General features: G+C 40.5%; 3 protein-coding genes and 1 non-coding gene across 6 annotated transcripts; 1 reads left to right on the forward strand and 3 right to left on the reverse strand.

The window, feature by feature from the left end:
• The first annotated feature begins 1743 nt into the window (after positions 1-1743).
• PTGR1 (prostaglandin reductase 1) lies at positions 1744-24490 on the forward strand. 3 transcript variants are annotated; one of them, XM_045563636.1, is made up of 10 exons: positions 1744-1845; positions 4259-4374; positions 5375-5420; positions 6375-6431; positions 8857-9024; positions 13120-13237; positions 16045-16200; positions 18518-18626; positions 19525-19643; positions 23515-24490. In XM_045563636.1, exons 2-10 carry the CDS (start codon positions 4269-4271, stop codon positions 23623-23625), a joined length of 990 nt encoding a protein of 329 aa, XP_045419592.1. In that variant the 5' UTR covers positions 1744-1845; positions 4259-4268; the 3' UTR covers positions 23626-24490. The 3 variants fall into 3 exon arrangements, with proteins under 3 accessions (XP_045419592.1, XP_045419590.1, XP_045419593.1); XM_045563634.1 differs by lacking the exon at positions 1744-1845 and adding an exon at positions 2218-2316; XM_045563637.1 differs by lacking the exon at positions 1744-1845 and adding an exon at positions 3735-3805.
• A 12589-nt stretch (positions 24491-37079) lies between these two features.
• Positions 37080-39098, reverse strand: LOC123645659 (zinc finger protein 483-like). The gene has a single exon (XM_045562107.1). It carries the CDS (start codon positions 39096-39098, stop codon positions 37605-37607), a length of 1494 nt encoding a protein of 497 aa, XP_045418063.1. The 3' UTR covers positions 37080-37604.
• A 3859-nt stretch (positions 39099-42957) lies between these two features.
• Positions 42958-50959, reverse strand: LOC123645660 (zinc finger protein 483-like). The gene is made up of 5 exons (XM_045562108.1): positions 50857-50959; positions 48604-49141; positions 45313-45398; positions 43553-43679; positions 42958-43154 (listed from the first exon to the last, which is right to left on the reverse strand). The coding sequence occupies exons 2-5, from the start codon at positions 49013-49015 to the stop codon at positions 42958-42960; spliced, it is 822 nt and encodes a 273-aa protein (XP_045418064.1). The 5' UTR covers positions 49016-49141; positions 50857-50959.
• A 5275-nt stretch (positions 50960-56234) lies between these two features.
• Positions 56235-56340, reverse strand: LOC123646750. Its single transcript, XR_006738006.1, has one exon. It is a non-coding gene; the product is annotated as a U6 spliceosomal RNA (small nuclear RNA).
• Positions 56341-58499: the final 2159 nt, after the last annotated feature.

Here is a 58499-nt window from a genome sequence, read left to right on the forward strand (position 1 = left end):
ACAATACTATACAGCTAACATCTGATTATTATTGTACAGCTAACAATTGATTATTATTTAACACTATATCATCTGTAGAAAACTAAAAAGTCTGTCTCTTGGAGTTCTAAATTTTTCACTCAGTGCCTTGTTGATTGAATGCCTAGCAAGAAGAAAAAGAGAATCCTAGCCTTGATGACACATGATTGGTGTAGGGTAACCCAGGCATAAGCTTGTCAACCTTTAATTAGCCAGAGATTGGTTTAGAGATGGTCCAATCAGTGAGAGTTGGAGGACTTTTGCCAGGAATTCTAGGAGATGGATATTTTTCTCCTTTTTCTTTCCTGTGGCGTAGCAGAGCTGCTGCAGCCATTCTGTCACAATGAGGGAAGCAAGCCTTAGGATTATGCTGATGCCATGGAAAGCAGTATGTAAGGATGAAATCTTGAAATCTTAATTCAGACCAACCTTGAAGCCAAGGCTTCTGTACTTTCCAGTCACATGACCCAATAAATCTCCTTTATTTTTTTTTAAGCCAGTATGAGTTTTCTATTATTTGCAAGAAAAAAATATCTTAAATGATACAGATATGTACAAGGTTAAAAATGTGAATAAAGTCAGGTCTCAGCCCCTAGGGGTGGGGGTGTATAAGCTCATTTGCACTCATCAGATTGTCAAAAAGTAAAAACAAAAATAACATCCGTTCTGATGTGAAGTTTAAGTCACAAGAACTGTCATACATTGCTGGTAGGAATGTAAATTACAATATTTTTGAAAAGCAATCGGGCAGTATATTAGGTTTAACCTTATGAAATTGCTATTTCAAGTCAGAGTGACTGAATATCAATAGTTTCATCTGATTCAACCTAATACATTAAAAACACATATTCTTTGACCCCATGATCTCATTTTTGGGAATCTAGCCTATGGAAATAAAAGCATTCGAATGTAAAGCTCTTCATACAAGGACACTTATTACAGCCTTGCCAATAGTGACAAAGGAAAACAAAACTAGAAACAGCCTCAACCTTGGGGAACAAATCATTGTACACCCAAATTAGAGAATGTTACACAATAATGATTTAAGTAGTGAGTTATATCTGTATCTGTTTATTTGTAGAGATGTCAGGGAAAAAAGGTGCAGAATGCCATCTTTACAATAATCCCATTTTTTTTGTAAAAACAGCCAAAATAAATAAATAAAAACACTTTATCTGAACCCATAAATGATCATGCAGAAGGTAGTGAAAGGGTAAATACTACACTGGTAACATTGGTTACTTCAAAAAGGGGGGAATGGAGGAGATTAAGGGGAAGTTTTAAAGTTCTTTAAACACCTTTGCATTGTTTCACTATTTATATGACATGACTAACAAAGATTGGGCTAGAGGTTGGGGGTGTACGATTGAATTATTCCCAGTGTGGCGTGCCTGGGGCTTACTTAGGCCAGTGGAGAGGTCAACAGATTGTTACTCAGAGCTAGCGTTTATTGAATATTTACCATGCACTTGTACTAGTGTAAGCACTTGATATTTATTGACTCATTTTATTCTTTAAAAAGACATTAAATTTTCATAATTTCTGGGGGTTAAGCACTGTTCTTATGCCCATCTTGCAGATGGGGTGAACTGAGGCAGGGAGAACTGAAGTAGCTCTCTCACAACTACACAAGGTAAGCGGCAGGCGCAGGCTTCGAGCCTAAGCAATCTGAAGCCAGAGACTTGGCTTTGCGCCCTATCCCCGCCTTGGGCCACAGGGGTGTGACGAGGTGTGTCCCACTCCTCGGGGACAGGAGTGCTCACTCCCAGCTGGGAGAGTCTGGAAAGGATTCACAGAGGAGGCGACCCTGGAACTGGCTCGTGAAAGGTGGGTAGGTGCTCACCAGGCAGGCCCGGCACAGGCAGGCGGGGGTCGGCGCGCCGCCGCCGCGGTGAAGGCGGGGACTGTGGCGCCGAGGCGGAGCCGGCGACAGGAGCCAGCACAGCGGGCCAGACTCGGGCTGGGCTGCCAGGGCCCCTGCCTTTGGCCTCCCGGCCTGCGCGGCCCGGGCTGCGGCCAGTTCTCCCCCAGGGCATCTTCCCGCCATGACAGGACACCGGGCGCAGATACAGTATCCCCCGGGCAGGGCTCCCATGGGGGCTTTTACTATGGGAAAAGTAACACACGCGCGCATTCTCCCGACTCCGATTGTCCCTCCTGCGACCCTCTCCGGGCAGGGCCCCCACCCTTCCAGGGATAGCCCCGCCCTGGGTGGCCCCACCCTCTCCCGGGACCCGCAATAAATCCAGGCCCGGGCGCCCTGCCGCACCTTCCCAGCGGTGGCACCTGCGGACTCCTGTGAGTAGACGCCCTACTGTCCTTTCTCTCTTCTTCTCCGGATGGGGGACGCGCGCAAAGCCCGGTTGCATTTCCGGGGCACTGCGTAGCTGCCTGCGCTGGGAAGGGGCTGCCCGAGGAACCGGCGGGACTGCAAAACTGGGGCAGGGGTGGACCGAGGAAGACTGGGGTGGGATTCCACACACGGGCGGGCACGGCGTGGGGCGAGCGTGCACCGACGGGGACGGCGACAGGTCCCCTTCCTGAGGTCGGTGAGACTGTCCCGGGACCGCCCCTGCCCCTCGGGCCAGACCCATTCCAGGGGTGATTATGAGCCTGTGGCAAGTTCAGAATCCCCGGTGGTTGCCGTTTTGGGAAGAGGGACATGAATACGTGAAATCTAAAAAGTTGAACTGGGCCTGGCGCGGTGGCTCACGCCTGTAATCCTAGCCCTCTGGGAGGCCCAGGCGGGTGGGTCGCTCGAGGTCAGGAGTTCGAGACCAGCCTGAGCAAGAGCGAGACCCCGTTTCTACTAAAAATAGAAAGAAATTATCTGGACAACTAAAAATATATATAGAAAAAATTAGCCAGGCATGGTGGCGCATGCCTGTAGTCCCAGCTACTCAGGAGGCTGAGGCAGGAGGATCCCTTGAGCCCAGGAGTTTGAGGTTGCTGTGAGCTAGGCTGACGCCACGGCACTCACTCTAGCCCGGGCAACAAAGTGAGACTCTGTCTCAAAATAAATAAATAAATAAATAAATAAAGATAAAAAGTTGAACTCATAGAAGTAGAGAGCAGAATGGTGGTTACTGGAAGCTGGGAGGAGTTTGGAAAGGGCATGAGGAGTTGCTGGTCAAAGAGCACACACTTTCAGATAGACAGGAGCAATAAATTTTGAGATCTATTGTATAGCAGGGTGACTATAGTCAATAATGCATATTTAAAAATAATTAACAGTAAATTTCAAGTGTCTTTCCATAAAAATAATAGGTAAACTAAATGACAGATATATTCATTAGCTTGATTTAATCATTCCACATCGTATGCATACATCAAAACATCACATAGTACCCGTAGCATACAATTATGATTTGTCCATTAAAAATAATATTAATTGAAAAAAAAAAAAAAAGGAAGCCGGGCTGCGGATCGCATCGCCCCAACAGCTCCGCTGGCAATGCGGAAGTGTCCCCTCCGGGCTAGGAGTGTCCCCTCTTCCCGGTACTGGTCGTGGGACAAGGTGAAATCTCCAGCCATGGCGGGCTTGTCTGTAGCGGATTCACTCGTGGGGAAGGAGGGGGAGTTCAGTCCAAGCCCCGCGTCCTGACCCGAGAGCTCGGCGGCCTCAAACGTCGCCGGGTTTTGTGAGGCGGCAACTGTAAACTCAAACCCTTGGGCCAAAGGAAGGGCGCACCTGAAAATGGGCCGGAGTAGCGGCGCCACCTGGTGGTTTTCGGGTGTTCCTGACGCTGTTTGCCTTAGAACGCGTGGCTCTATCCGTCTGAAAGAGGTGCGTGGACTTCTATTAGGTTCTTTGCGTTTGATGCTTTTTCTTTGGATTAGCTTCATGTGAGGGGAGAAAATGGGAATATTTGCATGGCTGGTGGCTGTTCAGTGCTCTAGAGGAAACTCTAGCCGGGTGGTGGTTGGGAAGAATTTCTGTGTCGATTTCCATTTTTTTCCTTGCCTTGGAGGTGCCTGTAGACCTCAGTTTCCTCATCTGTAAAATGGCAATGATAATAATGCCTATCTTATAGGGAAGTTATGAGGATAAAATGAGGTAGTATGTATGAAGCACTTAGCATGGTACCAGAAACAGTAAATACTAAATGAATGTGGTTGATGTTATATGATAATGAGAATTATTATTACGGTTGTGCTGTCTGGGCTCAGTGCAATGGCTAGGGAACTGTAGGAATCCAGTCACTTCCTTGCAGTTGACTACATGTTCACTGTGTTCTAGGAGCTTCAGGATGGTTCTTGCTAAAAGATGGACCCTGAAGAAGCACTTTGTAGGCAACCCTACTAAGAGTGACTTTGAGTTAAAGACAGCTGAACTCCCACCCTTAAAAGATGGAGGTAAGTCACACTCAAAAGATTTCAGAGTTGGAAGGGGCTCTGTCAGTTAGCCTTTGCTGCAAAACAAACTACCCCAAAGTTTAGTGACTTCAAACAACAATCATTTATTAGTTCACAATTCTTTGGATTGGCAATTTGGGCTGAGTTAAGCTTGGATGGTTCTTCTTAGGTCTCATCTAGGCTAAATGGTTAATTGAGGATGAGCCTCACTCACATGGGTGATTAGCGTGCTTTCTGCTGGGGTGCGTGCCTCACTTCTCTATGCAGCCTTTCTAGCAGGCTAGTTTGAGCTCTGTTCTCAGAGCAGTCCCAAAGATCTACAGCTGCAGAAGCTGGCAAGCTCCTTTCCAAGCCTTTACTTGTATCATGTTTGCTAATATCCCATGATCAAAGCAAGTCACATGGCCAAGCCCAGATTCACCAGGGTGAGCCCAATGGTGACAGTGGGGTAAGCACTGTTTAGTAGCTGTGTGCACAGCACAGACTGCAAGGGTGTTTATAAGGGTAGGTAAGTTTCTGAGACGAGGGGATGCAATCAAGTAACATGGCAAAGTTATCAGCCCCATGTAAGTTGTAATAGCCACAACTCGGATTCAAAGTTCCAGAGAATGTGCACATGAGGGTAACTCCAGAAAAATGTATATTTTTTAATACTACCTGGGGCTGGTAATGAAATTCTATGTGAGCAGAGTAATATAATGGTTACAAGTATGGCCTTAGGCAAATTACTTAACCTAAATTTAAATAAAATTAAAACAATATTTGTTGAGAACATCAAATGAAATGTGTAGGGTGGAATGAGTGCTGGATAAATAACATCATCATCATTATTATTAACTGGGCTGGGCCAAATGTGAGAATCCTTTTCACTTCAATGGAAAGCACAGATGAAAAAACAACTCTGAAGCAGAAATAATATCTATGACTATTTAGAATGCCAAAACAACAAAAGCATCAGGCCTTGAATTTCTAATTGCCTATGGAATGCTTTATTTTGTAGAGGTCCTGCTTGAAGCTTTGTTCCTCACTGTGGATCCTTACATGAGGTATTATTTTTCTCCTAAAATTGCTTATGTTGTGTATTGGTCGCTATTTGGAAGTAGTTCCCCCTTTAAAATGTCCAACTGATTCAAAACACTATCACTTTCCCTCTGTCTCTCCCTGCATAGTGTCAGTTATGGGATTCATGAATACTCTTAGATCTTTTGCAGCCAAAGGTCTGAGAAGCTTGGGGAGGGATCACCTTGGTCCCTTTATTTTACAACCATCTCCTATCTGTTCTGTTGCCTTTTGTTGCTCACCAGAATTGCTTCCAGAAAAAATATTAAAAGAATAAAGAAGCCCAACCCCAATTTGTCCATTCCCCTACTAGAAAATAATCTGGATAGAGGCAGATGCTAAGGCTAAAATCAGCTTTTCTTGCCTTCCATTGACCTGTATTCTTTTAATTTAGGTAATCTGTAGTTGACTAAAACTTATATACTCAGTTAGCAAACAACTCAGGGAGGGGAGGGAATAAAAGGCCTTCATGGGCTGCTAAGTCCTCAGTAATCTTTTGCCTACGTAAATAATAAAGCCATCATCCTTTTAAATATTTTTTTCATAGCTGATTGACAAAGATTTAAATCTCAAGTGAAAAATTCAGTTTAAAAATGTTAATTGGCATCCCTTTTTGTGTAGCTAATGTTTTGGGTAACAAGTACCCAGTGGTGCCTAGGTTATATTTTAAAAGTCATTGGGAGCAACTCATAGTTCATTGAATGTGGGGGTAAGGCTCTCATGTTAATTCATAAAAAATCCCATCAGACTGATTCTCTGGGGTCACAGAGCAGAACTCCCTCTTACAGCTTTCCTCCGCCATCTCACCCAGTGGCCCTGCCCTCGTCTATCTGGCTTTCATTGCTGCACACGCTTACCCGACAGTTTTCCGCTTGGCTTGAAACTCAAGCCAGTTTTTCCCAGATGCTCTTGTGTATTAAGAATGGATTTTTTTTTTCCAGAGTAGCATCCAAAAAATTGAATGAAGGTGACACAATGATGGGGCAGCAAGTGGCCAGGTAATTATTTCCATTTGTCCCAATGCTTGGAAAATATGTTTCCTGTTCACCCTCTCTCTGTCCATTGCTCCTACAATTTCTTCAGCTTGTGTGGTTTTCACTCAGTGTTTGATCGCGGAAGCCACTTGGGAAATCCTGCCCTGTTCCTGACTAATTTAGGGGGAGGGAAGGATGTGAACTTGTCATCATTTCAGCCTCACTTTGCCATCCTTACTTTTAATTACTAAAAAAAAAAATTATACATTTGGTGCATGATTATTATAAAAATTCAAGGAAAAAAAATTTTTATCTTGGAAACTGAAAGTTCCCCCAACACCTGAACCTTAAAAACAACTGTTGTTAATGTATTATTTCAAAAATTTTTCAATACACATACTTCTTAATATATTTTCAAATAGGCTTATATGCCCTTCACAGATTGCTTTTTCTCACTTAATATGTTATGGATTTCTTTTGTTGTTAGTACATAAATATACCACCTACCTTTTAATAGCTGCAAATTACTTCATTGTATTCTTCTATTTAACTACTACTACTGATAACTGTTTCCAGTTTTTTGTACTACAAATAATTCTTCAAGGGACTGTATGTATCTATATGTGGGTGTCTGTGCATTCTTTGCCCACTGGGTGAGTATTGCTTCACATTAAATTCCCAGAGATATATGGCCGGGTGCAGTGCCTCATGCCTGTAATACTAGCACTCTGGGAGGCCAAGGTGGGAGGATCGTTTGAGCCCAGGAGTTTGAGACCAGCCTGAACAAGAGCGAGACCCCGTCTCTACTAAAAATAGAAAGAAATTATATGGACAACTAAAAATATGTAGAAAAAATTAGCCGGGCATGGTGGCACATGCCTGTAGACCCAGCTACTCCAGAGGCTGAGGCAGGATTGCTTGAGCCCAGGAGTTTGAGGTTGCTGTGAGCTAGGCTGACACCACTGCACTCTAGCTGGGAGACAGAGTGAGACTGTCTCAGAAAAAGAAAAACAGAATAAACTTGTATCTTTACAATCTTTCTCTCCAAGCACAAAGTATGGCTCTCCATTTATCCATTTTGTCTTATCTCCCATTAACAGTTTTCTTCATATAGGTCTTATATATTTCTTACTAATAGTTAAAGAAACATATACGTATTTGTGTTTGCTTAATTGGTAAGTTATATTTTTAAAAATATAATACCCCGTGTTGGATATGATGCAATGATACACTTGAACATTGGCAGTGAAAGCAGAAGTTGGCACAGCCTTCTAGAAAGGAAGTTAGCAATATGCAGCAAGAGTTACATATGTTTTAATAATCTCTGACCTAGTAATTCCTTTTATAGAAATACGATCAAAGGAAATAAATTCATATTTATGAATATCAATAAAAATATCATTTACATTAGGGAAAATCACTGGAAATAACCTAATAATGGGGGAATAATTAAATGCATTACAGTTTTTGAAGGATTCTTACTAACATGGAAAAAAATATAAATTATATAGACTAGTATAATGTTGGGAGAAAAATTAGGTTACAAAACATATCCACTTACTTCAATTATGTAAATACATATAACATACATTTTTAAATGTATCATTGATTGCCATAAAATGCACCAAAATGTTAGCAGTTGTCTTTGTATTGTGGGATTAAAACTGATATTTTATATGTTTTAAATCTTCTAGAGTCAACATGCGTTATATAAATTTATGATGGGGAAGACAGTAAAGAATGTAAGAGTGGGCGGAGATGAACGGAAAGGGAATCGTAATCAAGACTGAAAGGGGGCAGCTTAGAGAGGGAGGGGCAAAGCCAGGAGGGACCAGTACCTGGAAACCAATGGGGGGAGTTTTGTGTTGAGTAGAGTAGAAAGGTACAGTCAGATAGCGATGAAAGAATATCCACGGGATTTTGCAATTGGAGGTTGTTGTGACCTTAGTGGAGCAGAGGGGGTGGAAGGCAGGTTGCAGCAGGTATCAAGTGAAGTTTGGCTGTAAAAGGAAGAGGAAAGAGGGAAGAGGGAGGGAGAGGATGGGACTCTGAGATGGCAGAGTTGAACTTGCTTATATGCAGAGTGGAAGGGACGGTAGAGAGGGCAATGCTAAAGACTCAGGAGCAGGAGGGCTAGGGCATGGATAGAGGGAGGCCCTAAAGATGAGAAGAGGCTGGTGTCCAGGGCACCTTGAGCCAGAGGATAGAGGCCTCTTGCTTTAAAATGAAGAGAAGTGAGTGAGGACAGGGACAGATGCTGGGCCAGGCGGGAGAGTTCGTCTCTGATGGCCCCTATGCCAAGGGCTAAGAATTAAGATGGAGAGGTGTGGTAGGGTATCCATCATGGAATATCAGCCTCAGTGCCCTTTTGTCAACACTAGCCACACAGCATCCTGACTCCCTTGAAAGGGAAGAGGTGTCACATGCCCTAACGTGCTTTATCTTTCAGAGTTGTGGAAAGTAAAAACTCAGCGTTCCCAAAAGGAACTATCGTAGTGGCTTTTTCAGGCTGGAGAACACACTCCATTTCTGATGGGAAAGATCTGGAAAAGCTGCCAACGGAGTGGCCGGATACAATACCACTGTCTTTGGCTGTGGGGACAGTTGGCATGACAGGGTGAGTTTCATGGGTACATTTCATTTGTTTGAATACCTTGACACTCTGGTTTTCCAAAATGGTTTGTCCAGAATTTGGTCAACAAAAAGACATTTGAGGCATTGTAGGCTCAGGGGCTGATTAGAGGAGATGGTAGGAGTAAGAAGGGAAGAAGATCAACCTAAGTGTCCACCAGTGCATGACTGGATAAACAAAGTATGGTATTTATACACAATGGAATACTATTCAGCCTTTAAAAATACGGAAATCCTGTCATTTGCAACAACATGGATGAACTTGGAGGACATTACTTATGTGGAATCTAAAAAAGTTAAACTCGTAGAAGTAGAGAGTAGAATGACGGTTCTGTGGCTGTGGAGCTCAGGGGTTGGGGAGATGTTGGTCAAAGGATACAAAACTTCGGTTAGGCAAGAGGAATAAGTTCAAGAGATCTATTGTACAACATGGTAACTATACTTAATTACAACGTATTGTATACTTGAAAATTGCTAAGAGGGTAGATTTTAAGTGTTCTCACCACAAAAATGATAACTATGTGAGTTAATGCATATATTAAATTAGCTCAATTAGCCATTGCACAATGTAGACATATTTCAAAACAATATGTTGTACACAATAAATATATATACACATATAATTTTGTCAATTAAAAATAAATAAGTAAAAAGAAGGGAAGAAAGGTGGGCAACAGTTAGCCTTGGGACTGAAGGAAAGAGGAGGAAAATCAGGTCAGAGACCCTCAGGTACAGAGAAGCAACATGGGCATGATCCCTCCCAAGCAGCTGGCACATGGTGACACAAGGGAACCAGCTGATCCTGTCCTGGGAGGCTCCTGGCTCCACTCAGCACCTTCACTCCAGAGTTTAAAAAGGGAAAGAGAGTTCAATCTGCCTGTGCCTTTCTGCACTCTCTTCTTCCTCACCTTTCCCTGTGTACATCTGAGTTTCCTAAAGTGTAAGGGCATCTGAAATTTAAATAATTGAGAGGAACCACAGGTATGGTTGTATAGTCACTCAACTTGGTACAGATATAAAATACTCAAGCTTCCCATGGACTTACCACTCTGACTCCCAATCAGTTCATCCTGTGTTCACTCTCCAGATCCCAACTGAAGTTTAGATCCCAAGTTTCTTTTTATGCCCTGGAGAAGCAAGATCATTGCCTTTGGGGTCCTTAAAACTTTCCTAGCCTGGAATTCATTTATTTCTTTTCTCTACATTATGGTTTTCTTCTCTCCCTTCCTTCTTCCAATCCTTCCTCCCTTTTCCTTTTTACACTTTGAAGGACTTCTAAAGAATGACATGGAAATATATATACCCCCCAGATGATCAGCCTCTTACAAAAACAACTCCCATACATCCCAAGTTCATATTCCACTCAGAATTTGCACTCCTCAGAATTGCCACTGCCAAGGATATCGTTGCAAAATTAGAGGACGCTTAATACCTTCTTCCATTCAATGAGTGCACACTAACCAGAATTACAGCACTTCCTGGTCTTTCCTGCAAGCCCTGTACTCGCTACTGGTGAGAGCTCTTCCTCTCGCTTTGTTATCCCACCCACCCTTCCCCATGGATTGTGAGCAAGGTGTGGGAGAATAGAGGAGGAGGCAGACATGTGGAAACCTTGGAGGAAGTCTCCTGTGACTCAGTTAGGGAGAAAGTAACTTGTAAAATATGAGGTGATCTTGACTCTTGAAAGAGAAGATAATTTATTCATTAGTGTATATTTCTTATTCATCTGTTCCAAGCCCCTAAAGAATATACTTTTACTCCAAACCACCTTATGCCAGTGGTTCTCAGTGACTCAGGGGGAGGAGTTATGCATGCCTGTTTCTAAGCAACAAATCACCTATTCTTTGAGACTTCCTGCCATTATGAGGGACTGACCAATGGGATGGGTCAAGTTTCAAGAATGTTCAGACTTCTGGTATAGACTATAAAAGAACTTGGAAATCTAGGGTGTCTTTCACTTGTCCAGACTGCACAGATTTGACATTCCCTCAAAGTCTTGCATCATTTCCTTCAATTAAGTTGGAAGAGCTCCTGTGTTTCCCTCTCCAAGCTGTTGATTCTATTAAATCCCTCTTAGTCCAAAGTGCACCTTTAATTTTCTCTCTAGAATTTCTTTGCTGTTGACTTCTTTGTCTTATCTCCATTTTATTTTAAAAGGAGGTGATATTCGAGAAAGGCCTTGTGTATCTTGGGTTGATATGTCTAATTGAAAGCTGACTCTGGAAATACCTAGAAGGTGGATTGGGAGAGGGGATGCTGGTTGTCATGGGTGGAATGACATAATCAGAAAATGTACCCTCTGCTTCTCTTTTGGGGTTAGGCTAGCTTGCCCGGAAAACTCGGCTATCAGCATTCATTAAGGTAGTGGTTCCCAGTTGCCAGCATTCATAAGAATCACCTAGAGTCTTATTAAAATTAGCATTGCCATAGCCATATCCCAATATTTCTGAATCAGTGGGCCTGAGAATCTAAATTTTTTTATTTTTATATTTTTGAGACTGGGTCTCACTCTGTTGCCCAGGCTGGAGCACAGTGGCATGATCATAGCCTACTGCAGTCTCAGACTCCTGGGCTCAAGGGATCTTCCTACCTCAGCCTCCCGAGTAGCTGGAACTACAGGCGTGTGCCACCATGCCTGGCTAATTTTTAAATTTTTTGTAGAGATGGAGTGTCGGTATATTGCCCAGGCTTGTCTCAAACTCCTGGCCTCACTCGATCCTCCTGCCTCGGCCTTACAAAGTGCTGGAACAACAGGTGTGAGCTACCGTGCCCAGTCAGAATCTAAATTTTAAACAAATATTCAGGTGATTCTGATGCAGGTGGTGCTGCGTCCATCCTTTGAAAAACACTGTGTTGAGGGAATATTAGATATTTGAATCCTCAGGAAAAGGGCTGCCTATACCTTGAATGCCCACTTCTCATGGGCCCCAAATATAGTCAGAGGCTAAATAAGCTAAAGTTATGCCAACACATATTTTCTGTTTTCTACAGAATTAACTTTACATGAATTTGTCTGCAATTTTGCAAGTGGTTTAACAACCACCGTAATGGGTATGGATTTTATTGGTTCAGACTCAGGAATACAAAAATATCGCTTAAAATTTTCTGCTACTGAACCTCATTTCTATCTTAAGGCCTCGTTTTGGCTGATGTAGTAAAAACAAAAACAAAAACAAAAAACCTCAGTTAAATTCAGTGATTTCTCACATCATTTCAAGTTTAAAACTCAGGATTTCCTTTTTCTTCTCCCTAGGGTTGATGTAAAGCCCCAAGGGCTAATACAAGTTTAGTGTCAGTAGAGAGGGGACAGCAACTTCTTGGTCTTGATCTGTACTGGCCTTATGCTGGTCTCCTACTCAAGGGTAACTTTTCCCATTGAGTCTTCAACCCCATCACTTTCCAAGCTACTGAGATGTGGGGGTGTCTACTGAGATGTGGGGGTGTCTTCACCCAGTCCCCATTAGTACTGTCTCTGCTGTGTCTTAGTAGGCCCAGTATTTCTTTTCCTGAAGGCTCATTTTGACATCTCACTTGGGGTGATATGGGAAAATTCCAGAAGTTCTTCCATACAAAGTACATAGGCAGCACTTGGGAACCATGGAAAACTCCAGATGCTCTCTCTGAGCCTGTCATGTCTAGACATATCAGAACATTGTATCCACTCTGTGGCTATGGTAACATGATAACATGGGGGTTTTCCCCATGAAGTTCATCATCTCCCAAGGAATTATGTGGGAATGAGGCAAAAGCTCTCTATTCTTGGATCCCCAAAGTTCAAAGGGGATATATCTTCTTTCACCCCTGAGATTTGGCCTAGGCATGGACAGGATGCAGCCGTTTTCTAGCCAACTCTCCATCCCCTCCCTAGTTCACATCATCTTGATTCCTATCTGGGAGCAGAAAGGCAGGAAGTAAACCAATAGTGGCTGGTAATGGGTAATACTCATTTCTTTTTTCTTTTTTTTGTCTTTTACCTGGACCCATGGCACTGGGCTGCTGAGAAGGCCCTCAAGGTATACATAAATGAGTTATAGGAGAAAGAAACAAATCTATTCACATGTCCTTAATTTTCTTCCCTTAGCCTAACTGCCTACTTTGGCCTACTTGACATCTGCGGTGTGAAGGGTGGAGAAACAGTGATGGTTAATGCAGCAGCAGGAGCTGTGGGCTCTGTTGTGGGGCAGATAGCAAAGCTCAAGGTAAGTGTCTTCCTCTAGTAACAACTGTTTATTCAAGACCCACGGTGTCCATTGGGAAAGAAACAGTGACCCCAGCAGAGCTTCTTTGGCCTCAGGGAGTACATAATCTAGTGGATGTTGTTCAGAAATTGGAGATTAAGAAAGGGGGGAATGGGAAAAACAGCAAAGATCAGCTAAACATTCTTATTTGATAACATTGCAAGTATCAAGTCAGGAATGGCCTCCATCTAGAGTAGTGAGTTTGTGAGCATTAACTAGTTTCATATTTTTGACTGAACATTCTCTTGCTACAGCTTAATCTCCTTCATGATCATCCCCAGCAATAGAAGGAGGGACTAGAGATCAGCCAACCAAGAGTCATTGCCCACATGGCCCCATTGCAAAGGCTGTTGCACTAAAAAGAAATGGGCATTCATCCCAAAGCAGTGGAGCCATAACTTGGGAACTAACACCTGGGAAGTAGTCAGGGCACAGAAATGTTGGTTCCTGTTTGGGCAGGTATCTGCTCAAGGGATCCAATCTTATGGTGGGTATATATATATAAGGCAGTAGGCAACTCAGACATAGTCAGGATTTGTTATTAATATTACATAGTGGGAATGTTGAAAGTTGATCTGGCTTGTCTAACCCTTTGCCAGAGGCTGGGATGCATGATTCAGAACCTAGTTCCTAAGGGGACAAGTTAGATGGAAGAATATAGTATAACCAACAGCCAAGGGCTCAAGCTGGTCTCCAGTGCTAATGGGAGCCTGGAATATATACATATGGAAGCTACCATAGAGCTTGCAGAAATAGTTTATTTAAATAAGTAAATAGGAATTGATGTTGAATTTTATCAAACACCATTGTAGCATTTATCAGGTTAACTTTTCAGTTAATGAATTATATTAGTTTTCCAACGTCAAGCCATTCTAACATTTCTAGAGTAAGGTTTACTTACATCTGGCATATTATGGATTTATACCTTTGTAATTGATTTCATAACATTTTAAATAGAATTTTGGTGTGTATATTCATGGGTGAGTTTGGTTTAAAGTTTTCTTCTTGTTCTGAAATTTAGCTAGAGTTGGGTTATGCTAAACTTACAAAATAAATTAGGGATATTTACAATATTCTAATTTCAAATGTTTTCTTAAAACTCTAAGGGATTTTTTTTTCCCAAAAGTTTGATAGGATTTGCCCTTAAACATATTCTTTTATTATTTATTTATTTTTTTAGAGATGAGGTTTTGCTATGTTGCCCAGGCTGGCCCCAAACTCCTAGGCTCAACCGATCCTCTTACTTCAGCCTCCTGAGTAACCAGGACTACAGACACATGTTGCCATGGCCAACTTAAACCTCTTCTTTCATATTTAAACTTTCTCTTCATTTTATGTGTATTTCACATAAAAAGCAAATATTTGCATTTTATTTTTTATCCCATCTGAAAGTCTCAGTGTTTTAATAGGTATTAATAAATTTAAGCCATTCATATTAATTGTCATAACTAGAATGTTTGGTCATATTTATATTATCTTATTTTGTTCTCTGTTTATTACTACTTCACTTTCTGTGTTATTTTCTCTGTTGTTTTCCCTCTAATTACTTAGAATCTTTTTTTTTTTAAGAGATAGGGTCTTGCTCTGTCACCCAGGCTGAAGTACAGTAGCATGATCATTGCTCACGGCAGCCTCAAACTCCTGGGTTCAAGACATCCTCCTGCCTCAGCCTCCAGAGTAACTGGGACTACAGGCATGTGCCACCATGCCCAGCTAATTTTTTTTTATTTTTAGTAGAGACAAGGTCTTGCTCTTGTTCAGGCTGGTCTTAAAACTCCTGACCTCAAGCGATCCCATGCTTTGGCCTCCCAGAGTGCTAGGATTACAGGCGTGAGCCACTGCGCCCGGCCTAAGACATTCTTATAGGTTGTTGGAAATACTGATTTGGAACTCAGGAGAGGGGCATGGGCTAGAATTAATAGAAATGGGAGTCAGTCATCTGCACGAAGGAGGCAGTGAGGTCCTAAGAGTAAATGAGATCATCCTATGAGAGCATACAGGGTTAGAAGGGAAACGGATCAAAGATGGAGCTCTTGCGAAATACTTTTTTCTTGAATCATGAATGAATGGAAAAAGTATATGACTGTCACTGTTGGTACAAAGATAAATGTATGAACCCATTTGGGGTCTTTCCCAATTGAAAATGAACAGTGGCTCATAATCTTGTCTTCATGATACATTTATAGAATATAAGAGAGCTTTCTGAAGAGCTACTTTCTATGTACCAATATCATCTCTTATGTTATCCTGAAAGTGCTTTTCACAATGCTCTCCAATTCCTCTGTGATTAGGCAGCAACCAGTCCCGTGCTTGTGACCAAATCAAAGGATAAGGGGACAGTGATGGGGCAGTTACCATGAGAGCTGTCCTTGATATGGGAGTCACTCAGCTGAGCCAGGATAATAGTCTAAAGAACCACTATACTAAGAGGTAGAATACACCTTGCTGGAAGGAAGAGAAGTCCAAAAATAAAGAACCAAGGAAGTCAAATGAAGAAAGTGTTTAACAAAACCAGCAGGTTGAAACGAACTGCAAACCAAATAAACATAGAAGGGATCTCTTGGGTGGTCAGAAGCAAGCTGAGGTTGAGTTGTAGGCCGGTTCAGGGACTAATTTCACCTTTGGGGTCTGCTCCATTATGCTATTTCTCAAGCATGTGGCTCAGCACCTTAGAGGGTGGTGGTGGGGAACCTGATCATACCAGACTAGGAAAGTGGTGTTGGTCCATGTTTGTGGCTTATTAATGGTTTCCTTTTCTCCTCATTTAGGGCTGCAAAGTTGTTGGAGCAGCAGGGTCTGATGAAAAGGTTGCCTACCTTAAAAAGCTTGGATTCGACGTTGCCTTTAACTATAAGACAGTAGAGTCTTTGAAAGAAACTTTGAAAAAAGCCTCTCCTGATGGTTATGATTGTTATTTTGATAATGTAAGTATAAACTTGACTTAATATGTGATTTATTTATAAAGTATTATATAAGGGAATATATTTTTAGAGTTTCCACCTAGAATATACGTATTTATGCCTTTAAAGAAAAAAACTCTGAGCTATAATTCACATGCCATATAATTTACTCATTTAAAGTATAGAATTCAGTGGTTTTTAGTATATTTACAAAATCATACAACCATTATCATAATTGGTTTTAGAATATTTTTAGCCCCCCCAAAAGACACACTACTCATTAGTAGTCACCCTCCATGACCCCTCCCCCCCCAAAGTGGTCTTTTGTGACTGGATTCTTTCACTTAGCAAAATGTTTTCAAGGTTCATCAATGTTGTGGCATTTATCAGTACTTCCTTTTTTATAGCTGGATAACATTCCATTGTATGAATATAACACATTTGATTTATCCATTTATCAGTTGGTGGACATTTGAGTTGTTTACTTTTGGTGTATTATGTATAATGTTGCTATGAACATTTATGTGCAAGATTTTATGGGGACGTGTTTTCATTTCTCTTGGGTATGAACCTAGTAATAGAATTGCTGGGTCATATGATAACTTCATGTTTAACATTTTAAGGAACTGCCAAACTGCTTTGCAAAGTGGTTGCAATATCTTACATTCCCAACAGCAAAGCATGAGGGTTCCAATTTCCCCACATTCTCACCAACACTTGCTATTATTCATCTTTTTGATTATATCCATCCTAGTGGGTTTCAAGTGGTATTTCATTGTGATTTTGACTCTCATTTCCCTGTAGCTAATGATACTGAGGATCTTTTATGTACTTTTTGGCCATTTATATATCTTCTTTGGAGAAATGCCTTTTCAAATCCTTTGCCCATTTTTCAGTTGGGTTATTTGTGAGGTTGTAAGAATTCTTTACATATTGTGGATACAAGTCCCTTATTAGATTCAGTCGATTTTCATTATTTGGAGTAGTTATGTTCTATAAAGTCACCACCAATGCTGAACCATTGCTCCTAGGAAAAATATGTGTGTGTGTGTATATATATATATGTACACATACACATCTCACGTGGATTATAATCTTAAATTCTAAAAACAGCTCATCCTAGTAGATTCTATTTTATTTTATGAAAGAGAAAAGGAGGTTCAGAAGTGTTAAGTAACTCACCTATGGCTGCCCCACTAGCTAATACCCTCAGTGTTGGGATTCATACTCCATCCAACTCTCCCCAGAGCCCAGAGCTTCTTGAACTCCACTACACTGCCCACTACTGTCTCCATCCTCTTGTCATCTCTGTATGAGAGTTGAAATAGGAAGGCCTTGTTCAGCCTCAGCAAGGAATGCCTGCATCTTTTTCACTGCTCTGTGCATGTCTGCAAGTGACCAGGGAAAGTTCTGAGATTAATGGTTTTGAGGTTACAAATAAATTTTAGCAAGTGTAATCCAATTTGCAAATGTGAAATCCACCAACAATAAGGATCGACTGTATATGGCTTGCAAATATTCTCTCCTATTCTAAGAGTGTCTTTTGCTTTCTTGATGGTATCCTTTGAAGCACACAAGTTTTAAATTTTGATGAAGCCCAATTTACTTTTTCCTGTTGTTGCTTGAGCTTTTGGAGTCAGGTCTAAGAAGTCTTTGCCTTACTCAGGGTCATGAAGATTTACTCCCATGTTTTCTTCTAAGAGTTTTATAGTTTTAATTCTTCTATTCAGGGCTATGATGCATTTTAAGTTAATTTTTGTATATGGAAAAATTATGGAAGAGGTCCAATTCCATTCTTTTCCATGTAGATATCCAGTTGTTCTGCACCATTTGTTGAAAAGACTGTTTTCCCCCATTGAATTATTTTGGTATTTGTGTAGAAAATCAATTGATCATAAATGTAAGAGTTCATATTTGGACTCTCAATTCAGCTCCGTTGACCTATATTTCTATTCTCACACTGACTTGATTAACTTAGCTTTGTAGTAAGTTTTGAAATCAGAAAGTATGAGTCCTCCAACTTTGTTCTTCATATACCTTTTGAGTATTTTTCCATACTTTTAAATTATAAGACAATGGGATTATTGGGCTGATCAGAGGACCCCAATATACAATAAAGTAAAATTTATGTTATATAAGGTATATTCTTCGAGTCAAATGGAAATGGCTGTTTCTAATGTCTTTCTCTAACTGCAATTTTCTGCATTGTTGTTCTAATTCAATCAGTTTTATTGCTGCTAAAACAAGTATTATGAAATAATGATTGTGACGTAATGGTTCTCCTGAATCTTCTAGTGTTTAAATTATTTGAGGTTTTATTTTTGTTTTCCTGTCTATTTAGGTAGGTGGAGAGTTTTCAAACATTGTTATCCCCCAGATGAAGACATTTGGAAGAATTGCCATATGTGGGGCCATCTCTACATATAATAGGACTGGCGTACTGCCACCAGGTAATGAGCACAAGCACATGGTCACAGTTGTAGAAAGGCTACACATGGAGAAGATTCACAAATATGGTAGGCCAGTGACTATCAAAATATTATTAATAGAGCAATGTTATGTGTGGAAACTAAAAAAAAAATTAGATTTTCTTATATTCTTGATGAAATATAACAACATAGTATTTATTAAGATAAAAATATATAAGGCAAGGCACAGTGGCTAATGCCTATAATCCCAGCACTTAGGGAGGCTGAGGCAGGAGGATCACTTGAGGCTAGGAGTCCAAGACCAGGCCTGGGCAACATAGTGAGACAAAAAAAATTAAAAAATTAGCCAGATGTGGTGGCACATAGTAGTCCCAGCTACTCCAGAGGCTGACATGGGAGGAGCACTTGAGCCCAGGAATTTGAGGGTGCAATAATTGTGTCACTGCACCCCAGCCTGGGTGACAGAGTGAGACCCTGTGTCTAAAAATTAATTAATTAAAATGAAAATATATAATTTCATGTCTTTTGTGCTACATCGGCACAAAATTAGATTTTGATATAGAGAAACAGTAGGATCCCTTACAAGGACTCTTGCAATTATATTGGGCCTATCTTTATAACACAGAATAATCTCCCCATCACAAGGGTCTTAATCACATTTGCAAAGTCCTTTTTGCCACGTAAGGAAACATAGTTACAGGTGCTGGGGTTTTGGATGTGGACATCTTTGGGGCCGTTATTCTGCCTTCCGCACAGTGCAGGTGGATTAGTCAGCAGCCCCACGGCCCAGACAGCCGTGGAGGAGGTGGAAAGGAGAGGCAGCAGGAGAACAGTGACAGTGACCTGTACTGCTTGCGTTTTCACCACGGCCACCTGCCTGGATGCTGTCACCCAAAGATGAGACATCTTTTCTTCACAGGACCACCCCCAGAGAATGTTATCTATCAGCAGCTCCGCATGGAAGGGTTCATCGTCACCCGCTGGCAAGGAGATGCCCGCCAAAAAGCTCTGAAGGACTTGCTGAATTGGGTCTTGGAGGTAAGGGGCTCCAGAGCCGCCCCTCCCATTGTACACTAGGTCCCGTTCCCTTTTGCCTCTCAAGGCTGTCATTCCACCAATTCTTCCCTCTCTCTGCTGCATCGTCAGTTTCCCCCTGCCTACTGGGTCCTTGTATTTAGAATATAAGCATTCTTACTTTTCCTATCTTGAAAAGGAAAACAATACAAAACAACCCTCTCTAGAACTCATTTCCACGCAAATACAAGTCCCTGTCATTTCTCCCCGCTTTATGACAAACTACCTGGACGTGTTGTCTACATTCACTGCCTGCAGTTCCTCGCTTTCCATTCTTCCTTGAACCTACATAGCAGGCTTTTGCACTGCTGCCATTCCACCAAATCACTTTTGTCAAGGTTACAGATGTCCCTCACATTGTGAAATCCAGTGGTTGATTCTTAGCCTCCCTTGGCTACGGGAAATATTTGACAGAGTGCTCACTCACTCTCTCCTTGATTTTTTTCACTGATTGGTCCTCCTCAGACTCTTCTGCTAACTTCCTTTCTTTTCTCCAAATTAATAATGGAGTGCCCCAGGACATGGTCATTGGACCTCTCCTTCTCTATCCACACTCTGTCCCTTAGTTAGCTCATCTAGACTCATAGCTTCAAATACCATCAATACGCTGACAGCTCCCAATTCTATCTCCAGCCTGGATCTCGCCTCTGAACTCTAGCCTCGTATAACCAGCTGCTCAACAGCTGCATCTGGAGGCTTAGCACATCTCTGGCTTAACATGTTGGAAACTAAATGTGTTTTGATTTTTCCTGCCAAATCTGCTCCATATTCAGACTTCACCATCTCAGTTATGGCAACTTACCCTTCTAGTTTCTCAGTCCAAAACCCCTGGAGTCATCTTGGATTTCTTTCTTTCTTTTAGATCCATGTCTAATCTGTCAAGAGATCCCAGTGGTTCAACCTTCAAAATATATACGAAATCTGATCACTTATCCCACCTCCTGTGCTGCCACTCTGGTCCAGGCCATCATCCTGTCTGGCCTGGTTGTTTGCAGTAGACCCTCTCAGGCTTCTACCTTCACACTTCCACAGACAATTCCCAATGCAGTGGTCGGAGTGATCTTTTAAAGCATGAATCAAACCATGTCATCTTCATGCTCCAAACCCTATAAAGCTCCCCATTTCACTTACGGTAAACCAAAGTGCTCACAATCAGCAAGTTGGTGCACAACCTGGTCCCTGACACCTCTCTGACTTCATTTCTCAGTGTCACCCCATTTACACGGGCCATCCTCCCTCTGCCACTCTACCGCTCTGTAACTTCTCGCTTCACTCTCTCACCTCCTTCAAGTCTTTGCTAAAAAGTGCCTTCAGGATGAGGCAACTTTTTTTGTTTGTTTGTTTTTGAGATAGAGTCTCGCTCTGTTGCCCTGGCTAGAGTGCCATGGAGTCAGCCTAGCTCACAGCAACCTCAAACTCCTGGGCTCAAGCGATCCTACTGCCTCAGCCTCCCGAGTAGCTGGAACTACAGGCATGCACCACCGTGCCCGGCTAATTTTTTTCTATATATTTTTAGTTGGCCAGATAATTTCTTTCTATTTTTTTAGTAGAGATGGGGTCTCACTCTTGCTCAGGCTGGTCTCGAACTCCTGAGGCTCAAATGATCCTCCCACCTCGGCCTCCCAAGTGCTAGGATTACAGGCGTGAGCCACTGCGCCCGGCCTAGATGAGGCAACTTTTAAGATGACACTATATTAAGTTGTAATCCTCCTTAATTCCTGATCCTTCTTACCGTACTTTTATCCATAGCAATTAATTGTATTTTAAAATAACATATTCTATAATTCACTTATTCATTTATATTTATTGCCCATCTCCCTCCCAGGAGAATATAATCTTCGTGAGGACAGCTGTGTTCATGCACTTTGTATTCTGGTGGATCTCCAGCCCCCAGAACCGTGTCAGAATCAATGTAGGCACTAGATAAATATTGTTGAATGAATGAATGTTACAGGGGCGCATACATGTGCCATAACTCTTCCAGGTCCCAGATCAGAAAGAGCCTTCTTACATACAGCGGAAGAAGCCAATCGCACGGTTCTGTGCTGTGATCATTTTTCCATCTTACACCATGTAGAGTTGTAGCCAATAGAAATCTGAATAATCCAGATGCATTATTTTAGTTTCAGATGGGGAAAATATCATGCTTTCTAATTCCTGGCCAATGGTCATTTCCCAATTTAAAGAAATAGATTACTCCTTCAGGAGCCACTGGAGCTTGGCGCTTTTCCCAGTCTAATACTTGGAGTGCTGGGCTGGTCTCTCCCCAGGGAGCTGAGAGGAGCTGAATTATTTTTAAGCTCCCGGTGTGTAGCCTCCTTGTCCTTGTGAGTGAAATCTAATGTAGCCCATCCATGATTACAGCTGACAAGAAACCACTGAGCTGGTGTTCCTAATGCTTCCCTCTAACAACGTGAAGCTGACAATAGTTTTAAGTAACTAGTGAGTTAGCCTAATTTCTTTCTCATTCTCTGTTTTTTTTTATCTCATTCCCTAGTTTTTTGAATACATTTTTTATTTTAGAACAGTTTTAGGTTTATAGGAAAACTGGGAAGACAGCACAGAGAACTTACACATACCCTGCATCCTACACCCTAATTTCCCCTAGTATTAACACTTTACATTAGTATTTATATCAATTTACTAGGGCTGCCAAAATAAAGTGCAGCAGCCTAGGTGGCTTAAAACAACAGAATTTCTTTGCTCACAGTTCTAGAGGCTAGAAGTCCAAGATCAAGGTGTCAGCAGGGTTGTCTCTTTCGAGGCCTCTTTCTGACTTGTAGATGGCTTCCCTCTTCCTGCATCTTCACGCAGTCTCCTCTCTGTGTGTCTGTGTCCTAACCTCCTTGTAAGCACACCAGGTGTTGAATTAGGGCCCACCCATGTGGCCCCATTTTACCTTAATTATGTCTTTAAAGACCCTGTCTCCAAATACAGTCACATTCTGAGGTACTGAGGATTAGGACTTAAACACAGGAATTTGGGGGGACCACAGTTCAGTCCATAACAGTATTCATTCTCTATTTTTAACCCCTAAGCTGGATTTTAGCTTTCCACCCTACCCAGATTCTTTGCATCTTCAAGAGCAGGAATGAGTTGGGGCTTCAAGTCAAGAATGCAAACCTCAGTTTCTCTACTTTCTAATTGAGTCACTTCAAGCAAATAATCTCATCTGTAAATCCCTAAAGGGTGCTAAACCATCACTGAAATACATTGGGGGAAAACTGCTGTCAGGTAACTCAGGTCTCTACATAAGACCTAAAATTCTGAAAATGTAAATTAGCCTACCTAGTAAACTATGCCTTGTATTAGAGAGAGAAATGAAAAACCTTTCTCACTAACATGATCCCTTCCCTCCCACACTCCCAAATCAATGTTAAACACATACTGAAAGAGCCTTGGCTTGAAGGGGAGACAAATTATTAGACTGTCATGGTATTTATATTTCCAGAATAGGACCCACCTCTCCAGGGGCCAGACAGAGGTGATGAACGCAGCTCCTTTCTCCACCTCCTTCCATCTCTTCTGACATCATTACATTATTAAACTTTATGATACCACTTACTTAGAAATTGCTTAATCACTGCCTTGTGACATTTCTCACTGTGACCTGACACCTATTCTTAAATTCTTCTTATGTGTATTTTGTAATCTGTTACATATGCTGTGTATGTGGATCTTGCCCCTAAATTGACTTCAAGTTCACAGAGGGCAGGGCCTCCATCACCTATTTTCAAGGCTCCCATGGTGTACCTGATAAATTTGTTGCTAGGATGGGAAGAATGTACCTTTGAGAATATGAAATGAACTTATTAAATTTGTTGTTCTGATACAGGGTAAAATCCAGTACCATGAATATATCACTGAAGGATTTGAAAACATGCCAGCTGCATTTATGGGAATGCTGAAAGGAGATAATCTGGGGAAAACAATAGTGAAAGCATGAAAAAAAAAATGACACATGGAATCTGGAGATCATCTGGATGATTACTTGTTTTTCAACATTTAGCACAAACGTATACTGCCTTAATTATCTAAGAAAGAGAAACTGTAATGAGTTTGACCTATCTAATAAAATGCATTTAAGTGGTAGGTAATTAGTGACAGGGAATGAAAATTTCATAGTGAACAACAATCAGGCACCTCACTGCCCACTACAGCTCCTTCTGGGTTTGGAGTCTGATAGTTTACTGCTTCTGTGACCTTGGACTTCTGATTTTCATCTTGAAAGTGAGGATAATAACATCTGTTTCATATACATGTTATACATTTATTTAAAACACCAGCGTAATGCCTGGCATTTTTAGGTACTTAGTAAGTGTTAGTTAGCCCCCTGCCGATGCCAGTGAATTTGAAGTCATAAGATTACCACCCCTATTGCTTGCAATTATACCAGAAGAAAGAATCATTTCTGGTGTAGAGGAGTCTCAGGGCCAGCCCACACTGGTCCTCCGTAGGTGAGTCTAATAATGTAACAGACCAAAGAAGGAATCTATCATTCCAACAGTTACAAAAAAGATAACACATGGGAAAATTGATACACCTACAAAAAATGTGCAAGATTTATATGAAGAAAGCTTTAAAGCATTATTGAGGAACACAAAAGACTTAAAATATATGGAAAGGTACCAAAGTCTTGGAGAGGAAGATTCAGTATTCAATCAGAAAGATGTTAATTCTATTGATTGATTTTGCCACCACAAAGAGTTTAATAAATTGTACAATGAACCAATGGGGAGGGCGGGAAGAGTGTCTGTATAAAAACTCTGGAAAGATGTAATAAACTAGTCATGTGGTTCATCTTTAAGGAAGAGAACTGGCGGGTGCCTGAAGGATAGGATAAGAGTCAAATAGCCCCTGCCCTTTTGTGTCCTCTTTTCTTGCCAAACTATTCAATCCTAAAGACATTAGATGGGGCAGAGCAAGGGGACTGCTGGGGCTTGGAGTGGGGGAGCCTCAGTGGCCGACAGCAGAGGAAGTCATGCACGGGATGTGTGTGTACACTCATGCACAGGAGGGAGGAGGACTTGGGTGGTGTGTTGTGGCCCGATGTGAGGAGTTGGAGCCCAAGCAAAATGAATACAGCTTCTGAGTCATGATCCTGGAGCTTAGGAAGAGTGAAGTACAATGTGGGTGGGGGAGAAAGAGCCCGGCCGGATGAAGGGTGTCAGAGTCCCAGCAGGGTGAGGAAGGCATTTGAAGGGGAAGGCTGCCTGGTACAAGGAGTCAAATTCCAAGCAGAGTAAGGAGGGCATCATGCACAGGAGCAGCCCAGCATGGAGTGGAAGAGCCCAGGCAGAGAAAGATGGCTGTCCACATGAAGAGGTGGCCTGGCATGGGTGTGACATCCCAAGCGGGGTGGAGAGACTATCTGTGTGGGAGTGAGCAACCCGGTTCACGTGGCTGGGTCCCAACCGTGTTGAAGAGATGCTTGTGTGTGGGGTAGCCTGGCACAGGGGTCAGAGCCCGAGCAGAGCTGCTGCGTGGCAGTGCGGGCCAGCACAGGCTGTGGGAGCTGAGATTACAGACATCTGGCCTGGAACATCTTGTACCAGGCAGCCAGGACACACTGAAAGAATGAAGAGGTCAGGTCAAAAGAATACAGAAGCCAGCTTGGGGGGGGGGCCCATCAGACAAATCATGGAAAATTTGAGCTCCCAATAGGTAATAGTAATAATGGACTGTAACCCACTGAATAAAAAAGAAACCATGAGTCTATACTGAGATAAATAAATAACTGGATAAGTTGAAAGCTTGATAAGGAATGGAATATTTACATACCTTCAAAGTACTTAACCACAGCATACCTCTTAATTACCAAGGGTATAGAAGTTTAAAGTGAAGAAGCTTAGAAGATACCACCACCTTAATCAAGTGGCCAAGGTTAATTTCACATCATCAGTAATGAGACAAACCAAACGTGTGGCACCTGATGGAACACAATGATCACTGTTTGCTGTAGCTGTAGTCAGCAGGGCTAAAATTTCCTCCAGTGTGTTTGGCGTCACAGGACATAGCCCTATGATGTCACAGGGCTCCTGTACAGCAAGGGAGACAAAACCAAGCACACTAGAGGAGCTTCTTAGAGGAAGCTCTCTAAGACTAAGTCTCAATCTTAGTGGCCCTGTGTCCCTGGGCTGTGACCCTCACAAGGGCTTCGCAGTCCTCCCACTCGCCCCTTTATGTAGGACAGGAAGGCTAAGGGCTGCAGTCGGGTAGTTCCCTTCTAGTTGATTAGGCTCTGGTAAAATAGTTTCTCTTGAGGGCAAACTTTATTAAAAAGAACAGAATGCTCTAGGATATTTCAAAATGCCTACTTTTCCCTTTCCCCCTGCAAAAAGCATAAAGGTATCTTTCTACAATCTCCACCAATATTCAGGAAAGTGTGAGGACACCCCCTAAAAGTGGGCCACTCCTCCTGTTTTTAACTCTCAAACTTGTCCACACTGAGCTGCCAGCAATTCCACATTATAGTTTTGCATTTTTTTTTTTTTTTTTGAGACAGAGTCTCGCTCTGTTGCCCGGGCTAGAGTGAGTGCCGTGGCGTCAGCCTAGCTCACAGCAACCTCAAATTCCCGGGCTTAAGCGATCCTTCTGCCTCAGCTTCCCGAATAGCTGGGACTATAGGCATGCGCCACCATGCCTGGCTAATTTTTTCTATATATATTTTTAGTTGGCCAGATAATTTCTTTATATTTTTAGTAGAGACGGGGTCTCACTCTTGCTCAGGCTGGTCTCGAACTGCTGACCTCCAGCGATCCACCCGCCTCGGCCTCCCAGAGTGCTAGGATTACAGGCGTGAGCCACCTCGCCCGGCCTATAGTTTTAAGTTTTATTCCCTGGTACTGATGCCCATGGGATTTTGCTCTTGGGCTTCCACTCCAGTAAGCTGTGATTCTCTGTATCCACCTGTCTGTCTCTCCAGTTTTGGGGACAGTAGTTTGCCTTGTGACCTCAGTTCTCTGCTGGATGTAAAAAGAGTTGTTGATGGGTATGGTGGCTCATGCCTGTAATCCCAGCACTTTGGAGGCTGAGGCAGGAGGATTGCTTGAGCCCAGGAGTTTAAGACAGCCTGGGCAACATAGAGAGACCCTGTCTCTATAAAAAAATAAGAAAAAATAGCTGAGTATGGTGGTATACACGTATAGTCCCACCTAATCGGGAGGCCAAGGCAGGATTGCTTGAGCCCAGGACTTTGAGGCTGCAGTGAGCAATGATCATTGCCATTGCCCTCCAGCCTAGGCAACAGAAAGAGACTGTGTCTCTTAAAAAAAAAAAAAAAAAAGATGAATGAGCATACAAAATGTGGTCTATCCTTATGATGGAATATTAGTAAGCCAAAACAGGAATGAAGTACTGGTACTTGGCACAACACGAATAGACCCTGAAAATATTATGCTAAGTGAAAGAAGCCACACACCCAGGGTCACATATTGTATGATCACATTTACATGAAATGTCCAGAAGAGGCAACTCTGTAGAGACAGAGAGTACATTAGTGGTTGTTTGGTCAGGGGATTATCGATCCCTTCATAACCCCTACAGGAAATGAGAGGTATTATCTTTTACCAAATAGAACTTGAAAGGCTATTAACTTGGGTATGTGGGCCTGGAGGAAGGTAGAAATGAGATGTGAGACTCACAACCCGAGATTAAGTGGAAGTCTGAATAGAAGGGATGAACTCCAATTCCTGTCCCTGCATGCAGCAGCCTTCTGCCTACTCCTGAAACCAACGGGTTAATTTCATCAGGTCTTCCTGTGCTGCTTGCTCTTGGTTGCTTGTTTTTTTCCCCCCTTTTCCAGTGAAGTTGAAGGCCAACCTGCTAAATGCTGAAACTTAATTTTCACTGGCTACTTTATAGATAATATTCCTAAGTCACCACAGTAATGGTTGCTTCAGCTGTTTTTCAGGAACTTGGGCCAGCTCCTGTCCAGTTCAAACCAGTTGAGTCCACTGACCCTTCAACTGGGCCTGCATAAGTGTCCCAGAGATGGCCTTTTGACATCAGAGGGCCAAAACTCCACCCTCAGATCGTGCTAGTGCCATTTTCTGTGCACATGTCCTATAGAAGGCCAAGAACCCTTACTACGTTTGCGCAGAATAAACCTGTTACTTCATTTTTCTCCCACTGCCAATTGCCTTTCCCCCATGTCTTAGACCACTACACTTCCCTAACCCATAAATATCCTTAAGCCTTATCTTCCAAGAAGCAGATTTGAGAGCTGTTCTCCTACCTCCTTGTTCAATAGCCTTTCGATTAAATCTTTTATCTTTTGCAAAACCCGTGATTGATTTACTGCACATGGGCAGCATGGACTTGGACCTGGCCAGTGACACTCCTGAGTAACGGTAGCCAGACTTACGTACCCCCTTGCTGATTAGGAGAGCCTCCTCTTGAGAAACCACAGATCCCTCTGAAGAAATTATAATATTCCAGGAAAGATTACCAAGCGCTGACATTTAGGGTCCCAAAGGCAAAAACTAGGCAACACGCTAAGCTTCTAACTCAGAGACCCTGGATTTTAGTTGGAAACACTGACCAAATCAAACTTTGGATTGTCTCCCTTGGGGAGAGAAAGTACAGTGGTCCCCTAATATCTATGGTTTCACTTTCTGTGGCTTCAATTACTTGCAGTCAACCTTGGTCCAAAAATATTAAATGGAAAATTCCTGAAATAAACAATGCACAAATTTTAAATTGTGAGTTGTCTCAAGTAGCATGATGAAATTTCTTGCCATCCTGCTCTGTCCCACCCACAACTTAGATCATCCCTTCGTCCGCCATCTATGCTACCCACCTGTTGGTCACTTAGTAGCTATCTTGGTTATCAGATTGAAAAAACATAGTACATACAGGGTTCAGTACTATCTGAACCGGCAGGCATCCACTGGGGGTCTTGGACCATATCCCTGTGGATAAGAGGGGACTCCTGTATGTATTACATGTGGGAAGAATGAAAGGGTGTGATCAAAAAGACAGACTATAGTAGAAACAATCTATGTGCTCACCACAATGAAGAGAAGACTATATTTTCCAGCCTTCCCTGCAATTAGGCTAGGGCCATGTGACTGATTTCTGGGCAATGTTAGAGAGACTAAAGTGATTCTCAGGGATTCCTGAACTTTCTTGGTTCTAGTGTCCTTAGCACCATGATCATTTTCCATAGTGCCCCTAGGCCAAAAGAAATACCTACCAGTTCCATTTGGCAAATGGTCAGTTCTGAACAGCATAATAGTAGCTTGTGCTGTGTCCAATAGTTATAGCTGTGTTACCCTCACAACTATAAAGTATCCTGGGATAGTGCCCTGGGACACCTTGGCCACTAAGTTTGGGACCCATAGTTCTATAGCTGTTTCCAGGCTAGTGCTTAAAAACATTATACAATGCTCCAGTTCTCCCATTCCCTGCCTCTGGGATGTTGGTCATATGCTACAAATGGCACAGTTTCAAAATGTTGCGAAGCTACACATGAATGTTTATCGCAGTCCAATTCACAATTGCAAAGATGTGGAATCAACCCAAGTGCCTATCAATCCATGAGTGGATTAACAAAATGTGTTGTATGTATTCTATGGAATACTATGCAGCCACGAGGAAGGATGAATTAAGGCCTTTTGCAATAATGTGGATGGAGCTGGAGACCATTATCCTAAGTGAAGTATCTCAAGAATGGAAAAACAAACACCACACGTACTCACTATTAAACTCAGTGCAGACACAAAAGCTACTCATTGGAAGTAACCGATGAGCATACATGCACATGTACAGAGGGAAGTACAACTCAGCAGAAATCAATCAGGCAGGATGGAGGAGAAGGGATTGGGGAGGAAGGAGTGGGTGAAAATCTATCTAAGGAGTCCAATGAACACTATCTGGGTGATGGGCACAAATAATCCTGACTCAAGCATAACAAAATCAATACATGTAACCAAAAACATTTGTACCCCGGTAATATTTTGAAAAAAAATGTTGCAAAGCTGCCTGGGAAATAAACTTCCATTGAGTTAAGCAACTTGTATTTATTGGTTTCTCTGTGGCTAGCATTGCTTACTCTAATTCTGTACTGTCCAATATGATAGCCACTTGAGGCTACTGAGAAATGGAAATGCAGAAATTGCCACATTTTGAAATTTTAAAAACTAGAGCAGATTGAAATATTTTTCCATTAAACACAACTTTATTGTTTTGATAGAACTACAATTCACCTTAACCACTGCATCGCATAGGACATTGTTGTATTGTTAACACTTGTACAGGAACGTGTTACACATAGACACATCACCAATCTAATCAGAATCAAAAGACTGATTCAGTTCAGATGATTGTTTTCTATGCACGGATGTAATATCGCAATGTGTTTACTTGGATATTTTATGCAGATAGCACAAGTTAGAGTATACCTATGCAGATAGCACAAGTTAGAGTGTTACCTAAGTGATTAGGTAGCTATGTAAATCAGAACCATAAACTGAGATACTCACTATTTTAATAATTAGTTCCTACATTAAAAAATATGGAAAAATATTTAAATTTTAAACAAAGACATATTACTGAGGCAGAATTCAGCATAGACACAGAAGCTAGTACTATAACTGGTAAAGAAATAAAGAGACCGGAAGAGAGTATAGTGCACATTCAATGATGAAAGGCAACTGCAATTTGCTGCAGCAGAACAAATGAAAACGCTGTTTGCTGTATTCAAAAGTGTTAAAGATATACAGTAGACAATACTTAACACAATATTTAAGACTTATGTAACTTTTCAGCAATAACTCAGTTTAAGTCAAAAAAGAATCCACAAATGTCACGAAATGAGAATTAAATCTCTAACAAAAGCAATTTAAACACTTCTAACAGGGTCTGAGTTTGTAAACTTGGCAAGCTATAAAATAGCTTGATTCTTGTACATGCACACACAAAAAAGAATCTTAAATGGAGAGATGATAAAAAGAAGTGATCATTTGAGTTATCATTGTTTAGAAATTTACAAGGAAAAGCCTTTAAAAGACATTCCCCAAAATTTAAATTTTCAATTAAACCATTAAACAATTTTGCTCATAGAATATATGTATTTTTAATAATATCAAAGATCAATTCAAAATTTGAAAAATTTCAAGTATTAGGCTGGGTATAATGGCTCACGCTGATAATCCTAGCACATTGGGAAGCCAAGGCGGGAGGATTGCTTGAGGCCAGTAGTTTAAGACCAGCCTAGGCAAGAGTGAGACCCTGTCTCTACAGAAAATAGAAAAATTACCTGGGAATGGTGGCTTGTGCCTATAGTCCCAGTTACTTGGGAGGCTGAGGCAAAAGGATCACTTGAGCCCAGGAGTTTGAGATTGTAGTGAGCTATGATAACACCTGCACTTTAGCCTGGGTGACAGAGTGAGACCCTGTCTCAAAAAAAAATGTATTTTTTTCCAGTGTTTTTCTTTAGCTTTAGATGAATCATGTGATATAAGACACCCAGGGAAAACTCTGGGTATATTCTGTCTCAAAGAACATCCAAATTTACAAAGAAATGTCAATTCATTGCCTGAAAGCTCAAATAGGAGACACATTTTTGACAATTTTTCCATCTGTCAAAGATTTTCAACTACAGACAGAAAAATTAGAGTCTATGAAGAGGATGGGACTCCAACTATGTTAAACTGAAAGATCAGATGTATTGGAATTTTAAAGCAATAACTTTTTCCTCATTGCTTTATTCCTTTGTATGATACATATTGAAAATATTAATATTTGTGTTCAGTTTTCTGAAGCAGATTCCAAGAGTCATGGATACAGATGTTAAAATTCTTCAGTACATATGTACAAATGCTACAGAATAGTCATTGCCAATCTAGGGAGCGAATGAAAAAGATAATAGATCTAATGATGTTGTGTTCTTTACAATGTTACTTGGATGACTTACAAAAGAGTTTTGTAAAGATTTCCTGTATTAGAAAATTCAGTTCCTTGAACCAAAAGGAATGCTTGCCAAGTATTCAATAATCAAAGACAAAAGGTGGCACTGTCATTCATGTGTTCTCCCTAATTTCACACTGCATATGAACAAGCTAAATTTGAAGCTCCTAAAATGGAAAAAACTTGGGACCTAGCTAGGCAGGTGAAATAATTTATTTACAATTGAAAAATTTCTTTCTTCTTTTTTTTGTTTTTTTTTTGTAGAGACGGGGTCTCGCTCTTGCTCAGGCTGGTCTGGAACTCCTGAGCTCAAGCAATCCTCCTGCCTCAGCCTCCCAGAGTGCTAGGATTACAGGCGTGAGCCACCACACCCAGCTTGAAAAATTTCTTAATACAAACAAAATGACTACACATTTTTCAAATGAGTCAATATGCAGAAGATTTTAAATGTGTAAACTGGCTGCAAAAAACAAAAAAACCAAAGAATGGTTTGTTGATATTGACAGATTTAGTTTTGTTTCCATTTATTCAATATCTCATTAAATTTAATGGTAATCATACTAAGCTGACATGAGTTACTGAATTTACTTAAACAGACATAGTTTTGAAAATGATATACTTTTGCTTCAAGATTTAATCAATTCTTCTATTAAAAAGATGAACAGCTCTGTCAATGTGATATAAATATCAAAAGAAAATTTTTGATACTTGATTGTTATTGGAAAACTATGTATATTTGGAAGAACAAAGTATGTTTGGAGGAGCTATATGAATCTCCTTGTCAACGCTAGGTTTTACAAATCTAAGTATGAATGAAAATTTAGTGTGTGGATTAAGATACACTGCAACTCTAAATTACAGTTTTGAAGACAGTGCAAAAAATAATATCAAATGTCTCATCAATAATTTTTTACATTGATTACATGATTAAATAATATGGGTACACTGGGTAAAATAAAGTAATTTTTAATTTTACCTATTTTCTTTTATTTTCTAAAAGTGGCTAATAGAAAATTTGAAATCACATATGTGGTTCACATTATATTCCTACTGGATGGTGCTGCAGTAGCTAAAACACCTTCCAATAAGCTTTTTAGAGCTCTGCTCTTAAATATGAATAAATAGTCAAAGATCACCAGAGAAAATCATCCAATGTGAAAGAGAGAGAAAACAGGTAAAAACAACTCAAAGGAAACAGAGATAATGCAGGAAACAGAATAACACTAAAGACACTATTGTTAGCATCCTCGGAGGAAAAATCTATTTCTCCATGAAACAAACAAACAAAAAAAGATTACAAAGAAGGAACAATCAGGGAATCAGAAAATGCATTTGGAAAGTAATAAAACATTCAAACCACTTAATAATAGTTAGAAGATAAAGTTGAAGGAATCTTCCAGAAAGTAGGATAAAAATCAAAGACATGGCAAGGAATCCAGTCCTTCACCTAGACAACAATTATATTGGCAGAAAGTTTCTAAAGTGATGATTTTGGGATACATGAGTTTATGTGAACACTCGCAGCTTCCAGGGAGATCTTGACTGGTAAACTGCAGTTAATATTGGTGGATTTCAGCCTTCAGCAAAGTAGTGGCTACTCATCTTCCACCCACTGGCCCCATGGCAGGCAGCTGTGGGGACAGAATCCACATTTCTGGTTCAGCTTGCTGGAGCCCACGTGGACTACAAAGACCATTTCCACCAAATATCAGGGTTCTGGGTTCTGATTTCAGGCATCTATTTCTGATCATGGAAGATAAGCAGACATAGGCAAGCTGCCATTCTCCAAAGCCCTACTGGCTAAAGTGGCTTCCATGGGACTCAAAGGGACAGTACCTGTTTTCTTGGACATTCAGAACAACTGCACATAGAGGAGAATTTAGAAAGCCACTACTCCTGCCCAGGGAAAGACATAGGCTCTCAAAAGAACTGAGAAGACTTTAAGCATTCAACACAGGCTGATTCCCAGCACAGAGACAGCCTGTAACAATAAAAAAATAAATAAATAAAATAAAAATAAAAAAGGAGAATCTGATCTCCAGAGCTGTCACATTATAAGATACAAATGTCCAGTTTTCAAAAAAAAATAAAAAATAAAAAAACAATCATAATACATACAAAGAAACAAGAAAGGATGGACCATTCAAAGGAACAAAATAAATCAAAATGTATGTGAGGAAGCCCAGACTTTGGACTTGCTAGAAAGGCTTTAAAACTGCCTTAAAGATCTCAAAGAACTAAAGGAAAGTCCTGATCATATTTATAGAACAAAAGAGAAAATGAAGAAGATTCTTCAAAGCAGAAAAAACAAATGATATACATCATTCACTGTCACCCTAGAAAGCAATGCTCTGTGTGGTCCCACATTACAAAAGGACTATAAAAGTTTAGAACATCAGTGGGGAACCCCACTGCCACGATCACCACCACCCCTGGAAGAGATACAGACAGGTTTAGCAAAACTTGCAGATTAACAGAACCCTTCTACAAAGAGAGAAATCTGAGAGCTCCAACATCCACATAAGGGAGAAACTCTAAAATGTGCTACATTTTATGGAAAGAAACTTGACTGTGTTTTAAGGATCTTGAAATATTTCCCCCCTTTAATCAAGCAGTTCCACACCAGAGAAACTATTCTGAGGGGAAAACAAACCAGTAAAACAAAAATAAGAGTCTTTATTCATACACTCACACGCACAATGAACCTCCAGTGGCTCTTCACTGCACTGATAATAAATCACAGACTGCTCAACAGAGCTGGAAAGGTCTTTATGATGCGGTTTCTGAACTGTGGCAACAAGCACTGCAAGTGACTCCTACCATCACCCCAAGTCAGAACCACTTCCCTATGTGCTCCACGGTGCTCTGTTTATACCTGGACTAAAAAACTACCCTTCAGGCAATTCTACATACTTAGTTATCGAAATGAAGCTTTTGAAAAATATTGTGTAGCAGGATTTGTGGTTGTCCTCTGTACCAAGTGCATGATACTTTGAAAGTTCTTACTGAATAAAGGACTTATATCCAGAATAAAAAGGACTGCAATTCAATACCCACCAAAATTCTAAATGGACAAAAGATTTGAATGAACATTTCACTAAAGAAGATATATGAATGGCAAAAGAATAAAAGATGCTTCAATATAATTAGTCATCAGGAAATGTGAATTAAAACCACAAAGAAATATCATTTCAACTACTAGGATCGATATAATTTAAAAAGTCAGACAATAACAACAGTTAGAAGGGTTGCAGAGAAACAGGAATGCTCACACACTGCTAGTCAGAATGTAAAATGATGTAGTCACTTTGGAAAACAATTTGGCAGTTTCCTAAAGAAGTTAAACAAAAATTTACCAAATGACCCAGCAATTCCACTCATAGGTATCTACCAAAGAAAAATGAAAATTTATGTCCCCACAGACTTGTACACTAAAGCTGAAAAACATTTGCATAAAATGTTCAAAGCAGTATTATTCCTAACGGCCAAAAACTATAAAAAACCCAAATGTACTTCACCTAGTGAATGGACAAAGTATCCAAACAATGGAATAGATTATTTAAAATAAAAAGGAATAAAGTACTGAGCTGTTGCAACATGGATGAACTTAAAACATGGCAATGAAAAAAGACAGACACAAAACAACATATGTGATTCCATAAAACATCTAGAAATGGTAACTCTATTGAGACAGGAAGTAGAATGATTAGTCATTGCCTCTGACTGGGGGTGGGAAGGAGGATTAACTATAAATGGGCATGAGGCATCTTATTGGGGTGACAGTCTAAAAAATGGATTATGGCAATAGTTACATAATTCAGTAAATTTACTATAATTAAATGAATTCTACACTTGAAATGGTTTTTATAATATGTAATTTATATCTCAATAAAGTTGTTTCCAAGAAAAAGGTTATGCTCTAGATTCCCAACTGATATTGGGATAAAACATCCTCTGAGGAATGTTGGGATGTCTAGAATGATTCTAGAATAAGCCTCTTCTCAAGAGAAGAGTTTTACATATTTTCTCAATTCTTTCTAATAAATAATATCTTTTAGAGAAAAAACATAAACCAGCATGAATGATTCTCACACGCCACATTCCTTTCATGGCTAGAATGTGTTTGGTTGCAATAACTATGCAGACCAATTTATCATACAGCAATATATGAACTACAGGATTCAGGGTAGGGGAGGCACTATGAAGAAACCAAAAACCTTACCCAGAGGTAGCATTTCAAACGTAAACATTAAATCACAGCAGATATTCCTGAGTCTCAGATCATTCAGGATCTCTTCACTTCCATGAGCCAAGAGTTTTCTGGTTTAGTTCTCTTTGTGTAGCAGCTGCCTCAAATTTCAACTTTAGGAATTTATTTCTGCATCACTGTTGAGTCAGTGAGATTTCCCCAAAACCTGAAACCCAAACCTAACTCATTCAGGGCCTTTAGTTCCTTCTTCAGTTAGAAATTATTATTCAGACTCCAACAATGAAACTTATAGGGAATAATCCATCAATACCCATATACTCCATTCCTCTAAGGTCTAGTTTCAAAACAGAAAACTTAACTGAAAACTTATTCTGTATCAGTTTTACATTCTTTTCCAGAATTTTACTTGCTATCAATGGGGTCTCTTCAGATGTTAGTATATGTATTCTCCAAATGATAGGGGATCATAATATCAAATTCTACAGTGGGAACATCAGGTTACACACACAAGAGAAATTGGCAAGTAAGACAGTAGATTCCCCATTGAAAGGTAGCAGCTGCTAGCTAGGACCAGCTGAGTGCTCCACAGAAACATAGGCCCAGAGTTGTTAGCCCTTATAATTTTTTAAGATGAGTCTTGTTCTTTTTTAATATGAAATTCTCTAAGTTTTAAATAGTGGAAATAGAAGCCCACATGTACATGTACACACACACACACACACACACACACACACACACACACACACGCACTTATTCCATTATGCAGACCAACTGAAACATGCTTAAGGGCTCAATGTTACCCAATCCATTAGCTTATAATCTTTGCCACACAGAATGTTTACACTCCAATTGCAGGAAGATGTACTTACCACAGGCAAAATTAAAAAAAAAAAAAGAATTATATTTTGCAAAAGGAATCCATCCAGAATGGCTTTGTTTTCTGCACGTTTCCTTTCCCCCCACCTCTAATCTATTTTCCTAGGACTGTTACTCTCATGGCTGAGACAGCTCAGGTGCCAACTCTCTGAATTACCAAACCCCTTGGCCAATGCCCACAAGAAAAAAAGGCTGGGGTGCCTTGCCCAATTAAAACATTCCCTGAAGGCAAATTTGTCTGAGCTTCACCAACCTATTCCTATTTTATAGCATTCCAGGGATTCCTGCATCAAGTATTCCAAAAGTATAATGCATTCTCAGTAAGCTAGAAGTCCAGCATCCTGAATGAGAGTATTTTCCACTTCAGAAACTTGAAAGTTCCAATGAATCAAAAATAGCTTATTGGCACATCTTCAGAGATTATCACATATACAAAAAAAAATTAGAAATCATTAATCCCACTACTTCATTCTCCTAGTAAAGAAACTAGAATTCAGAAAGGTCAAGTTGATTTGTCTATGTTTATATAACAAGTTGGTTGGCAAACTGGGATGGAACCCAGGTTAAATGAGAGCAGTCAAGCTCTCTTTCTACCCACACTACATGGTAGTGGAAGGGGAAAGTAGAAGAGAGGGAAATTCCCCAGAAATGAACTTTCCAAATTCAAGTTTGGCCATTCAGAATCATTTTGCATCTTATACTATTTTCTTCACTTTCCACCTGATTTTACCAACCCTAATCACTCTATTTACAAGCAGTTGACATCCTTGTAAAGAAGAGGGGTGAATGTAAAAAAGAATGTTTTTCCTAGCTGCCACTTTAACAAAGTTGCAGCTACTAATCATTGTTGTTAGTATAACAGCTTACATCCCAGGTTTTCATTAACTGACAATTTGAACTAAATCCCGCCCCCCACTATATTACCAGAATTACTCTGCAGAGTGATATCCCCGATGTCTGATGAGGTCTGAATTACTTTTAAATGTCTTCTTACATTCATTACATTCATAGTCTCTCCTTCCAGTATGAATTTTTACGTGTTCTACAAGGATTGAGCTTCGACTAAAGGTGGCTCCACAATAGTTACATTCACAGGGTTTCTCTCCAGTATGACTTCGGTGATGCTCGTTAAGAGATGAACTCTCACTGAAGGATTTCCCACATTCTTTACATTGATAAGGTTTTACACCAGTATGAATTCTCTGATGACGACTACGGAGGGAATGGGTAGGGAAAGCTTTCTCACACTGGTTGCATTTGTAGGGTTTTTCTCCTGAATGAAGTCTCTGATGATAAATGACAGATGTAAAATGGCTAAAAGTCATCCCGCAATCATTACACAAATATGGTTTCTCCCCAGTGTGAATTCTCTTATGCCGGGTAAGGCATGAATTCTGTCTAAAGGCTTTTCCACATTCACCACATTTATAGGGTTTCTCTCCAGTATGAATTCTCTGATGTTTAGAAAGGGATGAGCTATGACTGAAGCATTTTCCACAATCATTACATGCATAAGGTTTTTCCCCAGTATGAATTCGCTGATGTTGAATAAGAGACGAACTGTCACTGAAGGGTCTCCCACAGTCTTTACATATGTAAGGCTTTTCTCCAGTATGAATTCTCTGATGTTTAATGAGGTGGGCACTAAGGGTGAAACTTTTTCCACAATCGTAGCATTTGAAGGGTTTCTCTTCACTATGAGTTCTGTGATATGGTGTGAGCGATGAACTATCACTAAAACCTTTTCTACATTCATTACACATACAGGGTTTCTCTCCAGTGTGAATTCTCTGATGTTCGGTGGGTGAGGCACTACAGCCAAAAGCTTTTCCACATTTACTGCACTTATGGGTATTTTCTCCAGTTTCAGTTTCCTCATCTTTATTTAAGGCTGTAGCCTGACATGACTCTTTCCAACATTTTTCACATATACAGATTTTTATCTTAGAAATAGATGACCTTGGAATGAGGAGTGTACCACACTTACTACACTTCTGAGACCTATCTGCCAAAAGAATCTTCTGACGTTTCTGATGTTCAGTACGAGATGAAGAGTGACTGATGACTTTTCCACCTTCATTACATTTTCCGTGACTTTTCTCTTTGCGGTTCTGAATAAGGTCTGAATGAAAACTGAAGGGTTTTTTGCTTTCACGATACCTCCGGGATTTCTTCTTTAAGTAGACTCTCAGATGTTTAATTATGGCTGAAATGTCTTTGAAATTACTTCCAGAGGGGCTCCTTTCTGGGTCAATTTCCTTACCCTTATTGCCTTTCCCATGAGATTTCTTTTGTGTGACTTTTCCTTTTGAATGTCCCTGCTTGCCATGCTCCTCCAACAACCTACAGAATTCTCCCATCAAGCCATACTCATCATTCCTGAGGCATTTTTCTATTATTTTATCTAAAGTTGATTCTTTCATATGATCATCTTGATTTCCAACAGATACTGTTGATTCACCTCTGGGCTCACCCTCTAAAAGAAATAAGAAATAGAATATTTCCTGTTTGCAATAAAACCTGCTGCTGTATTTGGGACTGAAATGGGAACACAGTAATGACTATAAGAAATATAGCTTGGATGGTTCTCAAATAGAGCTATAAAAAATAGGAAAGGGCAGCCTGGGCAACATAGCAAGACTCCATCTCTACAAAAATAAATGAAAATTAGCCAGGCATGGTGGCACATGCCTGTAGTCCTAGCGGCTCAGGAGGATGAGGCAGGAGGATCAATTGAGTCCAGGGGTTCAAGGTTGCAGTGAGCTTCAATTGTGACACTGCACTCCAGCCTGAGTGACAGAGCAAGACTCTGTCTCTAAGAAAATAAAATAGGGAAGGGAAAGGCAATATAGGGAAACAAAATAAATAAAGCATAGGGATTAAGGAAAATATTGAGAAAGATGAAAAGCTTGTACCTTGTATTTAGAGATGCAAGTTCTCACCCTCATTTTGAATTTCTATAATAGGTTCAAATTTTTTCTCTCTATATCCAAACTTTTCTCTTTCCAAATAATGATAGCCTAAACATTTGCAGAATACTTACCAAATGCCAGGTCCCACACCAAATACTTTACTTGCATTATTCCACTTAATCTTCACAACAACCCTATGAAGTAGGTCTTATTGCTATCCCTGTTTTATGGGTGTAACAACTGGGCACACAGAGTTTATAAGGTTAGATTTTTAACCTAGTTTGACACCAAAGACCATGCTTTTTGATCCTTATGCCATACTGCCTCTCTGTAAAGCAAATAGCACTAATTTTATAGGAAATGTTAATCACATCACAGATGTACAGTACATACCATCTATGATAGACTTTCAGAGGTTACCACAATCTGGCCTTATCAATCATACAGATACACTGATCAGGCATCCCGTTCCTGTCCCTCTTGCATTGCAGCATTTTCAGCCTTATTCTTTGGTCTTAATACTTCCTATTACCTAGGAATGCATTCCCACAGCACCCTCACTATCACAAACATATAAATTTGACAGGGCCTAGGGTTCCAGTCCCACAATCTCCAGAGAGCATTCTCCAATACCATATACTCACTGTGGTGCTCTCCCCAGAACTTCAAATGCATTTATTAATCACTTCATTCATCCTGACTTTTAACCAAGAGGTGACACTGTCACTTTTATACAACTACTTTTTAGGCATAACTATAAAATACAAAATCATTCAAAATCCTATTACTCAAAAGCTAACCAATGTTAAAAATTCTGTGTATTTCCTTCTAGAAGTTTTTCTGTATAGTTTAGAATAGAAAAACTGTATGTATAATATGTACTGTTATTCTTTTCATTTATACTTATTTCTCATCTCGTTGCTAATTCTTCACAAAGATGATTTTAACCAGTTATATGATAATCCATTATGTAGATATATAATTTATTTATTCTTCTGAGGATGTATTTTTTTTTTTTTTTTTTTTTTTGAGATAGAGTCTCACTCTGTTGCCGGGCTAGAGTGCCATGGCGTCAGCCTAGCTCACAGCAACCTCAAACTCCTGGGCTCAAGTGATCCTCCTGCCTCAGCCTCCCGAGTAGCTGGGACTACAGGCATGCGCCATTAATTATCTGATAAACATTCAATAAAGGAATAAGCCAAAAAGTAGAAAGGGTGTAATACTTTACATGATACATGAGGAACAGAAGCATCTAAGTACTATCTCTGATAAAATGACTTTTCTTCAAATCTTTGCAAATTTGATTCATAAAAAATAGCATTGCTACTTTAAATGTGTATTTCATTGCTGACTGTGAGTTTAAACATTTTTTTCATGCGCACAAGCTATTCAAATTTTAAATTTTGTCAGTTATCTACTCAAGTTCTTTATCCATTTTTTCCAACAGAGTTAGTGTTCCTTATTTGCATGAGCTTTTTATAAGTTATGACCATTGACTCTACTGTGTCTGTCAAAACCTTTTTTCTTGGCCAGGTGAGATGGCTCATGCCTCTGAGAGGCCGAGATGGAAGGATCACTTGAGATCAGGAGTTCAAGACCAGCCTCGGAAGAGTGAGAACCTATCTCTACCAAAAATAGAAAAAATTAGCTGGGCACAGTGACGTATGTCTCCAGTCCCAGCTACTCAGGAGGCTGAGGCAGGAGAATTGCTGGAGCCCAGGAGTTTGTGGTTGCAGTGAGCTGTAATGACAACATTGCACTCTACCTGGGGTGATGGAGTGAGACTCTGTATCAAAAAAAGAAAATTTCTCCAGTATGTTGTAAATGACTTTTTAAATAAGTTGTACATCTACATGATTTTTTTTTTTTACATAAGCTTTTTCTGGGGAGGAAGGAAATATATTTTTACCAATGCTGCTAGAATTACTTGAAGTATTTTTAGAATCCATTTTTGGAATTACTTTTCCAAATCCTACTTAAACATAATAAAACTGTTGTCCTTTATTTATACAATTACAGTTGCCCCTTGAACAACATGGGTTTGAACTGCCTGGGTCTACTTACATGTAGATTTTTTTCAATAAATTTATTAAAAAAATTTTTTGATATTTTTGACAATATGACAAAACTTACAAACTATGTAGCTTACATATATCAAAAAAATTAAGAAAAATATGTCATGAAAGCATAAAATATATGTAGATATTAGTCTATTTTATCACTTATGACCATCAAATATACACACATCTATAATAAAAAATTAAAATTTATGAGAACTTGGCCGGGTGTGGTGGCTCACGCGTTTATGTTATCCTAATAGTTAAAATTTAAGAAAGTTAAAAGTTATATGCAGATTTTCAACTACAGGGGTTGGGGGGAGTGTTCAGCCACCTAACCCTCCACAGCTGTTCATGGGTCAACAGTGTATTAGGAACAACCAATAGCTGACTAAAAGGAATGGTTCAGAAGATGGAATAGAGCAAGATAGACTATTGGTTTTTTTCTTTAAAATAAGCCAATGTATTAATATATATAATAATTTATTTTCATTTTTGAATGTAAATTTATTTAAATTTCAAGACGATCAAGGAAAGTATAAAGAAAAAAATCTAATTTGTCAAAGATAACTGTTAATATGTTTTCCAAATATTAAAGATTCATATATATCTATGTATTAAGACATATATGTACATTTTTTTCCCTTTAACAAAAATGGAATTACTATACACTGGGTGAATTGCTTCTTATCCTTCAGGATTCAAGTCAAATGCTAATTAAATCTTTGCTCCTATATATTCCCATTGCTCCTCAGACGTGCCACTACTATATCATGCATCACATCAATACCATCTTTTGATTTGGTATTTGTCTCCACAGAGTCCATAAATATGTGCCTCTCAAATCTCTGTGTGTGGGGAGATTACTTGAAAGCCCCTACTGCAGCGCTATAAATCCACTACTGCATTCCCACCAGTTCCCACTGGCTGCTCCCAGTCAATGATGGAGTACAGGGACACTTGGCAACCCATTTCTGTGAGACACAGGACTCCTCTAACAGGTGACTGTGGCTTAGGGACTCCTTTTGGTTTTGCCTAAACTTTCTTAGAACTGCATTTCAATTTAAGACTCTTCCTACCCGACCTACCTTCCTTCCTTCTCTCAATCACAGAGGTTAGACCAGCATTACGCTCTAACAGCTCTCCTAGCTTCTTCCAGCTGCCTCTCCATTTTCCTTCACTGGATGTTTCCCCAGTAAATCCCACGCATGGCTAGTCATGTCTTGGCATCTACTCCACAGAGGACTAAAACCAATAGTCTCCTCCATTAAAATGAACATTCCAGAAAGTAAAGGGGACAATTCTAATCATCTTTATATTTTAGCACCTAGCTGACTCAACATTTCAAAGGTTCTTCCCAATAGACTTGGTAAACAACTGTTTTCATTTCCTTGTCCAATTTTCACCAACTCACCTAGTCTGGAGCTTTTTGAGATTATTTTTTCCAGCAGCCGTGGCAGGTTGATCCACTTTAGCTGGGAAAGCAAATCTAGATTGGAAACTGGAATGCCTGCTCATAGAGAAAAGAATAAAAAATGGTTGTTTATGCATAGAACAAAGACATCCCGACATTGATACATAGACTCTGGTTCTCCAGAGAAGCTAAAAGATGGTATTAAATACACAGACATCAATACTGGAATTTGAGGAGAAAACAGGGGAAGGTATAGCACTGATAATAGCAAAATGATATTCCACATTTCCAATTTGATAAACCAAAGGCTATTTTTTTTTTTTTGAGGAAATGTTACAGAAAAGCACATCTTTAGGACCCATTTTCAGGATTAGTCATGTCAATCCCTGGATGTTGAGCCACAACAAAGTACTTTACATAGCACTTATCTTTCAATAAAAGGAGACAAAAAATACCCAGAGCTTAAATGCTAGATAATGAAGAGATATCTTTACCCAGAAATTCTAGGTTTCTGAAGTTTTCCAATACCACTTCGTTATATAGCTCCTTCTGAGCAGGATCTAGCTTCTTCCACTCTGCTCTGGAAAAGTTCACGGTCACATCCTTGAATGTTATGGATTCCTAGAACACCAAACACAGGCCTTTTGCATTGGATTATTTCCAAATAGACCCAAGGATTCAGAGAAGCAGATAGGATATAAAGAAAGGTTTTGACAGTATTTGAATTTTTAAGAATTCCTAAGTAAGCTACAGAATAGCTGTTGTATGACTGTTACAAGTGATCCATAAGAAGGGTATTACACAACCCCTGCCTCTCCCATTCAGTCTCTGGTGTTAAATACTGTACGAGAATTTTCTGAAATGTCTAACATTGATCAAGTTCATCCTAGGATTAAAAGAAAAACATTAAATGTAGGGTACAATTTACATTCCCAAACCCCAAGTTTGCAGAATTAATGTTAAGCTAACTACAGGTAATAATTAAATACATAATAATAATATCAGCAGCTACATTCCAAATGTTAACTTCCAGTTATATGCAGCAATTATTTTCTATCACAATCAAAGAGAATCTGTGTTCAATAACATACACTTGCAGTTACTCCACAGTTACAAACAAGCATACTGACTCATTAAAATACACTTTCTATAGCATCCTCTGTATGGCTTTTTGAGAGGCTGCATAGCAGAGTGGCCACTAGCACTTGTATTAGCTTCCTGTTGGTGTCATTACAAGTTACCATAACCTTGGTGGCGTGAAACAACAGAAGTTTATTCTGTCACAGGTCTGGAGGCCAGAAGTCTGCAATCAATGTGTTGGCGAGGGTGCACTCCCTCCAGAGGCTCTAGGGGCAAATCCATTCCTTGCCTCTTTCAGCTTCCGGTGGCTGTCAGCGTTCCTCGGCTTATGGCCCTATCACTCCAAACTCTGCCTAACTTTACTTCACCCTTTCCTCTTCATGTGTCCAATCTCCCTCTGCCTTTCTCTACTAAACACTTGCGATGGCATCTAGGGCTCACCCGAATAACCCAGGATAAATCCCTCATCTTAAAATTCTTAACCTAGTCATACCTGCAAAGATCCTTCTTCCAAATAAAGTAACATTCAGAGGCTCCAGGGATTAGGAAGTGGACATAGTTTTTGGAGCCACTGTGGGCCTAGCACAGCACTATTATTCACTATTGTGAATAAGAATTTTTTTCCTAACTGGTAATTATTGGTACACAGGAAACGTATTGATTTATAAATTGTTTTTCCCACTACCATATAAGTTTCAGTACTTGTTTAGTTGTTTCTATAAGGTTTTCCAAATAGAAAATAGTATATATGTGCCTCATTCATACCAATACTTACATCTCATTTCTTTCTTATCTTACTGCAGTGGCTAGAATATTCAGAAAATACTGATTAACAGCAGTGAGGTTAGACATCCTTATCTTTCTACTGACATTGTGAGGAATGCTTTCCATTTCCCAACATTATCGAGCTGGAGATGTTCTTTATCATGTTAAGGATAATATTTCCATCTGATTAATTTTATCAGGAGTAATTGTTGAATTTCAGTAAATGTTTTTTGTGTAAGAGTCAGACCTGTGACATGTTCCATGTACTGAAATAAAATTGCATGTGAAATATGAGGTGTAAGTTTCTTGAAAGGGAGGCTGTCTTAATTATTTTTGTATCTTTTTACCACTCAGTAGGAGCTCAGTTAAATATTCACTTAAGAATGAAAACCAGTGAAAGGAAACTTACACTGGGCTCAGTATTTGGAGGAACAGCAACTGTTGTATCTTCTGAGTTCTCCTCTTGCAAAATGGCAGAATCTTGAGAGACTGGATCTAGAAAGGTGTAAAAAAAAAGAGGCCAGTCTTTCAAATGGACTCCTCAGACTAAAAATTCTTATATATATAATTCTGAGATACACAGGAAAAAAAAACCAAGTCAGTTTCTCCCAGTATACTCTCAGCGGAATGCTTCTGTGACCCCAGATGTGCTTCCTCCATACCAAGCAAACAATTCTGCAGCAGATTCTCCAGCAGACAACAGCTAGGTGTCCTCTACTTCAATTCATTTCTGATGCTATCTACCTGGAGATAGCATCAGATCCCATAGGTTCAGTCCCTCAAAGACTGTCCCCCACTTCAGATGCCCGTCTCAAGTCTCAACCTCTGGAACTTCTGTCGAACCAGCTACAAATCAGGGTTCCCGTGACACCCTTCCTTGGGTTCCAATAATTTGCTAGAATGGCTCACAGAACTCAGGGAAATTCTTCATTTATTACATTTACTGGTTTACTATAAAGGATATTACAAAGGATACAGATGAACGGCCAAATGGAAGAGATGTGGAAAAAGAAAATAAATTTCAGGACCTTCCAAATGTATTATGCCAAGGTGAAAAGTTGAGCCCTGGAAACTGGCTTACATACAAGGCTATCTTTCTTCATGCATGTTGCTTCCTGACCTTTGTGTTGAGATGTTATACATTAACTAGACTCTCTATTCTTCATTCAAACTTAGACTAAATAATAGTTGGAGACAGAGACCCTTGTGATTGTTACCTCTTTACAACAAAATGTTAAGCAACCCCCTTAGAATGTAATCAACAGTAGCCAATCAAGTCTCGTATCTGTATGTTAGCCTTTGCATGGAAAATGAAATTCTGTTCAGCATCTCTTTACCTATATAAACCATCTTCACTTTTCCCCACACCGGGAGCACTGATCACCATTCTTTGGTGTAGGTATGTCCCTGCTTGAATAAGTTCTTTTAACTGGATCCTGAGCCTTTTGATTATTTTAGGTTGACAGACTCACAGCATTTGGGAAGGGGTGAGGGGCTTCCATGCCTGCTCCAGGCACACCAACCCCCAGGAATCTCCACATGTTCAGCTATCTGGATGCTCGTACCAACCCTGTTCTTTTGGGATTTTTTTTTTTTTTTGAGGCTTCATACACAGGCAAGAATGATTAAATCATTGGCCATTGATGATGAATTCAACCTTCAGTCCCTCTCTCCTCCCCAGAGGCTGGACGGTGGGGCTGAGTTCCAACCCTCTAAGCACCAGGTTGGTTCCCCTGGCAACCAGTCCCCCCACAGTTATCAAGGGACTTTCCCAAAATTACCTCATTAACATAAACTCCAGTATGGTTAAAAGGGGCTTGTTATAAATAACAAAAAGACGGTATTTCCCCTTTACAGCTCTAGCAGCTGTTTCAAGAACCAAGGAAAAAAGGCCAAATATTTTAACAAAAGATACTCTTACAGCTCTAGTTGCCTAGGAAATTACAAGGATTAAAAGAACTGTGAGCCTATCCGGATAAAAAGGTTAGAAGTAACAAAAAATTTTCCCACTTGTTAAAACAGCAAATAGCCACAGACACTTTCCTATAAAAACCCAGACTTTTTCCCCTATTCCATATAAAAATCCTTTCAATTCAGAAAAACTGATTTTTTTCATTCTATATATCGTCAGTTTTAAACTAACTAATTTGCACAATGAGTTTTGAAATATTTCTAATTTAAAAGATGTATTATGGTAAACATCATATGCCTTTTATCTATTAATTTGTTTTCTTCATAGTCTTAGCACAATGCCTTGCTCAAGTCACTCAGAATTGTTTACTGAATGAAAGCACCAAGCTAGTCTCAAGAACTCCACCTCTGGGATCACCAATAGATTCCTAAAGACCAAAAAGCAGCACCTAAACTCATATGTACTAAATGTATTAAATACCCTCAGATGTCAACAGCTCTTTTTCAAATAAGGGAAAAGTATTTTTCAAATCATATACTACCTTCTTGTGAAAAGAATTTTAGGCAGCTTTATTGATTAGACAAGCAAATAAAAATTAATAATTAGAATTATGTAATCAAAGAAAAAAGAGAGATTAATTTAAGGAAACCATTCTACCTTACAGAATGCTGGAAATCAATTCTTTATTGAAGGGGCCTCCACACAGAGGCCCTAACTTTGGATAAGTATCATGTTACAGTGACAAATCAGAGAGGAGTCAGGAAACCCCAACTTTAGAGGCACCAATTAGCTGTGACTGACCACAAATTAAGTCTATGGAGTTAAGTATTATTCATCTCCCTATCTCAGAACTCCTGGCAGAACAAACTATTACACATGTGTATTGGGAGCCCTATGGTAAACAATATGCTACAAATATTTACTGCAAATAATTGTATAAATACAAATCTATTTATAGCATATTATACTACAAAATATAAATACTGGTAGCATATTTGAGGATTTTTATAAAAGTTGGCCACATCCCCTAAAAGGACTATCCCTGCTAGAAGTCTTTACATCAGTATTTTAAAATGATATCACTGTTATAATTCATAGTTTACATTTTATATTTATAGTTATAATAATATAATTATAAAAATATAACTCAGTTGTTCCTCCCCTAAGGCTATGGAGTTGCACTATAAAATAGGGTAGATGTTACCTACATTTGGCTGTTTAAATTTAATTTGATGAAAAATTCAGTTCCTTATTTGTACTAGCCATGTTTCATGTGCTTAACTTGAATTGCAAAACAGTGCAGAATACATTTCCGTCAACAAATGTATTGGACAGCCCTGTTTCAGTAATGTGCTGGCGCAAACACTGGAGCTAGAAGCTGAGGCCCGGGCTGGTTGAGATGCTTGTGACTCCAAACGTTTTCACAGATAACTTCTTTCTCTCCCGTGTTCTTGAAGGGGAAGGAAAAGAAATTAATATTTCTTAAGCAATCACCATATATTCTACTTTATCTTGCTTTTCGAGAAAGAAAGAAATTCTACTTTATCTTGTTTAACTTTTGTAAGAAAACTACAGAAAAGATGGCATCTCCTTCTCACAGAGAGAAATATTTAAATTCTCAGAGATTACCTCGTTTGCCCAAAATCACACAGTAAATAGTAGGTCTGAGTCTAAGCCAGTCCCAACTCCAAAACTCAGACTCCTCTTTAGCAGTAAATTGCTCTTTTGAGTTTATTTTCATACCCTGAAGTGATTTCTCCCACCTCTTCCTTCCATCTTAAATCTCACCTTTTTCTTCAAGCATTTGGGTCAAATCCTCTATTAAGGTCACCATCTCCTCACTACTCTCAGGATGTTGTGACTTTGCCCACATCCTGATCTCCCCAGGCAAAATGGTCAAGAACTGCTCAAACACCAAAAGCTGTAACATCTGTTCTTTTGTGTGAACGTCTGGTCTCAGCCACTGAGTGCAGAGCTCCCAGAGTTGAGTCAGGGCTTTCCTGGGCCCAGCTACATCTGAGTAATGAAACCATCTGAACCTCTGTCTTAAAGACTCTCGATCAGCAGTGTCTCCTCCTAAAATAGGTTCTTGGTTCCCAGAAGTGTCCATTCTTAGGACCTTGTTTTGTTCACTGGAGGCTGGAGTTTGAGGGTCTGATGAGATGGCTGTCATCTCGTTCAAGGGCACTAGAGCTTCCATTGTGTATCACAAGCAGGAATACAGTCCCCTTTAGAGCCTAGGTGAGTATCAGTACAGTTCACCAACAGGCACTATACACAGCAAAATATGAAGGTTCCAGGAATTCAGTTTATAGTTTTGCAGAAACTGTCAAGAAAAAATATTAAGGTGTTAAATTAAGTGACACCAATTGTTGTTAATCCTAAAAACATTGTTCTTAGATCCATACATATACCCTCAGAAGCCTAGGACAGCCCTGCCCAACTACTATATTAAAAGAATAATTTTCTTTATAGATCAAAAGCTGAGGAATTAATTAAGGGTTAGTAAAGGTATCCTCCAAGGAAACAGTTGCTTCAAACTTAATCATCCTCCTCATAAGCAAAAAATATCAGAAAAGGCCCACGGTTACAAGGGGATCCCCATAACGATCCTGTTTAACATCTTCTGCCTTCTCTCAATGACTGGCCACACATTTCTCACCAGTTGCTCAACTCAAAAGGCTGAATATTTGACTCTCAAATTTCTCTTCCTCCTTATTTCTCATATAATCAATAACCAAGTTCTGGGGACTTTATTTTGTAAGAACCTCTCCATTATATCCTACAGCAACTGCCTCAGTACAGGCTTCTTCAATACAATCTTCTCATACTGTAGCCAAAACATTCCTTCTAATCTACAAAATATGACCCTATCACTCCCCTGCTTATAGTCCCTCACTGGCCCAACTGTCTTTAGATAAAGCTCAAACGCAGAGACCATGCACAATGATCTTCAGAGACACTGCCTGGATGACCTCACCTCTTAAGCTCTAGCTACCCCTGATTGACATTGCATCCGTAAAGAAATAGCTCCCCAGTCCCAGACACTCTATACCCTCCTATCCTTTGCACCAGGGCTAGTCCCTCTCCTCAGAATGTTGCCTTCTTTCCAAACTTTTATTCATTCTTCAAAGCTTGACTCCTTTCAACTGCCACCTCTTGGGTGAATCTCTCTTGGATCCCAAAGCACTCCCTTGCACACAGACTGCCCTGTGTTGCATACATTCGTTCAATCTACAAATGACTGAGCAACTACAATGTGCTGGGAGCGCTACTGCGGGGCTAGGCTTGGACTGGCCTGAAAGGGTCCTCACCCTCACAGAGGGTCCGGGACACAATAGAGCCGGATGTACTACACTGCGTCAAGGGAAAAGATGTGCACCTACCATTGCCATTACCATACCAATAACTACCCATCTCCGAGCACGGAGCTCGGCACACAGCACACATGACGTCATTTATTCCTCTGCCAAATATGAGGCGCCACCATGTGCCTGACGCCGTGCTGGGCACCTGTGGCTTCGCAGTGACTGAGACACTGGGCTCCGTCTCCAGGGAGCTTACACAGTGGCTCAGGGAAAACGTGACGCAGGCAGAGGTTCTCAACGTCAGGGAGGAAAAACGGAGAGATTTTGCACACACACACCCGGGGTCATCTGACACTGTCTGGAGACATTTTTGGCTACCACGACTGGGGAGGAGAGGTGCTACCGGTGTCTAAAAGGTAGAGCCAGGGATGCTGCTGCGCATCCTGCGATAACGGGAAAACCACCCCTCCATCCCCGCCCACACGACGAGGAATCATCGCACCCAGAATGCCAACGGCACCGAACCTGCGAACCCCCCGGGCGCAGAGAGGGATGGGGGGCAGCCGAAGGCTCCGACACGCAGCCGAGCGCCCCCCTCCCACACAGGCAGCAGCATCCGCCGCGCACAGCCAGGTCGGCCTGCTGCTCTCGCCCCCCATCCTGCCCCAGGAGCGCCCTCGGAGCCGGCGACCCTGCCGTGGCCCCAAATCTAAGGACCTGGGACAACCGATACCTGCACGAGCACCCGCAGCCAGCAGCAACGCCACCGCAGTGAGCTTCCAGAGGCTTGTCCCGCAGCGGCTGCGTGCGCAAGCCCGCGGCGACCACTGCGCCTGTGCAGAGGTGTCAAACTGCGATTCCCCGGAACGCGCTGGTCCGGCTTTCCGAAAGTCCTGTGCTTTCCATAGGTTCCCACCTGCCTGTTGCGCATGGTCACTGGGAAGCGGTTGCGGGGCTCGGCTACAGAATTTTTGCTGCGCCAGAGGCTTAGAGGCCTAGAACTGTCTCAGGTTTTCAGATCCATGAGGATCTTCTTGGTAACTCGGACTTTCCCAGCACCCCCCACCCCCCGCCCCATCACTATCATTTCCTGAAATCCAAGGTGCAAAAACCCACTGCGGAAGCTTATTAGCCATGCATTTAACGCAAGCCATAATGAATGCCACAACTTTAATTAAATGCTCATCTTATGACTTCCACACCTGCCACCGTGGTCCAGACCACCCTCATGCCTCGCCTGCGTTGTTGCAATAGCTTCTTGATTTCACCTTTCTTTGTCTATGTTTCGCACCGCAGCTAGACAGATGTTTTAAAAAATGTCAAATCATGTCCCACCTCTGCTTAAAACCCTGCAATGGTTTCCTATTTCACTCAGAGTAAGAAATCTAGTCTTTACAGTGGCCTGCAAGGCCTGATGGCATCCAGTCACCCATAACCTCCCTGACCTCTTCACCAACTCTCCTGTTCCAGCCATGATGGTCCCCTCCCTGTTCCTCCAACCTGCCTGGCACTTCTGGCTGTCCTGCCCGTTCCGCATGCAGCCATATGGCTTGCTCTCCCAGTCCTTACAGTCTTCTCAATGAAGCTCTTCTGCCCTTCCATTTAAACTGGAACCCCACTCCCCTCTTGTTTCCTTTTCTAACATACCATATCATTTTCTTATTTATTTATTTGTTTACTACTTATTGTCTGTCTTCTCCTGTAGAATACCAATTGCACAAGGATAAGGATTTTTTTAATCTGGTTTGTTCTAAGTTCTATGCCTAAGCCCTGGAACAGTACCTGGCACATGGTAGGCACTCAGTAGAAGTTTGTTCAACTTTTGAATGTGTGCTCGAATGGGTTACTGGGGGCATAGCAAAAAGGGCTGACTGAGAAACTCCGGAAAGATTGTTTGCAGGATCGTAATAACTAGATGAGTCTTGAAGGGGTGGAGTTGGGAGAGAAGGGCATTCTGGACTAAAGCAGCAGGGTGATTCAAGGCCCTGAGACTTTAAAAGGACAGAGCAAGCTCAACCAATTGAACTACTGCACTTATCTCACAGGCTGCAAGGCTCACTGAGGAAACAGGGCTGACCAGCAGACAAGAAGTTACCTCAGTCCCAAGTCCCAGTGCATTTTCTTCTCTACTTGCCTCCCCTTGGCTGGCTGAAGACAAAGGGGCATCAGAGAGAAGATGGAGAAGGCGAAGGAACATGAAATATGCACTCCTGGTATATTTATTGCAGCACAATTCACAGTTGCAAAGACATGGAATCAACCTAAGTGCCCATCAGCTGATGAGTGGATAAAGGAAATGTGATATATATATATACCATGGAGTACCCAGCAATAAGAAAAATGGAACTGGAGACCATTATCCTAAGTGAAATATCTAAAGAATAATCTTCCTCCTCCTCTCCCCTGCTCCCTCTCCTCCTCCTCCTTGTCCTCTTCAAGGAATAGCTGGAGGAAGCTATTCCTTGCTGACCAGGAGATCCTCCCGGGTTTGGGAGATCCTCCTGTCTTAGCCTCTCAAGTAGCTAGAACTACAGGTGTGCACCACTACATCTGGATAACTTTTTTATTTTTTGTAGAAATGGTGTCTCACTATGTTGCTCAGGCTGGTCTCAAACTCCTGCCTCAAGCGATCCTCCCACCTCAGCTTCCCAAAGTGCGGGATTACACTATGAGCCACCATGTCCCTCCTCATCTCCATTATTTTCATCTGGAATATAGTTATACATAGTTGCCATCCATTGTGCTTTCCTTCCATTCACATTTATTAAACATCTGAGTATACAAATGAATTGACTATGGTATGACAGTTTAATGCAATTGGACACTAATGGTCAAGACAAAAAACAAATCATGATGGATTACTAAATTCTTACTGTCTGATAAAAGGAAGTTTTGAAATTTTCCTGAGATTTAAACTTTTTCCTGGCATTAAATTCTAGGAAAATCTACTCCTTGCGTAAAGGACATTGGAAAACATAATGGTCAATTTCCTCAAATGGATTTTCTTTTTTAGAAACTTAAAAAACATTGCTAAGGGAAAACAGTTCTGTGCGTCTGAGTAAAAACCTAAGGCAAAGCCCTACTTCTGAGAGCTAGTGGAGCTAGCCGAGGGAAAAAAGCACTGGAATCTAGTCTGTCATGAGTTAAATTTCCAGAAAACAATATATCTAGAGCTGAATTTAATGGAACCTGGTGGAACAGTTAGCCTATGTATTCCGTTCTGCCTATCTTAATAACAGTTGTCTCAAATATAGGTGTAACCTGTTCAACACTGAGTTCTTACACAAATGCCTCAAAGGAAGATGTTCTGTGCTTTTTTTTGAAAAAGTCCACAGGGTACCAAACAATGGGGTGGTAAAGTTTACTTTCTGTTATGAGTATTATGAATAGAACTGCCTACACCCAGAGCCAGGGCTATTGTATGGATCCTTACTCCTATACATGTCTTTGAACTCCCCAAGTTTGTTCAGTCCTTTCTTAGTCCTCAAATGACATATTCTTTCCTTCCCCAGTGTTTCTCTGGTTCAGAGATTACACTTATTTATATGTAACCTCTTGGTTATGCCAGAAAGATACCCAGATACTATTATCAGAAAGAAATAAACTGATCAACATTCATACATGAAGTCTACAGGACAAACAGCTGAGTAGAGTGTCTACTACATGCAGTGTATGCATTAACATGTTTAATCCTTACTACAAACCTATGAGATAGGTGCCATTATTATCTCTATTTTACCTATGAGGAAACTGAAGTGCAAAGAGGTTGAGTGACTTACCCAAGGTCATTCAGCTAGTAAGCATTGGATAGCTAGTAAAGAGACAGAAACTGGGATTCCAAACCAGGCAGCACAGCTCCTGAACTTGTGTTCTACTATACACCGTATAGTCATACAATGGTTTATTTTTTTAAAAAAGGTTTCTCTTCATTGAGTATTTGGGAACCCTATTTCTCTCTAGTCTCCACTCTTTCTCCTTTTCTTAATGCCTTAGTCTCCTCTGGGGTTTTTACTTCTCAGACCTCCTGATGGGGCAGATAGTCACAAGGTTCTTGAGATCAAGATGATGTTTTTTCCTGGGAGGGCAATCTAATATGTTTCCCATCATTAAGAGGAAGGCTTAGGTCTTTCATAATGGAACACCAAAACTCACTAATAGCAAGCTTGGTGCATTATATTGCTAATAAATGATCTCTTTCCACCCAGCAGAAGAGAGGAAGTACAAAATCAGGTGAAAGGGAATGGAACCTCCCAATGGACATAATCTCTACTCTGGAGGTATGCCACAAAATCTCTAGGTCAAGTTGAACTTTGTGTCTGGTTCTTACCCAAAAGGACAGCCTAGATCCTTCAGTCCATATCAGTAGACGGCTCAGATTTTTCAGATTCCTCAGGCTAGACCATCTACATAGTTAGACAGGTAGACAGAAAGTTCCAGGAGGGTTCTTTTCAGGGAGCAGGAGGGAGGAATCGATGTGTTTGACCTTATTGAGAGTGTTGGAGTTTTGTTAGTTTAAGGACAGGCATTTAGAAAATTAAACAATGAGTTGCAGAAATTGGAAAGTGAAAGGAGGCAGGTTTGTTTGGAGCAGAATGAGTGAAAGGGAAAGTGTTGTATTAAGAAGCCGGCAGCCAGGTCGTGTATGATCTTGTTTAACATTCATGATTGGATACTCAGGTATGAAGAGGAAAATTATGTTATGCACAATGATAAAAAGAGGAGAATGGTGGAGGATTGAAGATAACTATCTACTTTTTTCCTTTCCCCAAACTCCATTAAAATGACAGTGAAGGAATTTTTGAAGTATAGATTCACAAAGATATGAGAACTGAAGAAAAGATGACAGGAACCAAATTTTGTAATTTTATTGTTTGATTACAAACATGGATAGTGATGAGGGCTAAGATTTTAGTGGACACTTGCTGTTTAGGCAATGTAGCATCTATTACTCCTTCCTTTTGCCAGTAGTATCCCAACTTTAATTCATGTATCCACTCTCATTGTTTATTTGGGCTACTATAACAAAATACCACCGACTGGGTAGCTTTTAAAAACCAGAAATTTTGGCTGGGCGTGGTGGCTCATGCCTGTAATCCTAGCACTCTGGGAGGCCGAGGCGGGTGGATCGCTCAAGGTCAGGAGTTGGAGACCAGCCTGAGCAAGAGCGAGACCCTGTCTCTACTAAAAATAGGAAGAAATTAGCTGGACAACTAAAAATATATATAGAAAAAATTAGCTGGGCATGGTGGCTCATGCCTGTAGTCCCAGCTACTCAGGAGGCTGAGGCAGAAGGATTGCTTAAGCCCAGTTTGAGGTTGCTGTGAGCTAGGCTGACGCCATGGCAGTCTAGCCCAGGCAACGGAGAAAGACTCTGTCTCAAAAAAAAAAGACGAGAAATTTTATTTTTCACAGTTCTGGAGGCTGGGAAGTCCAAAATCAAGGCACCAGCAGATTCAGTGTCTGGTGAGGGCTCACTTTCTCTCAGATGGGGCTTCTCATTCTGTTCTCACATGGTGAAAAGGACTAGCAAGCTCTCTAGGGTTTCTTTTTTAAGGGCACAAATCCCATTCATGAGGGCAGAGCCCTCATGACCTAATCAAATCCCAAAGGCCTCACCTTCTAATACCATCACTTTGGTGATTAGATTTCAACATATGAATTTTAAGGGGACACAAACATTTAGACCATAGCATCCACCCCTCCCCTGTGCATGGCAGATGAAGGTATTAATAATTCCCCAGTTCTCCTGCTGGTGGTCTTAAGCCAGTCAGCATACTCAGTACATATTCATCAAGGAATAAACATATGCTTTAATTGGGTCCAGTAAAATAGAGGGGCATTTTCTTGGGGCTTATAGAATACGAGCTCCTATCTTTTAAGAGAGATGTAACAGAAAAGATATTTTCTCCAACTGCACAGTGTGGTATAATGATATGACTTCTAGAATTGCTGTAGCCATTTTTGCTACTGCCAGGTGACAAATCTGACACATGAAGGAAGGTAAAGCTAAGAAAATCAGAGATGATGTGAATCTCTGAATCACCTTTACCTTTGCACTGTTGAGTTAGATAATTCAGTAAATTCCATTTGTTGTTTAAGCAGTTTTTTTACATTTTTGTTTTACAACTTTATTTATTATGGAACGCTTCGTGTGCAGGGGCCATGTTAATTTTCTCTGTATCGTTCCAATTTTAGTATATGTTTTGCTGAAGCGAGCACATTTTTTTTTACATTTTTAAAATTGATATATAATAGTTGTATATATTTTGGGGGTACAGGTGATATTCTGATACTTACAATATGTAATAATCAAGTCAGGGTAATTGGGATATCCATAACCTCAGGCATTTATCTTTTCTTTCGTTAAGAACATTACAATTCTTCTCTTCTACCTATTTTGAAATATACAATAAATTATTAACAATAATTTCCCTACTGTACTATCAAATACTAGAGGTTATTTCTTCTATCTAACTGTATTTTTGTACCCTTTAGCCAATTTCTCTTCCTCCACTCCTTCTCCCTTTCCTTCCCAGCCACTGGTGACCACTCACTCCTCTACTCTCTACTTACATGAGGTCCACTTGTTTAGCTCCCACATATGAGTAAGAACATGCAATGGTGTCTTTCTGTGCTTGGCTTATTTCACTTAATTTAATGACCTCCAGTTCCATCCACATTGCTGCAACAGGATTTTATTCTTTTTTATAGCTGAATAATATTCCATTGTGTACATATACCATTTTCTTTATTTATTCATCCATCGATGGACACTTAGTTAATTCCATATCTTGGCTATTGTGAATAGTCCTCCAATAAACATGGCAGTTCAGACATCTCTTCGATATACTAATTTCCTTTCTTTTGGCTATGTACTCAGCAGTGAGATGGCTGGATCATGTGGTAGTTCAATTTCTAGTTTTTTGAGGAAGCTCCATACTGTTTTCCATGATGGCTACACTAATTTACATTCCCAGCAACAATTTATAAGCATGCCCCTTTCTTGGAGTCCTCCCCAACATCTGTTATTTTCTATCTTTTGATAATAGCCATTTTATTTATTTATTTATTTTTTTGAGGCAGAGTCTCGCTCTATTGCCCGGCTAGAGTGAGTGCCGTGGCGTCAGCCTAGCTCACAGCAATCTCAGACTCCTCAACTTAAGGGATCCTACTGCCTCAGCCTCCTGAGTAGCTGGGACTACAGGCATGCGCCACCATGCCAGGCTAATTTTTTTTCTATATAGATTTTTAGTTGGCCAGATAATTTCTTTCTATTTTTAGTAGAGACAGGGTCTCGCTCAGGCTGGTCTCGAACTCCTGAGCTCGAGCGATCCACCCGCCTCGGCCTCCCAGAGTGCTAAAATTACAGGCGTGAGCCACCGCGCCCGGCCGATAATAGCCATTTTAACTAGGGTGCAATGATATCTCATTGCGGTTTTGATTTGCATTTTTCTGATGATTAGTGATGTTGGGCATTTTTTCATCTACCTGTTGACCATTTTTATGTCTTCTTTCGAGGTTTAAGCTGATATGGGGTCTTCTGTAACTAGCATCCTTACTGATATAATAGGTAGGGACCAAGTTACCAAAATATCAACTATGTTTCTTATTACATAAAGGAGAGTACTGGGTGACTTTTTTTTTTTTTTAAAGCTACTTGTTATTCTGAAAAGAAATACCTCCTGGACATATATGTTATGGACTGAATGTGTTCTCCCAAAATTCGTATGTTGAAATCCTAACCCCCTAATGTGATCGCATTTGGAGGTAGGGCCTTTGGTAGATGATTAGGTCACGAGAGTTCTGCCCTCATGGGATTAGTGCCCCTATAAAAGAGACTCTGGAGAACTCCCTTGACCCTTCTGCTATGTAAGGTCACAGTAGGAAGTCTATGAACCAGGAAGTGGGGTCTCACTAGACACCAAATTTGCTGCGCCTTGATCTCAGACTTCCTTCAGAACTGTGAGAAATAAATTTCTGTTGTTTATAAGCCACCCAGTCTATGGTATTCTGTTATAGCAGCCTGAGTGAACTAAAAGGATTGGTATCCCTGAGAAACTGTATAATTCCAGGAGCCACCCTGATAATGTTCCTCCACTAACTTCAGTTAGGGAGCTGAGAGGACTGGGAGAAAAGACAACCACCAAGTACTGTTTAAATCAACCTAATTATAAAGGGGGCCAGGAATGGTGGCTCACACCTGTAATCCCAGGACTTTGAGAGGCTGGGGAGGAGGATCACTTGAGGCCAGGAGTTTGAGACTAGCCTGAGCAACACAGTAAGACCCTTGTCTTTATAAAAAATTTACAAAAAACATTATCCAGGCACGGTGGTGTGCACCTGTAGGCCCAGTTAATTGAGAGGCTGAAGCAGGAG

The sequence above is a fragment of the Lemur catta genome, chromosome 10 (genome assembly GCF_020740605.2).
Source record: "Lemur catta isolate mLemCat1 chromosome 10, mLemCat1.pri, whole genome shotgun sequence".
Taxonomy (NCBI): domain Eukaryota; kingdom Metazoa; phylum Chordata; class Mammalia; order Primates; family Lemuridae; genus Lemur; species Lemur catta.

Coding starts and splice junctions, on each gene's coding strand:
- PTGR1 (XM_045563636.1), top strand. CDS start 4,269: ATGGTTCTTGCTAAAAGATGGACCCTGAAGAAGCACTTTGTAGGCAAC. Junction 9,025..13,119: donor GGGACAGTTGGCATGACAGG/GTGAGTTTCATG, acceptor TTCTTCCCTTAG/CCTAACTGCCTACTTTGGCC. Junction 19,644..23,514: donor TGCTGAATTGGGTCTTGGAG/GTAAGGGGCTCC, acceptor GTTCTGATACAG/GGTAAAATCCAGTACCATGA.
- LOC123645659 (XM_045562107.1), bottom strand. CDS start 39,098: ATGAAAGAATCAACTTTAGATAAAATAATAGAAAAATGCCTCAGGAAT.
- LOC123645660 (XM_045562108.1), bottom strand. CDS start 49,015: ATGGAAGCTCTAGTGCCCTTGAACGAGATGACAGCCATCTCATCAGAC. Junction 45,399..48,603: donor CCAAATGCTTGAAGAAAAAG/GTGAGATTTAAG, acceptor ACACCTTTCTAG/ATCCAGTCTCTCAAGATTCT. Junction 43,680..45,312: donor CTCCAAATACTGAGCCCAGT/GTAAGTTTCCTT, acceptor TTGGTGTTCTAG/GAATCCATAACATTCAAGGA.